The sequence below is a fragment of the Rhinoderma darwinii genome, chromosome 4, assembly GCF_050947455.1.
Source record: "Rhinoderma darwinii isolate aRhiDar2 chromosome 4, aRhiDar2.hap1, whole genome shotgun sequence".
In the NCBI taxonomy this organism is placed as follows: domain Eukaryota; kingdom Metazoa; phylum Chordata; class Amphibia; order Anura; family Rhinodermatidae; genus Rhinoderma; species Rhinoderma darwinii.
The window spans coordinates 74,386,126-74,447,073 of NC_134690.1; the positions used below are offsets into that span (position 1 = coordinate 74,386,126).

Here is a 60,948-nt window from a genome sequence, read left to right on the forward strand (position 1 = left end):
AATTTTTATTGAAAGAAAAAATTAACATACAAATATGTCAGAGAAAAGAAAAAATAAGAAAACAAAAGTAACACATAGAACAAAGTACATGTATACTATAGAACAGTACATAGCAAATGGAGCACGTTACACAAAAAAAAAAAGGAAGTGCATGTTAAGATGATGAGCAAACAATCTTATCAGCCAAAGGAAAAGGTAATTAACCCAGATAATGTATAATACAGAAATAGGCAAAGGCGTAATTTTAATGCTTACTTGCCAACTTTTGAGAAGGGACATCAGGGAGCTATGGAATTTAAATAAAAAAAAATAGTGAATATGACCCTCTTCATCACACCCCAAAATGAATACACACCTCAGATCCCCTAAACAAATTCAGACCCCAGACTAGACTCCTTTTATAAACACAGACCCCAGACCCCCTATTTACAGACCTCAGACCAGAGAGGAGAGTATGCTGTGAGAAAGCGGGACACCTAGGAAATTTACCTGCTCTTTGGGTCTGTGGGATCCCTTTTATCTTGAGTTTTCTGGATACTTCAGGAGAGTTGTCAAATATGCTTTAATGTCCTAGTAAAAAAACAACAAAAAAAAAAACTGCTAGAAACTCCAGTATCACTAATTACCACTGGTAGGCACTTTAAAAATCATCAATATCCTTCTTATTAATAAAAAAGACACATGCATAAATATCAGAAGGGAAACACGCACACACACACACACACACACACACACACACACACACGCACACACACGCACACACACACACACACACACACACACGCACACACACGCACACACACACACACACACACACACACACACACACACTATATATATTATATATAGTAGTCACATGCAGAGTGATAACGTGCCATTTTTGTGCCCCAATCTGCATGGGTGCGACCACAACCTCTGCACCCCCTACAGTTACACCCCTGGTCACATGTATATGCTGCGGCAGGAATTATTGTTTGCAGTATTTCTCCCTGACATGTGACATGTTATTTAAACACAGCAGATGTTTTACTTTGACTTCGCTACACAATCTTTTCACTTTTGTTGTGTTACCACTAGTTTGTGTCACAATATTTGATGAAAATACAATAACATTATTCTAGCCACTATTTCATTTGCTTTACTAAAGATGTCAATGGCGTCCTTCCTATTGACCTAGTTATGTGATGAAACATCTTCTTTCACATCCCTGTGAGGTTGACTTACATGTTAGTCACAATCTGAAGGTTTGAATTGTGCCCTGATATCTGAATTACCCACAGTCTATTACCACCCTGTGAAAACGTCATTGTAAGCAAGTCACTAGACATGGATATGTTATAGAATTTTCTTTCCGGACTGAGAAAGTTCCTGCTGATGTCAAGGGGCTGGAGCATTAAAAATACCGCAATCACTTTGTAGTTGTTTTCAGATTACATTTTCACCAAAATAGAATGAAAAATAGAGATCTGTCATATTATGCAGTCACCATAAGTTAGTAGAGTCTCTAAACTGTAGTCCTCCAGAAGTTGCGGGTCATAATACAAAGTGCAATTGCCTATAAAAGTGACAGAAACGTATTTAGAAATGCTTTGCCAATGTGTAAATGGTCTGGATTTTCTCTATATTTTGACCTATAATATATACCACCAGGACACAGAATAAAACCTAAGTATATGACATAATGACACATCCAACCAGATCATGATGGATTAATGTAAAGCATGCCAATACAATTCTATTTTTTTTTTTTTTTAAAGTATGCTTTTTACATTGCAGGCAACAGGTGGTGTTACATTCATTTAACACAACGCCACATAACATTGCATGCTTGATATCTGAAAAGAGAAGCGCCTCATGGTGTAGAATCCCAAAACAAAGGTGAAAGGGTAAACCAGGTGTAAGAAATATCCTCACCTGAGAAAGTTGTGCAGTATCCAGGCTCAACACTGTTTGAAGGCATCGATGAAGTTGCTGTTGCTTCTTGGCCAATGGGGCCACAAGGCTCCACCACGCAATATTGAATCAGTGAGAAAAATATATATAAATATATGTGAAAATATATATATATATATATATATATATATATATAAAAAAACGGAAGTCAAAAAGCGCTACTTCATCCAGACGGTAGAAAAGAAATTGGTTAGGTATTAATAAAGTATTTATTGAGGTAACGCGTTTCAACGCCAGACTGGCACCTTCATCAGACCTAATCTTTTCTACCGTCTGGATGAAGTAGCGCTTTTTTACTTCCATTATATATATATATATATATATATATATATATATATATATGTATATATATATAATCCAAAAAAATTAAGAGGCAGCACTCCAAGGAAATTGGTGAAAAAAAGTGGTGTGTTTATTCACCCATTCACCACTTTTTTTCACCAATTTCCTTGGAGTGCTGCCTCTTCATTTTTTTGGATTTCATTAACAAGGGTTCCTAGCCTCAACCTAGGAGGCCTGCACCCACTGCTGTTGCTGTGCTGCTTTAATCTTTATCTCATTATATATATATATATATATATATTTTCACATATATTTATATATATTTTTTTCTCACACTGACATAACATTGTATATCCTGGTTGTTACTGGCAATGATTACACGTAGAAGTTAAAACACTCTATGGCCGGTTTCACACTCTGCAGCCATGTGGTAAAATCTATAGTAAAGTGTGAAAATGTCTACATACTCATCGTTTTTGTTTGTGGTGTTTTAGTGACCTGCGGGAGTTATGGATAGGATATACTTTCTATATAACTTTAAAAACGCCTAAAAAACTAAAATACAAAATTTTAAAAAAACTCCACTAGGCTGGATTCACACGGGACAGAAAAGCTGAAAAATTTGCGCTGTTTAATCGCAGCATTTCTGCAGCAAAATATGCATCATTTGCTGCAGATTTAATTCCTTCTACATTGAAAAGGCTAAAACTTCTAGAACAGAATGAACATGCTGCAGATTTGAAAATCCACAACATGCTCTGATTTCCGTATGGAAAATGTTCAGCAGCATGTGGATGAGATTTGTTCAAATGTCATCCACATGGTTGGACTGTAATCCACCATGGATTTTCCGCGTGGAGATTCAGCACTGTAAATCTGCAGCATTTCTGTCCTGTGTGAATCCAGCCAAAAGCATACAAAAAAACACCACAAAAAAACAAACGGTACAAAGGAACCCTGTGTGAACCCAGCCCTAGTGTATTGTAGTCATAGTCATGGTAAAGTAGACATCAGCAAGAAGAGAATATTAATGTAATAAATAATAGAAGAAATGCAGTTTTCTTCTTTTATATAAATATTAAATATAGTTTTGACTATACCAATGGCATAGTCAGTACTATATGTAATATTCATAAAAATGTTACCACCCACACATGAAGTGTTCCATCTTCCTATTATACACTGTGATACGACATGTGATCTTGCACGCTATGTCTGTGATGATGTCTGGATTTTACCATTTCTTTTTGTACACTTATCCAGTCAGGATGAAAACATAATACTGGGAGATTTATCAAACGAACATAAAAATAATTTTTTGCCCCTAGCAACCAATCACAGTGCAGCTTTAATTTCTTAAACTGCTAGAGAAAAATGAGAGCTGCACTGTGATTGGCAGCTATGGGCAACTAAGTGTTTTTAATCTTAGTTTTGATAAATGAGGCCCATATACTATAGATCTCTGTTCATATTCCAAATCCAGAGCAGACACTCGGGTTTTAGTGTATATTAGGACACATTTAGTGACCTAAATGAAGTGGATACACTGTATTATCATCTCAATATTTGTGCAACAGTATAAACATAGAGAAGGAACATTTGTTAATGCTAATGTGGTAAACTGTAGCTGTGGTGATGTTCATGTAATGTTGACACAACACGGTGTAAAACTATTATTAAGATGTGATATACAGTTATTACTGTTGCCACCAGCACCATGTGATACATGTCAGACTCATCTCTTCGCTACATATGTTGCAGATTAGACTTGGTGTAAACTTTCCGGACAGAGACCAAGACATATTATACACTGCCCCCTGTAAAAGTGCCACACACTGCTCATGTAGATAGTGCCATATACTGCTCATGTAGATAGTGCCGCATACTGCTCATGTAGATAGTGCCACATACTGCTCATGTAGATAGTGCCACATACTGCTTATGTAGATAGTGCCACATACTGCTCATGTAGATAGTGCCGCATACTGCTCATGTAGATAGTGCCACATACTGCTCATGTAGATAGTGCCGCATACTGCTCATGTAGATAGTGCCACATACTGCTCATGTAGATAGTGCCACATACTGCTTATGTAGATAGTGCCACATACTGCTCATGTAGATAGTGCCACATACTGCTCATGTAGATAGTGCCAGATACTGCTCATGTATATAGTGACACACACTGCTCATGTAGATAGTGCCACATACTGCTCATGTAGATAGTGCCGCATACTGCTCATGTAGATAGTGCCACATACTGCTCATGTAGATAGTGCCACATACTGCTTATGTAGATAGTGCCACATACTGCTCATGTAGATAGTGCCACATACTGCTCATGTAGATAGTGCCACATACTGCTCATGTATATAGTGACACACACTGCTCATGTAGATAGTGCCACATACTGCTCATGTAGATAGTGCCACATACTGCTCATGTATATAGTGCCACACACTGCTCATGTAGATAGTGCCACATACTGCTCATGTATATAGTGCCACACACTGCTCATGTAGATAGTGCCACACACTGCTCATGTAGATAGTGCCACACACTGCTCATGTAGATAGTGCCACATACTGCTCATGTAGATAGTGCCACATACTGCTCATGTAGATAGTGCCACATACTGCTCATGTAGATAGTGCCACACACTGCTCATGTAGATAGTGCCATATACTGCTCATGTAGATAGTGCCACACACTGCTCATGTAGATTTCAGCCGTAACGGAGGCTGCCGTGTGAACATACCCTTATGCTGCCTCATGCAGTGAATCTAGCTCCACCCCGTTGGCTAACTACAGCAAATTAGCAGCATACAGGGAGCCAAGACAACGATGGGACATATCTCTGGAACAGGAGCGTCAAGAAAAAAAAAAAGCCAGAATTGGTGAGACAGCGCTATTCAGGTCAGTTAAGAAGTTCAATGTATATAACTCAGTGACAGGTCATCTTTAATGACCATCTTCAATTGTCTTCTGTGTATTGGCATTTCCAAGCTTTGTTTGATCCTACCTTGTTCTTTCTATGTCACTGTTTCCATTAGTGTGCAACCTTCCTGCTTCATTCCTCTCTTTTTACCTACGTCTTCTTTGCACTGCTTTTTCTGCAGCACATCTCCTCCCATCAATGTTGGTATAGTTAATAGCTTGCAGGAGTCCCTTTCCTTTATGGATGAACAAGTTGTAGAGCAGTTCTTTCACACTTCCTAAGTTTATGTTCCTGGGCCTTCAGCACACTCCTGTTTTACACTAACAAAGACTAGATGTAAATTATCTATCATCCAAGAGGGAGCTGATCACGGAAGAACAAATACATTGAATACGGTTATAAACCACAGAGCGCACCTGCCAGGTATACTTGGATACAAACAGTAAATATACTCTGGTAGCAACGCTTTACTGTAAAGATCAAGGCAACTTTGACCAGAACACAGGAACAAGGAAACAGTGACTTTTTAAATGACGCCTTAAAGGGGTTTTATGAGATTAGAAAAACACGGCTGCTTCCTTCCAGATACAGCGCCACTCTTGTCGATGAGCCGTGTCTGGTATCGCAGCTCGTCCCCATTTAAGTGAATAGGGCTGAGCTGCAAGATACCACCTATGGACAGGAATGGTTCTGTTTCTGGAAGAAACCAGCAATGATTTTCCCATCTCATACAACACCAGCTAAATATATTTTCACACTTAAGTTTCTCACTCTCCTTGAATGATTTCCTCCATTTGAGATAGGATGAATGTAAATGAACCCCTTTTAGTTGTAGGACTTATGTCTAATGTTAGATATATAATGAGAATAGGCATAACGTTTCCTACTTACCAAAAAACCCATGACCCAGTCCTGAGAACCAGTGGCCATGGTCTTCCCTCAACCTTCAGAGGTGCTGGGGCACATACCAATACTGAACCACAATAACTGTTGATGGGAAACACTGTATTTTATATTTAAGCCGAATAATTTATATACATCTATGAAATAATGGGCTTCTCTGGGAATTCATAAATACAGCTTAATTAAGAAAGCCCAATATGCAGGGGCGGACACAGACAGCTGCGTACCCCTGTGCAAGAACATCATATGGGCCCCGAGTTCTCTCCAATATCTTATCATAGATTATGTCTCTATAAAATCCATTGTTAGTCATAAAATGTATTCCCTCAGGCATTAACATGCAATGTAATAGACAGAAGAAAGTTGCTTTACGGTTACAGTGGGCCCCCTTACCCACTGGGCCCCTATGCAGCTGCACAGCTTGCACCAATGGTATGTCTGCCCCTGCCAACATGTACAATGATGTCCTTTTATAAGATATTATCTCTAGGATCAAGACTGCAAGAGGGATAACTTATTTACATATGTTTCATCCATGAATCCGGAATATTTACATTGCTGCTATGTTATTCCATGGAAGAGGGATGAATACATAGATCCTTGTGTAAATAGCCTTCATATATGGAAGAAATATAATTGAACAAACAATCCCCTCCTGTGGTCCCAGAGATCAGCTCTCAGGCACTGCATTTTATCATATAATATATTAGAACATGTTTTGACTGAATTCTTCTTTGGTTTTTCCGAAGGACCCCTTTATTACATTCACTTTATGGACAAAAGTATTCGGACACCTACCAGAGCTTTTATTAAAGGGGTTGTCCAGGTTGTGGGCTGCTTTTTATACTGAAGACCTATCCACAGGATTGGTCATCAGTAGATGATAGATGGGGTTCCAACGCTGGACCCCACACTGATTAGCTCTTCCGGCTGCCCCTGGGGGCCAGAAGCCGTGCAGGAATCGGTGCTGGAAGCAGGAGGCTCTGACCACTGTTTAGCGGCCATGCTGGGTTACTTCAGTTCTGCTCCTATTCACTTTAATAGGATCAGAGTCGCAGTACTGCAGCATGGCCTGTAAGCAGTGGTCAGAGCCTTATGCTTTCAGAACCGACCCCTGCATTGCTTCCGGTGCCTTGGGGCAGCGGGAATGGTTGATTGGTGCGGGGTTCAGATGTTGCACCCCACCGATCCTATACTGATGACTTCTCCTGTGGATAGGTCTTCAGTATAAAAAGCAGCCCCCAACCTGGACAACCCCTTTAATATGGAGTTGGTCTTCTCTCTGCAGCTAAAACAGCTTCCACTCTTCTGGGAAGGCTTTCTACAAGATTTTGGAGCGTGTCTGTGGGAATTTTTACTCATTCATCCAGAGGAGTGTTTGTGGGGCCAGACACTGATCGAGGAGAGGGCCTGGCTTGCAATCTCCATTCTAGGTCATCCTAAAGGTGTTCTATAGGGTTGAGGTCAGGGCTCTGTGTGGGCCAGTCAAGTTTTTCCACACCAAATTTACCCAACCATGTCTTTATGGACCTTGCTTTGTGCACTGGTGCGCAGTCATACTGGAACTGAAGGGGTTCTTTCCCAAACAATTCCCACAAAGTTGGTAGCATACAATTGTCCAAAATGTCTTGGGATGCCGAAGCTTTAAGATTTGCCTTCACTGGAACTAAGCGCCCTAGGCCAACCCCTAAAAAACTACCCGATAGCATTATTCCCTCCTCCACCGAACTTTACAGTTGGCACAATGCAGTCAGGCAGGTAACGTTCTCCTGGCATTCGCCAAACCCAGACTTGTCCATCAGACTTCCAGATAGATAAGGGCAATTCGTCACTACACAGAACACGTTTCCACTGCTCCAGAATCTAGTGGCGGGATGCTCTACACCACTCCATCCGACGCTTGGCATTGTCCTTGGTGATCTAAGACTTGCATGCAGCAGCTCGGCCATGGAAACACATGCCATGAAGCTCCCGGCACACAGTTTTTGTGCAGCTGTTAATGCCAGAGGAGGTTTGGAGCGCTGCAGTTATTGAGTCAGAAGAGTGTTGGCGACTTTTATGCACTATGCGTCTCAGCACTCGGCGACCCCGTTCTGTAATTTTACGTGGTCTACCACTTCGTAGCTGTTTCATGTGCTTTCTAAACGCTTCCACTTTACAATAACATAACTCACAGTTGATCCTGGAATATCTAAGGCGGAAGAAATTTTACAAACTTACTTGTTACAACGGTGGACTCCTATTACAAGACCACACTGGAATTCAGTGATCTCTTTAGTACGACCCATTCTATCACAAGTATTTGTAAAGGCGACTGCATGACTAGTGCTGGATTTTATATACCTGTGGCAATGGGACTGAATGGAACACCTGAATTCAATGATTAAGAGGTTTGTCCCAATACTTTCTTCCCTGTGGTTTATCTTGTTCAGATTCTGGATTTAAAACAAATACTTTTAAAATCTACTGTTCAAATATTATGATGTCCTTACTCACATATTTCCTATTGCTGTTGCCCTCTGCAAATGATTTGATATTGTTAGTACTGTGTTACATAAATGACTTGAGTTATCATAGACATAGCAAAACAAAAGGAAGGTTTGGTAGGATGGATAGAATGTGAATATACAAAATCAGCATATACACAGGAGGATCGTGCCAAAATATCTCTTGTTTTGTTTGTCGCTATTAAACATCCAAAACTGTACTATGATGAGTGTCCCATAGGTAGCAATTCAAACAGGGTGCAACCTTGTAACACATTCCTTCACAGAAGAGCACCCCCTGGAGGAAAGGTGCAGTATGACACATACAGTATATATGAAAGTTGTGTTTTATTCCAATTGCTGCTTCTTAGGAATCCATTTATAAAAATATAGAATCCCTATAATATTAATTTATTATCCATAGTTAACACACTTTATATTAAATTTTTAACTCATATAACTCATTCAACCTAGTGGAACTCAGGATCTAATTTTTCTATCTCTGGCTACAGGCAATTTCATAGCAAGCAGACTGACCTATCAGTGTATTATTATAATAAAAAGTCTTCTTTCCTGCGTATCTACAAGTTTGTGTTTCTTGTATATTCATTATGTGATCTATGCTTTAGCCAGAGCCATTCCGAGGAAAGCCATCAATGTACTTTAGAGTGTATACAGTATAAAAAACATAGCGTAGGAATCTCATCCGTCATATAGTCAATATTCACAAGTCAAAGTTGTCTTACTCATTCCAGCATTGCTGGGAATTGTGTCAGAATGATAGGACTTTGTATTCTGTTCTCCCTCGACTTTTTTCTCTCTTATTTTCATATTCGCTATCTGTTGGGTTTCACTCTCTTCCAGACTTCTGCATTTCTCTCTTCTCCCAATTGTTTCTAAAGTGGGAGGAGGGAAAGCGAAGGAATCTGTCATAGTGGAAAAGTTATAAATCCTCCCACTTTTACTTAAACCTCTGCAGACACCTGAGCTGAGAGGAAAGGAGAAAGCACTGCTCAGCTGCCTGTGCTGGAGAATGCACAAGAGAGACTCTCGAAAAGCCACCAGAGCCCTCCACACATCTGCAGGTAGAGGACCAATGACCTGTCAAACTCTCTCTCCTTAGACACATCTACTGGAGTTCTTCAGACATCTCATCAGAATCAATCATCCTTACAATGGGGGTGAAACTTGGAGATAACAAGTCCCAAACAAGGTCCATAGGTGGCTGCTGCAAGGGGATCTTCAACAACATCAAGGTAGGATACATTTTTATATTTCATAGTTCTATAACTATTGCATGAAAGCTAGTGCTGTGTTTGTGACTTTTCTCCTGGTGATATCACACAGTCATTTCCTATTTTCTATAGGACTGTAGGTATATATACTGCGATATAATGTGTGAATAACTAGTCATTCCATTTGTACACTAAGATTGAGCTGTCCATAACATACTATGGATACCATCAGGAGGTCCCTTAAAATGGTCTGAAAACTTGTTGACTTGTACTACGCTTCTAGCCTTACTGCAATGACCTGAATTCAGCGTTATTTTGCAGATATTGGTCTGTGGAACACATGGTGACCTGTTTTCAATCTCTCGCTGGAGTTTTCACTACATGGGGAGAATAAGTAGTAACAGTCTGATAATATCATCTGTTTTGTTTCATATTAAGCAGAGCTCAGTATCTCCGTTGATCAGTTTATTTGTATTGATGACAATGTTGGGTTAACAACGAGCTCGATGATAGAAAAGAGAGAGTGGTTATTAATGGTACATCCTCAGAGTGGGTCACAGTTACCAGTGGGGCTCCACAGGGGGTCAGTATTGGGCCCCATTCTTTTTCATTTGTTTATTAATGACCTTGTGGAGGGTTTAGAGTATAATTTCAGTATTTGCAGATGAAACTAAGCACTGTAAAGTATTAAACATAGAGGAAGATAATATGATACTACAGAGGGATTTGTGGAAGCTTGAGGCCAGGGCATAGAAATGGCAAATTAAAATTAATGTCGATAAATGTAAGGTTATGCACTTGGGCCAACAAAAGAAATTCTAGAATTTTGTAATAGATAGTCAAACACTGGGTAAATCTAACACTGAAAAAGATTTGGGGATATTGGGGGACAGTAAATTTAACTTTAGCAACTAGTGTCAGGAAGCTGCTGCCAAGGCAAATAAAATCATGGGTTGCATCAAAGAGGCAAAGATGCTCATGATAAGAACATAGCTTTGCTTCCATACAAACCACTAGTCAGACCACACAAGGAATATTGTGCACAATTTTGGGCACCTGTGTATAAGAAGGACATGGCTGAACTAGAACAGGTGCAAAGAAGGCGACCAAGGTAATTAAGAGAATGGTTGGATTGCAGTACCAAGAAATGTTATCAAACTTGGGCTTATTCAGTTTGTAAAAAAGACGGCTTAGGGGCGATCTAATTGCAATGTACAAATATATAAATGGATAGTCCAGAGATCTGTCTAATGATTTTTCTATACTTAAGCCTGTAACCATAGACGGGGCTTCTTTACTGTAAAAGCAGTGAGACTATGTATCTCGCTGCCACAAGAAGTTGTGATGATTGATTCATTAAATAAGTTCAAGAGGGGCCCGGATGCCTTTTTTGAAAGCTATAACTTATGGATGTTAGATTTCTGTAGTTGGGACGTTGATGGATTTATTCTGATGATAATAACAAAAAGAACACATTAGGAAAATGCGCACATTCAATATCATAACAGTAAGATACATTTTATTAAGTGCATTATTCCACAAACAAATAAAAGGTCTCAAATCCATAAATAATTAGAATAGATCCTCTGCAGTATACACCCTAAAGTGTAAAATGAACAACAGTCAGAAGTCACAAAAATATAATCGACAGAAAAAAAAACACAACAAAAAAATAATATTTATTTTGATTGCCATAATTGGAATTAGGATGACATTTTCCCCCCCTATTATGTGGCATTTGGCATCTGCTTCATTTGGGTTTTTTTCTATTCTCTGGATCAACATTAGAAATAGGTTGAGCTTATTGGACCTGTGTCTTTTCTCAACCTTATCTACTATATAACTATGTACTAGGCATGGGCTTCTCATCAGTAGTGCTATATATCGTAATCAGACACAAGAAATGCGGTTGTATTTTGACCCCAATTACAAAGCATATGCAGAATTTTTACTAACTTCAACCATGGATGGTCATGACAGTGATACGAGTAATATTTCCAAACCCTAAAGAGGCTCTCGGGGGAGGGGGATGCATAAACAGTTCTAAGTTAAAATAGCACAAATTATTTGCAATCATACTTTATGTTACAGCTGCAAACTGAGGGCTGTCTGTTTACTTATGTTCATGGATACGGATTAGGAATGAATGTATATATGACATTTCTAAGAGTTTGCATGTAAACAAACAGTAGCTTGTCCCTCCAGCTGCGGTTCCTGAGATGAGCGCTCAGGGACTGAACTGGAACAGAGAGTGTATGTATGTGTGTGTATATATATATATATATATATATATACACACACATGTGGGCATTACAGCACATCTTTAGATTGAACTATATTAAAGGGATTTGCCCACGAGGGACATTTATGACATATCCACAGGATATTCAGAAAAAGCGTGGTGAACAGCAGCACACGTCTCCCAAGTTTCAATCAATAAGTTCTTTTATTAGTCAAACATCCAGTAAAAGAATTGCAACGTCAGACTGGGTTTGTCTGATTTTACAGCGTGACACCGCTCCTGATAATGGGATTTGTGCTGTTTCAAATACTGTATTTTTTGGATATCCACAGGATGTGTCATAAATGTCAGATAGATGCGGGCCTCACCTGTGGGACCCGGACCTATCTCAAGAACGGGGCCCCTAAACCCCGTTCTACCTCTGTGTGTGTCGGATGATTTCCAACCATGAAGATGAAAACAGCGTAGCTCGCTGAGCTACACTGTTTTCGTAAGCCCCATAGAACTGAATGATAGTTATGGAAACAGCGTAGCTCGCATGCTATGCTGCTTCTGTAACTGTTATTCACTACTATGGGAGTTACAGAAACAGCGTAGCTTTTCGTAACTCCTGACCATAAAGTCAGGAAGTGGCCAGGAAGCAGCGATAGCAGACAAAGCTAGAACGGAGTTTAGGGGGCCCCGTTCTAGAGGTAGGTGCGGGTGCCAGAGGTGGGACCCGCATCTATCTGACATTATGACATATCCTGTGGATATGTCATAAACGTCCCTCGTGGGAAAACCCCTTTAACGTTCTTCTGGGGCCAGAGAATCATTGTGGTTTGATGGCCCAGATCAGTGATTCCTAATGTTATTACTATGGGGGAACTCCTGAACAACTATTCCTTTCTCGGGGACCCCCTATGCCCATTCCTTCCTCAAAGAAGCTTGGTGTATGGTTCAGTAAAGCATTGTATAATTTTTGCCTAGAATTATATTCTGGTTTAGATATGTTGACTGTTTCGGCAAGCATCTTTAAGCAGACAGAAATCAGTTTTCTATCTCTGCTGTAAAAGTGACAGGTCTTGCTGCTCTATTCTGGGGAACCCCAGACCAGGTTATGAGGAATCCTAGTTGGGGAACACTTAAGGGGGTTTTATACTGGGCGATTATCGGGCAGACAAGCGTTCATAGAACGCTTGTTGCCGATAATTGCCCTGTGTAGACATCTGCTGATCGTATCTTTCTAAAAAAGTAAAATATTATCGTTGTCGGCAGCAAATCTCCGTGTAAAGAGGGAGACGCGCTACCGACATGATAATAATGTATGGAGAAGAGCGATCGGAGTAACGACCGCTCGTCCCCATCCATAGCTCCGTGTTACAGGAGCAAACGAGCGCCGATCATGTCTCATTGATCGGCGCTCGCTGCGCTGGCCGATTATCGGCCGGTGTACTAGGGCCTTAACTCATCTAGTTTTGTTTACCAAGCAGAAAATTCACTGCATAGATGGCGCTATAAGGTTTCATAGCATTCTACCTACATTGATAGAAGAGGCTGGACGCAGCTGCAGGCTTAAGGGAAGCCGACATGACCGTCCTGGTAGGGAAAGGGTTAATGTTACGAGGTCAGGGAAAGTTGAAGGAGCTGAAGGAGGGACGGGGAGGAGTTAAGGGGGGCGGGGGGGCCGTTACTGCGCTTCCCGCTGTTTCTCGGCATTGAGCCGGAAGCAGCGGGAGGAGTAACACACAGTAAGCAAAGCTCCCCGTTGCCCGGTTTTTTAGTAATGGCAGAGGCCTTGATTTTAGAGCGGCTGCGCGCCGCTGCTGTGCACCACGGTCCCGGATGGCTGGAGGAGACCGTGGCTGCATTAACGCGGATCCCGGACGCCGTTTCGCCACGTCGGGCACGGCGTTCGGGGTCTGTTGTAAGGGACAGGCTCCCCTCCCCCGGCCCCCCTACGAGCATGGCTATGGCGGCGGGGGGGAGTCGGCAACAACCGCTCCTGCGCTGGGCAGGCAGAGAGCGGTGGCAGGGGTGACGGCGATGCAGGCTGTGTCGACCCGTCCCTCTCGGCGGTCCCGACCTCCAGAGCGCCTTAGTCCGGAGGTAGTCCCGCGGACACGGCGTCGCAGAGGGAGCCCGATCCCGGACGCTGCAGGCCAGGCAGCTGGGAGGACCGCCCCTTCCCAGGCCCTGCGTCCTGGCAGGAATCCCAGGCCGCGACGGGGTCCGGCGGTAAGCAGGGAGTCGCAGGCCGGGCTCCCTGTCACCCCTCCCCCATCAGATGGAAGATGTCGAGAGCAAGGTACGGCCGCCCCGCATGGTGATGTTCCGGCCAGGGGGCAGGCTTCGTCAGGATCGTCTAGACGGACGACTAGATCTGCAGCGACGTCGAGGCAACAGGTCCGGTCGGAAGTCTGGGTCCCGGCGGTCGGGCGGCAGGTTGCCGGCCCATCGGTCAGCGCGTCCTCATCCCCTTTCCGAAGATGTCGTTGGGAGGGACAGTCGTCGGCGAGAGAAGAACTGGAGGAAGGTGAACTGGACGTCTATCGTCGAGGTCAGGATGGTCCGGCTGACGGGAACACAGCGCCTGTGCAGCCCGGTGAGTGTATAACTCCATTATTGTCTTATCCAGCGATTTTTATGTCGGGTGTCGGCGGGGGGGCTGCTAGCATAGCATCGGGGGCCGGTAGTGGCGCGGGCGGACGCGACGGAGCGGGTTTGGCAGATTTAGTGGGTTGCTTACGGGAGCTGGTGGGGCGCCTTGATAGGGCCGCGGCGCCGGTTGTAACGGAAGTGTCCCCTGCGGTAGTTTGGGAAGGCCCCAGGGACGTGGGATCGTTGCAGGCGCGTCCTGTGGTGGCGGTTAGAGAGGCGGTCGCGGTGTCGGTGCAGACTGAGGCACAGAAGGACGGCGATCGAGTGCGCATGGACGATCGTGCTCGGGGGGAGGTGTATGTTTGTTTTGAGGGTCCGTTGGGGGCGCATTTAAAGCAGGAGGTGCGTGATCGGATCTGGAAAGATGAATACGTTGAAATTTTTTCTCTCTTGCCGCTGGCTAAATTCAATTTGGATAAGAGCAAGCGGGATGAGAGTAAAAAGGACGAGGAGGAACGGCGGCGGTATAGGCTTATCCCGCAGACGTTCGTTAATTGGTCGCAGGCGTTCGCCATATTGGCTAGTGTGATAGGGGAAAAGGCGCCGGAAAATTGTTCGGCGTTATTTTGTTATTTTGATGCTATTGGGGAGGCTCATAGGGCGTATGGGGGTCAGGCGTGGCTGCGATATGATGAGCAATTCCGTCAGCGGAAGGCGGTTCGGCCGGCGATTCGGTGGGACCAGAAGGATATTGCTCTCTGGTTACGGGTTACGGCTCCGGTTAGGCAGCCCTTTCCCGGGAGCGGTGGCCAGGGAGGCCAGTCTAGTCAGAGTGGACCAAGCGGCGGGGGAAAGGCGGGGTTTTGCTGGCAATTCAATGAAGGCCAGTGCAAGTTTGGGGCCACGTGCAAGTTCAAGCACGTGTGCTCCGAGTGTAATGGTGCATCACACGGGGCGGCAAAATGTCTGCGAAAAAAGAGGTCCGGGAACCAGCACGGGGCTGGTCAAGGGGGTGTCGCCGGTGAGGGTGGAAAGGATGGCCCCTTATCTAAGTGAGTATCCGGATAGGGCGGCAGCTAAGTTGCTTTATGAAGGGTTTAGTGTTGGTTTTGTTATTCCTCCGCCTCCTTATGAGGTTCCGGTTACGCGGAGAAATTTAAAATCGGCTTACTTGCATGCGGAAGTCGTGTCGGAAAAGTTGTTAAAAGAAGTTTCGTTGGGGCGCATGTCGGGGCCATTTGTGGAGTCGCCGGTGAAAGATTTAGTTGTGTCCCCTTTGGGTATTGTCCCTAAACGCGAGCCCGGAAAGTTTCGTTTGATTCAACATTTATCGTATCCCAAAGGTTCGTCGGTAAATGACGGGATTGATCACGAGTTGTGTTCCGTAGTTTATACCTCATTCGATAAGGCGGTGGGGTTAGTGCGGGCTGCGGGTCCGGGGGCGCTGCTAGCAAAAACCGACATCGAGGCGGCGTTCAGGTTGTTGCCGGTGCATCCAGAAAGCCAACGGCTGTTGGGTTGTTTTTGGAATGGGGCCTTTTACGTGGATCGGTGCCTTCCGATGGGGTGTTCTCTTTCTTGTGCATACTTCGAGGCGTTTAGTAGCTTCGTGGAGTGGGTAACGAGGGGAGTATCCGGGGTCGATTCGTTGATCCATTACTTAGATGATTTTTTGTGCGTTGGCCCGGGGGGTTCGCCGGTTTGCGGTAACTTGCTTCATGCCCTGCAGAAGGTGGCGAGGGATTTTGGGATCCCTTTGGCGCCGGAAAAAACGGAGGGCCCGGTAGCGACGATTTGTTTCTTGGGAATCGAAATTGACTCGGTGGCAATGGAGTGTCGGCTCCCGGCGGATAAGTTGGGTGCTTTGAGGCTGGAGGTGCGACGGGCTTGTAGAAGGAAGAAAATGTCGCTGAGGGAGCTTCAGTCGCTGCTGGGGAAGTTGAATTTCGCCTGCCGGATTATGCCGATGGGGAGGGTGTTTGGTAGAAGGTTGGCGGCGGCAACGGCGGGAGTGCGGGCGCCGCATCATTTTGTGAGGCTCAAGGAGGAGCACCGAGCTGATCTTCAGGTTTGGGATGACTTCTTGGGCCAGTACAATGGTCGCTCGCTATGGATGGCCCCAGCGCAGGATACGAGTGATCTGAATATTTTCACGGATGCGGCTGGGGCGGGTGGCTTTGGAGCTTACGGGGGAGGTCCGTGGTGCGCAGGTCAATGGCCGGCTAGCTGGGTGTCCAGTGGATTGACGCGGAATCTGGCCCTGCTCGAGCTGTTTCCCATCGTGGTGGCGGCTACCATTTGGGGGGACAGGCTCAGGGATAAGAAGGTCCGTTTTTACTGCGACAACATGGGGGTGGTGCTTGCCATTAATAACATCACGGCGTCCTCTCCTCCGGTAGTTCAATTGTTGCGACATTTAGTGTTGGTGTGTTTGTCGTTGAACGCGTGGGTGGTGGCGGTGCATGTCCCGGGTGTACGGAATTGTGTTGCTGATGCTCTTTCTCGCTCGCAGTGGGACCGGTTTCGGCAATTGGCCCCGGGAGCGGAACGTCTCGGTTTGGCGTGTCCGGATCATCTATGGGATCTGGTATCGGTCCCGTAGAGCAGCTGTTACAAAGGTCTTTGGCGCGCACGACGTGGAGTGCTTATGCTGCTTGTTGGAGGCAGTGGGAGGAGTGGGTAAGAGGGTTGGGTGATGTCAATACGGATAGAGACAGGTTGGTGGCACTTTTGTATTGGTTAGGGGATGCCTGGGAGGGGGGGTTTTCAGTAGCGAAGGTGAACCGGTTTATATCCGCGGTGGCGTTTGGGCTTAAGTTGCGGGGCTTGCGGGATGTATCGAAGGAATTTCTGGTATCGCAGGCTTTGAAGGGGTTGCGCAGAGGTAGGGTGGAGGCGGATAGTAGAAGGCCGGTGTCGTTTGCTTTGCTGGGCTTGTTGGGCGGTTCATTGGCATCGGTATGTCGTTCTTCAGATGAAATGGATTTGTTTCGGTTGGCTTTCTCGTTGGCGTTCTTCGGAGCATTTAGAAGAGGTGAGTTGGTGTCGCCAAGTACTAAACAGGCAGGGGGGCTGAGATCTGGGGAGGTGAGCCTTTTTGCAGATCGATTGGAGGTATGGTTGCGTAGATCAAAAACTGACCAATTAGGGAAGGGAAAACTGATAGTTTTGTTCGCTCTCCCGGGGTCGGTCATGTGCCCAGTAGAGTGCATGCGGGGTTTTACAAAAAACAGGGGGTCTCCAGATTTGCCTTTGTTACGTCATGTGGACGGGTCGTTCTTGTCCAGGTTTCAGTTTGGAGCTGTTTTTAAAAAATGTTTGACGGCAGTTGGGGTTGCGGCAGGCTCATATTCATCTCATTCCTTCCGGATTGGCGCAGCAACGGAAGCAGGGCGCTGGGGGTTGGATGACGAGGGGGTGAGGCGTATTGGTCGTTGGGAGTCTAAAAGGTTTAAGTCCTATGTCCGCCCCCATATGTTGTAATTTTGTTGTTTATGCTTGCAAATGTTATATGGTGGTGCCTAACTGTGTTTTCCGTTTCAGATTCGCCTCCTTGTCTGGTGTGGTTGATGGGTCATTCGTACGTGCATTGGGGGGCTTTGAGGGCGGACGTCCGCCCGGATGGTCGCCAGTTGCGCATTCCGCGACAGGATGCGGTTGTGCATTGGCTGGGGTTTAGAGGTATGTCGTGGAACAGGGTGTTGGCGGAATTCCAGACATATGTGCGGCTTGATAGGGTTCCGGAGGTTTTAGTGTTGCACGTGGGTGGGAATGACTTAGGAGTCCGCCCTTTTCGTGAGTTGGTGCGGGATATCAAACATGATTTGTTGTGTTTGTGGGTATCTTATCCCAAGTTGGTGGTAGTGTGGTCGGACATAGTCCCAAGGAAGCATTGGCGGTTAGCTAGATCGGTGGAGAGAGTCAATAAGGCCCGGATAAAAGTTAACCGGGCGGTGTCCCGTTTTGTGGCGAAGAATGGGGGCATTTGCGTGAGGCATAGGGATTTGGAGTCAGGATTGGGGAATTTCTGGAGGAGTGATGGGGTTCATCTGACCGAGGTTGGCATTGATATTTGGAGCTTGGCTATAGCAGAAGGCATAGAAAGGGCGGTGGTGGTGTGGAGGAACTCACAGGCTTAAGGTGGTCAAGGCCTGTTTCGCGGTGGCGGGGGGAGTCCTTGAGGCCAGTCAGTACAAAATGGTGGGGGGGTCGCATCGGGGGTATGCGTCCCCCAAAAAAGGTACATGGTTGAAGACTTCATCGGGTGTTATCCCTTTGAAGTGGTCTTCTGGTAGAAGGTATGTCACTTGAAGGCTTCATCGGGTGTTATCCCTTTGAAGTGGACTTCTAGTGGTCGGTATATCACTTGAGGGCTTCATCGGGTGTTATCCCCTTGAAGTGGACTTCTAGTGGTTGGAGCCATCTGCAGAGGTGAACGGTGCTTCCGAGCTGGTTTACGGCTGGAGGTAATTAGTGGTTTGCAGATGGCTAATTCGGTGTGTTCTTGAAAGGAACATCTGAAGGGGCTTCAAGGACTTCCTCTGCTCGGGTTAATGTTAACGTTTAATTGTTATTTATGATTCTGACCCATGTTGGGTCATGTGAATTATTAGGAGGAATTCTCTGGTGGATTCCTAACTAGTTATCCGAATGTTTCGGATTTAAATTGTTTTTATAAAACTGTGAAATTAATAAACGGCTGCTGTGGCCATTTCACATCCAACCTCGGTGTCATGTGTCGTTACTAAATGGGGATGGGGGATAGTATGGTTTAAGGTTAACCCACGACTCTACCTAGGCAGGTCAAGAAGAGGCTGGACGCAGCTGCAGGCTTAAGGGAAGCCGACATGACCGTCCTGGTAGGGAAAGGGTTAATGTTACGAGGTCAGGGAAAGTTGAAGGAGCTGAAGGAGGGACGGGGAGGAGTTAAGGGGGGCGGGGGGGCCGTTACTGCGCTTCCCGCTGTTTCTCGGCATTGAGCCGGAAGCAGCGGGAGGAGTAACACACAGTAAGCAAAGCTCCCACCCTCCCACCCTTGTTTTGTTACTCCTTAGGTCTTATGTACGTCTGGCTATGAGCGTTGTGTTTTATTTTGTGTGCTTATTTAACATGTTTTTCTTTTTTCCGGAGTAGGTTCTGTTGTCATGGCAGCTGGCGGGGGGAGTCCTTGAGGCCAGTCAGTACAAAATGGTGGGGGGGTCGCATCGGGGGTATGCGTCCCCCAAAAAAGGTACATGGTTGAAGACTTCATCGGGTGTTATCCCTTTGAAGTGGTCTTCTGGTAGAAGGTATGTCACTTGAAGGCTTCATCGGGTGTTATCCCTTTGAAGTGGACTTCTAGTGGTCGGTATATCACTTGAGGGCTTCATCGGGTGTTATCCCCTTGAAGTGGACTTCTAGTGGTTGGAGCCATCTGCAGAGGTGAACGGTGCTTCCGAGCTGGTTTACGGCTGGAGGTAATTAGTGGTTTGCAGATGGCTAATTCGGTGTGTTCTTGAAAGGAACATCTGAAGGGGCTTCAAGGACTTCCTCTGCTCGGGTTAATGTTAACGTTTAATTGTTATTTATGATTCTGACCCATGTTGGGTCATGTGAATTATTAGGAGGAATTCTCTGGTGGATTCCTAACTAGTTATCCGAATGTTTCGGATTTAAATTGTTTTTATAAAACTGTGAAATTAATAAACGGCTGCTGTGGCCATTTCACATCCAACCTCGGTGTCATGTGTCGTTACTAAATGGGGATGGGGGATAGTATGGTTTAAGGTTAACCCACGACTCTACCTAGGCAGGTCAAGGACTATACCAATGCAAACACGTTCTCCCTATACTCCAACATGATATCGGTGAAAAGTTATCAGTGTGTCTGCTTACTGAAACATAGCTGATGACACATTGTGCATTAGTGACAGTCACTAGCACTCTGATAAGGGGCTGCTGGAACCTCCCTGCTATGTGATTCTTGCCCTTGGTTCACTTACACTAGTCTTGCTTCACCCCTTAGTATTTATAAGTGAGTGATCCTGTGACATCATATCCAGTCAGTGTAATGACACATTGGCACGCCAAGTATTCTAAATTTAACTTTCTTATCCATTATACTCAAGGTGAGGAAATAATTGAAGGTATGGAATGAGTTAAACTTGCCTTGATCAATAGGAAAATGTAATGCTGGGCGTTTATGTCAAGATCCTACCACTTGGCGTGTATGATGGGCAGGTAATGCAAACTTATTTGCCCATAATATGCTGTTGTCAGAAGTAAGAAATGTTTGAATTAGAAAATGACAGCTCATGATTACATTTCCAACACATCTCTAACAGTTTTACCTTCCATTACAAATGTTTAAAAAACAATTCCTTAAACAGGACCTGTCTCCTCTCCTGACATGTCTGTTTTGGAAAATTTTATTCCCCATCCAATTTTGGAACATCTTTACTTAGAATTCTGCGTTGTGCCGTTCCTGTTATTTCTCCTAAAAATTTATGAATAAATTGACAGCTCGGTGTTACCAGTTGGGGGTGTGTCCTTACACAAACTGACACTGTCCAATCAGAGCTGACAGAGTGAGACTGTAGGGACACGCCCCTATGACAAGGGGAATGGAGCGTTATAAGAAAGGATGCAAAAAATTGTCATTTTATGGGGAATGCAAGTAATTACTAAAATCTACATGTCAGCAGAGGTGACAGGTCCTCTTTAAAGAGGTTGTCTGAAATGAGAAAAATGACTGCTTTTTTCCCCCAGAAACAGCTCCACTCTTGTCCATGGGCTGTGTCTGGCATTGCAGCTCATTCCTATTCACTTGAATGGGGCTGAGCTGCAATACCAGACGCTGAATCTGTCAGCAGTATACAGGCTTCCTTTACATCAGTCTTTGGCCCCATGCACACGATCGTGCAGTATTTATGGTCGGTAAATACTGCACGGATGGTACGCGGAGTGTCATCCGCATTTGCGGACCGTGCTCACAATAATAAGTATAGGAGCACAGTCTGTAAATGCCAAAAATAGGACATGTACTATTTTTTGCAGCTCATTTCTATGGCCCGGACACAAACCCATAAATATACGGGAAGGTGTCCGTGGCCGATAGAAATGAATGTGTCAGTATTTTATCCGTAATTGCAGATAAAAACTACGGTCGTGTGCATGGGGTCTTAGCTTTGCATTGAATGCACTTGGAACCTCCAGCTTCTCGGCACGGGTGATCATGGATGCAAAGTTGAAGCTGGATTAATCCAAATAACAGGCGAGTTGATCTTGGGCAGTAGAAATGTTCTGAATATGAAATGTATGAGCCTGGTATTATTCACTGGTACTGCCACGTACTGTTTTTTTTTTTTCATTTCCTCTCATTAGTAATAGAATACAATCTGATCTGATGCCTGGAGCACTGAACAACCTATAAAATTTGGAAACAATAAAATATTCAGCTCAGTTTGCAGATGCCATCTTTACCAGTCAGACATTGAGTGACTGGTCTTATCAGCACACAGCTAGCCTAAGGTGGTCCATTGAGACACTTGCTTTCCTCTGGCTCCTGTACTAAATTTATTTTGCGTGAAGTAATCTTTTAATAACATTTCTTTCAGTAAGACAGGTTTCCTACCACACAAAATCTGCACCTATCCCTTATATACAATGTATTCTGCTGCCCCTTACAGATATTGGGGGTAATTAATCAACCCTTCTACACCTATTTCCTGGTGTAAAAAGTGACAAAAGGCCCAACAGTTGCAATTTGTGTTGAAAATTGCTACTTTTTAGTCTATTTTAGTCTATTACGCCTTGTATGAGCCGCAACATGCTGAGTGGACCCAGAGGGAAGAAGCAAAGAGGAACGGTGAGGTGTGTCCGATGGGAGAGTGAATAACAAATGTGGCGCACAGCCAGCGGAGAGATGCGCCAGATTTCTACGGAGCAGATAGCTAAGACTAAGACCAGTCATAGTAAATCTGTCCTATTGTCTTCACTCATGTCAGTCTTTTTCCTCATTGGGGCTCACAATCTAAATTCCCACTAGGCCCAAGCTAATTTCATCAGTAAACCCACACAAGCTATCTATCTATCCATCCATCCATGCTTCCATCCATCCATCTATCATCTTTAGCTGTAAAAAAAACCAAAAACCTCTAAACTGACAGATTGAGGTCCATCTTTCAGGATTCAAAGGTCTTTTAGAGGCTTTCCAAGCTTAATTACGCCCTATTTCTATCTCTTTTTATATTTGTTCATGGTGGCAAGACAAATGGCTACAAAGAGAACACTGGCTGGGAAGAGGGTGGAATTTGTTGAAATATGTAACTAAGAAGTAGGTGCAATGATACTATATAAATATTTTATGGCAATGATCATGAGCAGTAACTACAACAGACGAGAAAAGACTAGGAATCTGTCTTACCTCCTAGGAAGTGTCATAGGCATTGTTACAATTCTTCACTACAGTGACTTTGTATTAACGCCTTTACATAGGAACTGTTCCAATATTCTACATGCTCAATTTGTAAATGTTTCATAGTTTGTGTTTCACAACACTGGTAAACAGATAAACTGGAGACCAGTGTGTGGATCCTTTACCATTCCTAACTCCCCTATTACACAGCTGCTTTCCTATAAAGTGGCAATGAAACGGTTAATGACTCTTTATATAGATATATTATCAATAGCTCTTGCCTTAGGTCACCTAACCTCAACTTCCTAGTCCTCCTGTAGCTTTGTGTGTCTTTTCTATTCCATGAATACCTTATCAGCGCAGGGTAAAATCTCTAGATTCTGTTTACTGAAGGAAAAGTCCTCATAGTGGGAGTATATATTGGGTTGCGAGCTAGATAGGATAATCTGCATTTTTAACTCTTTTTAGCTTATGTTCCAAAAAATAGCTAGAATACTACATACAGTATTATTAAGGGTAAAAGCAAAACCACCCCTCCTCACATGGACTATAAAAACTTTATTAACTGTGTGAGTGCTGGGTTGATAAATATATTTGTTTATTATGGTCTAAAGAACGAGTTAATAGTAAGAACATTGTTCTTTCCAAGTATGATTATTATTGAGGTCTATGAAGCTCTGTTAAATATGCACAGGTCCTATTATATAGTAAAAACAAAGTGTTCGGCACATTGGTGGTACTCACAGATGAGATTGGGGGTCGCAAATACCCTGATCCACCCCACACAGTGAGGAGGAGCTTAAATGGAGCAGCAGTCGAGCATGCACCCGCCGCTCTATTCACTGCCTTTAAGAATAATGGAAACAGTCGAGCACGGTACTCGGTTGTTTGCGTCATTCCCATAGACATTGAATGCAGCATCAGCATGCATGCTATACCGCCGCTCCATTCAATGTTCTCCTCTCTGTGGTCGAGCAGTGAGGAGGATCTGGGGGTTCAGCAACCCCGTTCTCCCAGCGGTGGGGCCGTCAGCAATCAGAAGATTGTCACCTATCCTGTGGATTATGGAAATTCCCCTTTAACAGACACATAACATCACACCTGTCAGATTAGTGAGAGTTTCATAATACAACACAATTTGTGCATCTTCCACTATAAATCTGTGGGTGGAACAAAGTAATCGTGAACGTCATAATGATTCATGTGAAACGTGGAAAACATTTCTAGAGACATTTCCATATAATACTTGTTTAAGAAAAACATTGCCGTTAATAGCTGAGTTGTTTTTAGATGTGTTCGTTGGTCAGCTGTGTGCTCACCCCTACCTCCAAATGTGGAAGGGTGCCCTACATACTAATCGTCCGACTAATGTATATGGGGAGGTCCTGAAAGAAGAAACGGGCATGTAGGAATTCAATATGCGTCCTTTTTTAAAATACTCGAGAATAATCATTTAAAAAAAATCTTATCATCATAATAGTAGTTAAGAAAAAACCTAGTGTGCTTAGTACCTGTATTTACCAAAATATCTGGATACGTTCCTATGATTATTTGCATTGCACCTCTCCTTGGCGGATCGTTTTATGCTCATATCTTATGCTGGACACATTTCAGTTTGGAAAAATACTTTGGCAAAGGACAAATGAGTAGAAAAAACTTAATGGACACCATCTCTAAAATTCACTTCCAAGTCCAACCTCCTCTAGAATCACCGTATATATTAAATAAATTCTTCCTGTTTCTTTTGTGGTAAACACTACAGAATGGCTCAAAACATTTTTACTGCCTTTTCCTTTACTTTACTTTACTTAAGTAATGTCATGAAATATTGTTTTTCACACGGCACAGGTGTCTTCTCGAGAACATCTACTTTGATCATCTAGTCCATAGTGATCAACTGTCCCTCATCTCCAAGGACATTACCAAGTTTACAGTATCTGTCCCTCTAAATGCCCTTTTTTCTGTACTTACCATTGGTTCATGGTTCACAGTTATGGCACTCTAGCAATCTTTTTCTTTGTTGAGATCCAGGATACCTCAGACCAATACTGCATGGTAGGCTTCACAGAATAAGGAGAGTGCCCACTTGAGTGTAGTTATGCATTTATATATTACCCAAAAATAGCATAATCCAATTGCAAATAAACACCTAAACCTCACTTAAAGCTCACCACTTATCATCTTAAGGCCCTCAAACAAGTTTCAAGGGTTACCAGCCATTAACCCACTGTTTCTGGACTTCTTTCTTTCACAATTGGATCTTACATTTCCAGACCATTTTATCCAGTGCAAGCAAACACTTCTCCCCATTGTAATAGTTTTAGCTGAATCAGACAGAATCTTATTTGTTGAGATAGCTGTTGACTTGACTTTGTCATATATCATTCAAGTTAAGAATGCTTGTTGACTTCCAGATATAAATTGCTGCGCAAACGTGTGAATCACTTGCACCTTTTCCCATAAAGGTATCGTCTTGTATTGTCCTTTGACCTTTCAGACTGGTTGGCCCAGAAATATCAGCAAATGCAACCCAAGGGCTCCAACAAAAACCACAGGTATCTGTGTCTAATAATTACCCAGACTCTGAAAGCATTCCGCTGTCAAACATGTCAACTCAATTTTATGCCTTAAAATTCCAAATAATTTACGAAGTCAACTAATGCCTCCCATCCATTTCATTAACACACACTTATTCTTCTGATGACCTAATGTTACAATTGAAAGCTACAACATCGACAATAAAAACTGTTGCCTAATTCAGTTGCCCTTGGGGTTTATCTAATTTATGGTGATGACATGACATAACAAAACTGCCTGTGAATTACACATATTGTTAATGAGAAGAAATGATGATAGAAAATTCCACATTAATGAATTGGTTGAAAGAAGTGGACCTTCTTCAGTATTTTGTCTTTTCCATCACATTAATCTAAGGTAGTGAGTCATATGGGCGGGATTGATTTAGTGTACATGAAAGACAAGGGTCAAATGAGTGCAAAGTGTAATGCATTGCAAAATAAAAATGTAGTAAATGATATGGCAAGATACATAGACGAAATGGATATCAAATGTTACAATTTGCTTAGTCACCGTCTGAGCTCTCTGTAGTTTAAAGCATACTTTACGTTTCCCACCATCGTAAGTGATCGAATATTGCTAGCATTCACCATCACTTTTTGATCGGACCCCCGCTGATCGTAATATTATGTTGTATCCTAGGGTTATGCCATAACATTATCAGATGGAAATACCCCTTCAAAGTAAACCTCTTCCCAAATAACATCTGCTCAGCTTTAACCCTATTACATCAGACGTTTGTGCCCCAGAGTTGGCATTTCTACTGTCATTAAGGAATTAAGTTAAACCATAGTCAACCATCATAGCAAGATATGTAGACCTGTTTTTAGTCACCCAGTCACCCACCTTTATACATATATACAGACATCTCTTTGCTCATTTCTCTTTCTTTCCATCCATCTCCTCTAAATGTCTGCTAATCTTGTCTGGTAATTCCATAATTTGGATCAGTTTACCATGAGAAATGATCTCTACAATGAGGTAGGCGTTAGTAATGTAAGCTCCTCATCTGAGGGTTTCCACTCATTTCAATGGAGGTAACAGTATACGAGAAAACGGATATAAAATATGTAAAATGTGGAATGTACAATTTGTAAATGGAACATAGTGTTCTAATAGCTCCCTGAGGCACATTTTTAGGAAGAAATATCTGTCAAGACGCATTAATGAAAGGCCAACAAGAAATGGGAAGATGTGAACATACAAGCTTGCTATGCCCCAAAAATTGAATTTTCTATTGTAGAAATGCCTGCAAAATGGCAACGAACAAATTCAAAATGGCAAATTCACAGAAATCATAGTAGAGACATTGACTTGTCTTTGACCTCTACTAACAGTAGATAGACAGCTATCTAAAGTGTAGGGTGAACTTGAAGAAGAACTGAAGATCAGATATTTGCTAAGGAGTTAGGCTACATCCACTCGAGCGTGACAGATTTAGGGCTCATTCACACGAACGGGAATCTCATCCGTGTGGCGGCCATGGTTTCATTTCAATGGGGCCGTTCACATGAGCATTGTTTCAAGCATTGTTCAGCGTGTGAACGTTTTGTTAAAATATAGGACAAGTCCTATTTTTCTGCGTGTCACGCATCCCTCCATAGACTGTAGTCTGTGGGGCAACCGTGATAATGCGTCCCGCACGGGTCTACCTCGAATGTGGAAAACTGCAGTTTTTCACGTCTGAGGTTGGCTACGTTCGTGTGAATGTAGCCTTACGCACGTAAAAAAACGTTCTTAAATCTGGTCCATTTGCGTTGCGTTATTGCATCTGTGCTTTGCAAGTGGCATGTGTGTTTAATGCACCCGCAAAGCACATTTTTTATGGAATTGATGCGCAAATCACACGGACGTGCATCCATGTAATGTGTGTGATTTTCACGCACCCATTGACTTCAATGGGCGCGTAGGTGCGTGAAAACGCACCAATATAGGACATGCAGTGAGTTTCAAACAACGGACTTCCGCTGTGTAAAAACTCCTGCATGTGTGAATGGCCCCATTGAAATCAATGGGTCCGTGTGCTGCGCGTTATTTCCATGCACAGCACATGGACGAGATTCACGTTCATGTGAATTGGCCCTTACAGTATCTGGTGTGGAACTTACTAATAGATTCACATGTGACGTCTGCATTGGGGTGTCACTATAGGGCGTGTCAAAGTAATACCCAGATCCTGGAGCCTGGGATGCCCAAAAGGAGACCAGAACTATAAATGAAGTGTGATAGTTGGGGAGCCCTAATATAGATTTCTACTGTGTCCCAGTATCTTCAAGTTGTCCTTCATCTCATTTGAATACGGAATGGTCCGGGTTTTTTTGAGAGGCAGACAGGTCAGGCAAAAGCAAAAAATAATGTGTTGCCTACAACCAAAAACATTCCCTAAAAATAAATTTTTGTGTAAATTCAGTAGAAGATTTTAAGTCAGAGCTGATATAATGTGACGAAGGTTCAGACAGCACCAGACCAAACGATCCATAGAATGCACATACGCCGAAGTGGGATAGAACTTAATCCCAACAATGGAATCAAAAAGAAAATAGCAGCAACAGCATCCTTACCCCAAAAAGTTTTGGTCAGCAATGTTTCGGTCAAAATGGTAGCAGGATCTTTGTCAAAGGATGCTGTCGCTACAATTCTCTTTTAAAGTTGATATAATAATCCCTGAGGCAATAATTGTTCTTTGAGGGTCCGGGTATTCTCTAAGCGGGAGTCTTATATCCTGTCCCTGTGACGGATTCCCTTTATTTTTTTAAACTGCATTTCTAACTACACATTTAATGCTTTGCAAAAAGTCCACCGCTTCTTCCGACACCTAAAACATTTTCATTTCTTTGAGAAAATAAGAGCGTAACTTTTAAGTTTAAGTTTTGCGTTTTTGAAAATATCGGTATAATGTTGTGGCGGATGGCCAAAATAGGTTATTTTTTATGGTCCGTGTAAGCTACCCCAGGAGCTTTCTTTTTCTACCTTTTTAGGTGCCTGTCAATAAGAATGTCCATAGACTTCAATAGAGAACCGTCCACCTCTTGCAAACTTCTAGGTGCATTTATTCATCCCAGATTTATTCTAATTCTGAATATGGCTGCTCACGTCTATACTTTAGCTAGACTATTTATTTTTAAACTTTAATTGGTAATCTTAAAGGTGTTGTCCGGTTTCAGCAAATCAATGTCATTTTTTGTTTAATTAAAAGTTTTTACATTTTCCAATATACTTTCTGTATTAAATCCTCACGGTTCTCAAGATCTCTGCTTGCTGCTAGTCAGTAGGAACATTCATCGTTTATTTCCAGTGGATAAAATTCTGACCATGGTCATGTGATGGACACACAGGTGCACGGCTCGTTACAGTTACAGTATGTGTATCAGAGCTTTGTCTTGTAATGATCCCAGCACCTGTGTGTCCATCACATGACCATGGACCATGTTCTTTGCAGCAGTTCTCTGTAATAATGTCACTTAACTATGGAGGAAACCCTTTATATTACTTAAAAACATCTTAATGAGAACCAATATGATCACTTAAAGAATTAATATTCTAGGTAATGTTGCTGATGGCATCGCTTTAAAGTTTATATACCAAATGGCGCTGCCATCTACTGTACAACCCAGGTATTGAACTTGTCCTATAATCTGCTAATTATATCGAGGAGGTATTGAATGTTTGCAGAATGTGCAGGCTACTGCACCAATGGTTATCATGATATACTGCAGTGGTTTACAACCCTTGGCTCTCCAGCTGTTATAATACTACAACTCCCAGCTCTCTAGCTGGCAAAGTATGCTGAGAGTTGTAGTTTTGCAACAGCTGGAGAGACACAACTGGGACTCTAGTGATATAACGGATAGGATGGAAAAAAATGGGCTTTAGGCTAGGCTGACGCCTTTTCATGTCAGCCTAGTCTAAGTCCTGCACGGGTCTCCCGTGCAGGCAGGAACCGGGGCTCTGCTGTCTGATGACAGCTGAGCTCCTGCTCCAACGCCCGCGATCGAAGTTTACTTCGATCGCGGCCGTTTAACCCGTTAAATGCCGCCGTCAATAGCGACCGCGGCATTTAACTTTGTTTACAGAGGGAGTGCGCTCCCTCTGTCACCCATCGGCGGCCCGCGAATGCAATGAGGGTTTTCAAATTCCTTTTAATTCCTACCACTGACCGGTTTCACTATGCTATCTATTTAGTTGACTATTGTCAAGCAATCTAACCTACTACACTTGTCAATGCGTACCTTATCGGTAGCTACTCTATGCCTGCACCACAGGCAAAATATTGTCATCCGGTCTTCTGGTAGTGAGAATTTTAAATTTGTGTGTGTGGTCGTCTTGCTATAAGTAGCTAATAAAGATTTACTTTTAATTTATATTGTTGGGTAGTTGGGAAATTAGGCTTGTCGCCTGAGGGCGACACTTTCTTCTCCTGCAATTCATTAGTGTGCCTGCCAACTACCTGGGGTCTCTTTCATTTCTCTGTGTTTCATGGCAGCCGGGGGCCTGATAAAAGCCTCCAGGTCTGCCCTGGACATATGCCTGTTAGGACGCGCCGGAGGCACGTCCTAACAGATTGCCTGTCAGATTTACACTGACAGGCAATAATGCTCTGGTATACGAAGTATACCAGAGCATTATAGCAGCGATCGGAAGATCGCACAGTAAAGTCCCCTAGTGGGACTAATAAAATAAGTCATCAAAGTGAAATAAAGATTATTAATAAAAAGTACAGTAAAAAAATAAATAAAACCATTTTTTTCCATAAAAACTGGTTTTATTTAGTAAAAGTGTAAAAAAAAAAAAAAAAGTACACATATGTGGTATCGCCGCGACCGTAATGACTCCATTAATAAAGTTATTATGTAATTTAAACCGCAAAGTGAACACCGTAAAAAAAAAACGCAAAAAACCATGGCGAAATTGAATTTTTTTCCATTGCCCCCCAAAAAAGTCATAATAAAAATGAATCAATAAGTCCCATGCACCCCAAAACAGTACCTATGTAGCTACTTACCTGCAAACGCTGATGCTGCTGCAGAATCAACTGTAGCCTCTGGTGCCGATGTGTCCTCGCTCGTCCGACACGATGCAGGACCTGGGTCAGGAAGTGAGTGACGTCACAGCGTGATCTCACGAGAACACGCTGTGTCTGTGCACTGCCAGAAGCTGGGCGTTGTGAAGAGAAGTGGATGATGCTGATTCGTCAGAACGCCCAGCTAGTAAAAGAAGTAAAAACGGCCAGATGTACGCACATAATACACGCCCAGTTGTACTTTAGAAAGCCTCATTTGCATAAATATAAAAAATATATATATATAAAAATAGGAGATAGGGGTTGCAAAATCTGGTGACAGAGCCTCTTTAAGCTCTGCCCACTGGATCAGGGAAAACTAAGAATTAGAGATAGAGTCTGCAGAGGAAAAAACTGCTAAAAAAAAAAGCAGAATACAAGTCATATAATGACCAGATATAGTGTTATTCCACATGTACTCACATTTGACAGCTTATTCTGAAAAGTCACCTGAATAGTTAGATAGGCTTTAAGGGTTAACTTTATGCGTATTCAGTGGATTTGAAGCTCTGTTTCAGAACAATGGAGCTCAGAACACTATAAAGATATATTAAGATGGTAATCAGAACATAATGCTGGACCTATTTAGTATAAAATAAAATAAAATAGTGCTCAAAAGTGGACATTCACTTCACAAGCCGTTATATATATATTTTTTATATATATAACTGTTAAACATCTAAGTATGTAACACTTTAAGGATGAGTCACTTGGCACATATGACATCACCACTCTCCAAATACAAGTATATTTGTAACATGGCATGACACATTACAAAAAATGTTTCTTTTCAGAGTTAAACGTCATGAGGAGGGTGTGGGGGGCACAAACATTAGCATTCAAACTGAACATTTTGTTCAGGGATATTATTTGCCTTGTATCTATTTGTTTTATAGCCTTAGACCTTGCCAAGCTGTATACTAGACCGGTCTCTGTCTTGTTTTGGGTGGAAGTTTTTAGTTTTTTTTCTGCAATTGCTGAGGAAATAGTCAGTGAACAAATAGCCACATGTGACCTGAGTCTTCTCCTGCCAGAGAGGCCCTATGTTTAGTTCTGAGCGCAGGAATAACATTTTATTTTGATGATTTTCACTGTATTTGTAATAGCTGCATGGATTTTAGTTGCTCTTTAAAGGGAATCTGTCACCAGATTTATGCCATCCTATCTGAGGGCAGCATAATAAAGTGCGAGAGACCCTGATTCTAGCGCTATATCACTTACTTGGCAATAATCTGTAGTTTTCATGAAATCACTGTTTTTCTCCTGCAGCCTGTATTAATAAGCTGCGGCTACCCCGCCCTAGCGCCTGTTACGACTAGCAGGTTTGTGGACCCACTGGGCTACTCCTCCGGTTTGGCTTAGGGCCACCTTTAAGGGTGTTATCTAAGTAGCCTCCCTTCTTTACCCTTTAACCGCTATACAGGGATATGGTCTTTGCTGCGGGGAGGCTACCAGGTCGCTACCTCTTGAGGAGGTCCTGACGGAGTAGCTGCTGGACAAACAGACAAGAAACTGGACACTGGTAGCTGGACACAGGCAGGTGGCAGGTAGCTGGATGCAGGCTGATAATGGATAACCGGATACAGGCTGACCACAGATAGCAATAGCGGACTGGATACAGGCTGTTATTGGATAACCGGAAACAGGCTGAACACAGATAGCAATAGCAAACTGGATACAGGCTGGTATTGGGTCCGGATACAGGCTGCCATCAGATAGCAAAAGAAAGCCAGATACAGGCTGGTAATGAAAAACCGGACACAGGCTGACCACAGACAGCAAAAGCGGATCAGAATCAGATGCATACAGGAGCCTTCGCTGGATAACACTAGGTTGTTCCAATATTGCTCAGGCATCAGGTAGATAGTGGAGGTGCCCTAAGTAGTCCTGGGGGCAACATGGATTAGATAGGTGAATTTGAATTTCTGTGCATAGGAAGAAAGCTGCAAATCAGTAGTCCTCAATATTGATGAGCTGCCAAGTATTGGTATTATTAGTGGATTAATTCTATTCAGTTTTTATTTCAACTAGGTTTGAGACTTGAACTTGATGGACATAGGACTTTACAGAACTTATGAAACTAACGTCACACTTAGGCCACATTCACACGAACGTGTTTTTGCGGCCGCAATTACCCCGAAAATCCACGGGAGAAGGGTGGACATTTACTTAAATGGTGCTGAATAATGATTATATTACAGGTAGAGGCCATAACCAGTATATATTTGTGAAGTGAGGAGCACCTACTTTAATGCTGAAATATCGTCTACAATTGAACTGTACTCCCCCATAATAATCCGTAGCAGTTCTTCTTGGATACATACAGTATGGTCCTAGTCTGCATCTATCTTTCTTACAGTTTGCTCAATGCTTCTTGACTGCTGCCTTGTTTTAGTTTTCTTGTCATTTCACTCATGCTCCCTGAGATTCATAGAAATAAAACATCCGTGTCTGGCAGTAGATCAGTGACATCAAACATCTCTGATGTGACAGGCAAGCAGGCGTTACCTACATGACTCACTTCTTCCTACACTTACAAGTCCTAGGACTTCATAGAGCATCCCGCATACTGCTGAAGAGTTTCTATAATCATCCTTCAGTACATCTAGATATGCATTCAATTTGAAAATAGTTTTTAAAAACTATTAGTTACATAATGTGACTTTTTTCCCATCCACTGGGAAGAAGAATCCATTTGGATTATATAAAATAAGTACAAGGGCATACTTTGTGTACCATGGAGGCATCACAGGGTCCCTGGAGAGAGGATGCCCACCCCGGTTAGGTCTATCCCCTTTATTATTAAGTAGCGAGACTAAGGGGGTGGGAAATTGGCCAAAGGTCATGGTAAGAAGCATTAGGGGGAAACAAACATCAGGCCATTTGGCAAAACTGGAGCCTATAATGGGGGTCCATTTTGATATGTGCTTCAACGTACACCACTGTATACGTAAAAACAAAAATGAATCATTCTGTGTGGGCACCAGTGTACAAGAACAACATAGTAGAGTTTGATTGTGTTCAAAGGTGGGCAACCAAAGCAATATATGGAATAAATCGACTGCACTACCTAGAAATATTATCAAAATTGGGGTTATTTATGTGCTATGTGTAAATATATCAAAAGTCAGCACAGAAATCTGTCTAATGATCTATTTATACCTATGACTGTAGCTATAACAAGGCGGCATCCACTATTTCTAGAGTAAAAAAGTTTTTTTTTGCACCAGCATAGAAGGTGATTCTTTACTGTAAGAGCAGTGAGACTATGGCATTCTCTGCCATAGGAAGTTGCCATGGTAAATTCATTGAAAGAGTTTAAAAAGGACCTGGATGTCTTTCTTGAAAGTAATAATATTACAAGTTATGGTTGCTAGATTACTGGAGATGGGTCATTGATTCAGGGACTTGTGATGACTATATTTCGGGGTTGGGAAGGAAAAGTCTGGTTCAAAATGGCAAGAGAATAGGTCGAACTACAGGACTTAGGTCTTTATCCAATCTTAATGACAATGTTACTATGCTTCAGATAAAAAAAGTAAAATCAATCGATTGAATTATTTCTTTATCTTTAGGTTTTTGTACTTTGCCATGCTCTGCTGCAGCTCTCTCAGCTCCTGTACAGTGCCTACTTCAAGAGCAGTCTGACCACAATAGAAAAACGCTTTGGCCTCTCCAGCTCTTCTTCTGGTCTTCTGTCAAGTATCCACGAGGTAGGTAGAGTTCACACAAAGGTTTATGCCAAGCAGAAAAAATCTGCCTCAAAATTCCTTCAGTGAGGAAAAAACCGCGTCAAAAAACAAACGGTGCTTTTTTTTTTCTGCCTCGTATTGATTTTAATTGAGAATTAGAAGTGGAAGCTGCTCCGAGATAGGGCATGAAGCTTTTTTTCCTGCGATCAGCAACAAAAAATGTCATATGAACAGGGTCAAATAGAAAAATGATTTTGTTGTATAAAGTGGTTATTACGTGAACAGGGATGGGTTTCGATACCAGTCACAGCCCATGCACAAGACTGGAAAAAAAGCAGACCCATTTTTCTAATCTCAGACAGCTCCTTTAAGTCACTTTCATTTACTCTTTTGGCATAACTTTATCAACTCCTACTGCTCTATTAAGACAGAATTTGTACTTAGAGTTTGATAAACTGGAGAACTCTGTGATGGTTTGGGAAAGGATATTGCTTTTTTTTTTTTACAGATATTTTACTTTCTTTTTTTTTAGATTAGTAATGCGGTGCTGATAATCTTCATAAGCTATTTTGGATGTCGGGTGCATCGGCCTCGTGTTATTGGTTTTGGCGGTTTACTAGTAGCCCTTGGGACATTCCTGCTGACCGTACCACACTTCATCTCGGAGAAGTATCAGTACACATCACTAGAAAATGGTATGTTCACCTTCACACCTTCAGTAGAATGATGAGCTTGTCAACTAAAACTGCGTAATGTTTCAACCCCATTTATATTAATATACAGTGCATTCGAAAAGTCTTCAGACCCTTTCACTTTTTCACATTTTTGTTATGTTGAGGCCTTGTACTAAAATAAAAAACAAATGCAAGATTTTCCCCATCATTCTGCACTCAATACCCCATAGTGACAAAGTAAAAACAGAATTTTTGCAAATTTATTCAAAATGAAAACCTCAAATTTTGCATGGACATAAGTATTCAGACCCTTTCCTATGACACTTGACATTTAGGTCTGGGGGCCTCCCATTTCTCTAGATCATCTTTGAAATGTTTCTAAACCTTGTTTGGAGTCCACCAGTGGTAAATTCATTTTATTAGACATGATTTGGAAAGACACACCCCTGTCTATATAAGGTCTCATTGCTGACAATCCATATCAGAGCAAAAACCAATTTCTGAGGAGGAAAGAACTGCCTGTAGAGCTCAGAGACAGCATTGTGTGGAAGCACAGATCTGGAGAAGGGTACAAAAAAAATTCTGGTGCACTGAAAGTTCCCCAAAACACAGTGGCCTCCATAATTCTTAAAGAGGCATTGTCACCAGATTATAAGTGCCCTATCTCCTATATAATCTGATCGGCGCTGTAATGTAGATAACAGTGGTTTTTATTTTGAAAAACTATAATTTTTGAGCAAGTTATGAGCAATTTTAGATTTATGCTAATTAGCGAGATCATGCTGTGCCGTCACATACACCCACATTAACTTTACTGAAGTGTCTTGAGAGTGAATAGACTGTCGTTGAGAGTGAATAGACTGTGAATAGTGCTGTCGTTCACAGCGTGATCTCGCGAGATCACGCTGTTCTGTGATTAAGTCCCACACAATCTTTACCGAAGTGTGAATAGACATCGCATTCTGGCTGGAGATTATGTCTATTCACTTTCGAGACATTTCAGTAAAGTTAATGTGTGAGTAAGTGACAGCACAGCGTGATCTCTCGTGATCATGCTGTGCTGAGTACAAATGGACATGAATGGAAAGAAGTGTATGACGCTGATTGGTCAGCGTCATACACTTCTCTTTACAACGCCCACTTGGTCAAAAGGTAAAAAACGCCCAGTTGTCTATTAAAAAAACTAATTAGCATAAGTCTAAAATTCCACATAACGTGCTCAAAAATGATAATTTTTTCAAATAAACACCACTATTATCTACATTACAGCACCGATCAGATTATGTAGGAGATAGGGCACTTATAATCTGGTGACAGAGCCTCTTTAAATGGAAGAAGTCTGGAACAACCAAGACTCTTCCTAAAGCTGACTGCCCCACCAAACTAATTAATCGGGGGAGAAGGGCTTTGGTAAGAGAAGTGACCAAGGATCCAAAAGTCACTCTGGCTGAGCTCCAAAGATCCTGTGTGCAGAAGGGAGAAACTTCCAGAAGGTCAACCATCACTGCAGCACTCAACCAATTTGAACGTTATGACAGAGTGGCCAGAAAGAAGCCTATCTTCAATAAAAGACACATGAAAGCCCACCTGGAGTTTGCAAAAAAGCACCTAAAGGACTCAGACCGTGAGAAACAAGATTCTGTGGTCTGATTAAACCAAGATTTAACTTTTCGGCCTCAATTCTAAGCGTTGTGGAAGCCTGGCAACCTGCCCAATACCGAGGCCGATGCACCCTACAGTGAAGCATGGTGGTGGCAGCATCATACTGTGGGGGTGCTTTTCAGCGGTTGGGACAGGGAGACTGGTCAGAGTTGAGGGAAAGATGAATGGAGCAAAGTACAGAGATATTCTTAATGAGTGCTCTGGACCTCAGACTGGGCTGAATGTTCACCTTCCAACAAGGCAATGACCCTAAGCACACAGCCAAGACACCACAGGAGTGGCTTATGGACAACTCTGTGAATGTCCTTGAGTGGCTCAGCCAGAGCCCAGACTTGAACCCAATCAAACATCTCTGGAGAGAGCTGAAAATGGCTGTCCACCGACGGTTCCCATCCAACCGGACAGAGCTTGAGAGAATCTGCAGAGAAGAAGGGCAGAAAATCCCTAAATCCCTGTGTGCAAACCTTTTGGAATCATAACCAAGAAGACTGGAGGCGGTTGTCCCTGCCAAAGGTGCTTCAACTAAGTCCTGAGTAAAGGGTCTGAATACTTATGCCTTTCCAGTATTTTAGTTTTCCCTTTCCAATAATTTAGCAAAGATTACTAACATTCTGTTTTCACTTTGTCATTATGGTGTATTCTGTGCAGAATGATGGGGAAAAACGTTTTTATTTTATTTTAGCACAAGGCCTCAACTTAGCAATATGTGAAAAAATGTAAAGGGTCTGAAGACTTTTCGAATGCTAGGTAGATTTACTTTAATGCGTACTATAATTATTATGACTAATATAGGCTTTTAGTAAGGTTGAAAAAAACATACAAGTCCTTCTAGTTAAACTTCTTATCAGGCAGTGTTGATGAAGAAGAAGGCAGAAACAAAATGTAGTAGAGAAGGGAGGAAACCTCCAGCTCACCGGTTTGCGTCTCCAGACACTTCGCTCGGATCCCCGCGACGGCCAGCGGTGAATGATGCAGAAAAAGGAAAGGATGATCCAGCGCCGTGTCAAGTTTAAAAAGGAAGTACCATTCCCACTTTTATTTAGAAATTCGATTAAAAGATGAAAAGGAGACGCAGTCTCAAAATGAAGAGTAGTAACGGGCTGTTTGCCCGAGCCTACGCGTTTCGAGCATGACTAAGAGCACTGCACGTGCTCGAAACGCGTAGGCTCGGGCAAACAGCCCGTTACTACTCTTCATCTTGAGACTGCGTCTCCTTTTCATCTTTTAATCGAATTTCTAAATAAAAGTGGGAATGGTACTTCCTTTTTAAACTTGACACGGCGCTGGATCATCCTTTCCTTTTTCTGCAGAAACAAAATCCTTATTAGGTAGTTTCCTTATGTAAGCGTAAAAATATAAAAATATTTCCTAACTAATTACGTAAAATAAAGCAATCAGCCAAAAAACTTAGATCAATTATAAATGTCAAGCAATCTTAAACAGACAACAATTTATATGTTTTTCAGAAAAAGGCATTCTTTGAAAGGGTTGCCCTCTTTGGGCAATTTATATTTGTTAGAAAGCTCCCCTAATAAAACATAATCTGATCACAGATTATCTCCTGCTGGGACCACCATAGATCAGAGGGAGAAGCCAGCAGCAATGTTTAGTTCACCTGCAGCACCACCACAGGGGAAATGAAGCATTACATGGTGCCCATTGAAATCAATGCAATGTCTGTGTAATGCTCAGACTTGATGGGTCCACCAAAGCAAGAGGTTATCTTTCTAGCCGCTCTCTGCTCTGGCTAATGGATCACAGTTCCCTCTATTAACTCAGAATTCCATAATAAATTGGTTTTCTAAACCAGGCTACCCCTTTAATAAATCAACCATCCCAACATCCTTTGTCAGGAAGTTCCATTGTCTTATTACATTTACTAGCACAATAGAATTAAAAAAAATACCTAAAACCACTATAGATAGCATGGAGGTCTGTGTGTAACCTTCCTTACCTACACATTGCTAGCAATTACTTCAGTAACTGCACATTCAATTTATGCTTTTGTTATTGGCCACTTTTGCATTGTGCATTTTTTTTGCCTATGGGGTTTGAGTGATTATAATGAAGATGACAGTGTTATACTCTGCTTCATCCTTGTTGGTATTTTATTAAATATTCCAGCCCTTTGCTTGAAAATTTACATCAACATAATCATGGTTACTGCGCTGCAAGGGTGGATATGATCCCTCTCTGACCAGTATGCCCAGCACACTAAAGTACACTGACTCCCACTCCTATTTATGATAGAGGTGGATATAAGACAAGGAACAGTTTCTTTCACTGTTTTCTATATTCTAAGTGGGAGGAAAAAAAACCTATCCCTATGTCATACTCCTTACACTATTTTTTTTAATGTGACCCTCCTTTTCGCTATCTCTGGTGGCTTTCCACCCACATTATACAGTTATAGGGTTACATTGGCATACTTCCTGTCCTTCCTGTCTATATCATAAATGGTCCATTGTGTTGGTGACCACAGTTATTGTACTTCACATGTATAGACAATGTGGTCCCTGATGCAGAGACTCGTAGGCAGCTGAGGAGATAGAAGCCATGTGAATATACAGAAGGTAAGTTTTAAGTGGTAAACAAAGTAGCATATAGCAAGATATTTTATTGATATTAGATTAGAGAGCCAACAAGTTTCATAGTTTAGTCATTGACAGCATATCCAATAACATTTTACTTAATTTGACATACGGTTTTATCGTACAGGAAATAAGACTCAACATGACTTATGTACAGGAGAAAATAGGACTTATACAAGGACACAAAGCCAACCGACATCTCAAACAAAAAGCACTCAATCCAGCAACATGTGGGCGATAATGGTTGTGGGTCAACTACTGGCTGGCATTGGCACTGTTCCTATACAACCTTTTGGTATTTCTTATATTGATGATTTTGCAGAACCAAACAATTCACCTTTGTATATTGGTAAGTGGTTAAAAATAAGTAGAAGGAAACTTATTTTCTTAGTATGTACATTGTCTAACCTTTGCATGTTTGTCCACAGCCATACTGTTTGCAATATCAGTGTTTGGTCCAGCGTTTGGGTATCTTCTGGGTTCCATGGTCTTAAGAATGTTTGTTGACATTGGAAGAATTGACCTTGGTGAGTAGAAACGAAGAACATTCACTATATACCAATAAGTCTAGTATGTTTGTTAATTAGATTAACAGATTCCATAAGAAAAATGGGAGAATTTTGACCATACGTACATCTGACTGTTGATGGTAAATGTTTTTTTCTATGTTTTCAGGGGAAGTGAGCATTAACCCACGTGACCCTCGTTGGATAGGGGCTTGGTGGCTAGGTCTACTAATAGCATCGGGATGCCTTGCGATTACGTCTATTCCTTATTTTTTTTTTCCAAAGCATATGACAACAAATAAGGTAAAACATGCAAATTTTCTACAGTTATATATGTAAGTCGATTTCTTAAATGTACATTTTATAAATGACAAAAAAAGTTTACTAATCCAAACTTTAAAAGTGTAATAAACTATATTTAGAAAAATATTAGAATCCCTTTAAATGTGGCAATCAGTGCCAGGCAGCTGCTGCCCAGGCTCGTCATGGCATGAATCAAAAGAGGTCTAGATGCACATAATGAGAATAAAATTTTTCCGTTATACATATCACTAAACCACAATTGGAATATTGTGCACATTTTGTACACTTATGTATAAGAAAAACAGTTGTACTGGAACTGGTTCAGAAGCAGTCAAGCAAAATGAAAAGTGGAGAAATATTATAAAAAGTGGGATTATTTGGTTTGGAAAAAAAGATGGCATATCGGAGACCTTATTACTAAGCACAAACACAACAGAGGCCAATAGATCTATATAATGATCTTTTTATATGTAAGGCTTTAACCATGGCAAGGGAACATCCAATAGCTAAAAATAGGAAGGTTTCTTCATCGGTATAGAAGAGGTTATTTTTCTGTAAGAGCAGTGAGACTACGGAACACGGTCACAGGATTTTGTAATTAGTTGATTTGTCTAATAATTTTAAAAGTTGCAGCGGTTACTTTCTTGAGTTATAATATTGGGGTTGTTTTGCCTTTCTCTTGGTCAACACAACAGAAAAATAGGCTGAGCTTAATGTTGTTTTGTCTTTTTTAAATCTTACTATGTTACTTGGTGCTCCTAATTCCCTTTATTGTCCAAATGAGGGTTGATTTTTAGTTCTCAAATGTTGATCATTGTTAGTCCTTCCATTTCTTTTGAATAAGTTTACTAATGCCAAACATGCATTTTTTTTTTTATTTTTTTTTTTTATGCCTGCTCTTATTTAGTATTAAGGTGGTGTAGGAATAGAGCAACCAATGTCCAATAACTAGAATAACTTTCCTCTGTACTATATGATTAATCGTTTCACTGTGTCACGGTGGGTGTGTGGACTCACTGGGCCGTACCGCCGTAGCGGGAAAGCAGCTGGCCAAACAGGATACCAAGGCAAAGTCAATAGTTCGAATAAGGGTACCTGTGGGAATACAGACAGCAGTGATGGCAGGCTCGGATGGGACCTTGGCAGCAGGCAGACACCAGGCACGGTGAAATACAGCAGGCGTAGTATACGACTCCAACACGAATCCAACTCTCTACGGCACAGAAACAAGGTAGCACGGGATACAGGATATACAGGAACACTGGGAACTGGAAAACACCAAGGGACAATTTGCAAAGACTAACACGGGTAAACACAGCAAAGCTCAGGCAATGAAGGAAGGGGCAGGGCCCTTCTTAAAGTCCAGGGTGATCATGGGAGCAATTAGTCAATCTAAAACATGTGTGTGCTCTGGCCCATTAAGGCCGGGAATGAGCTCGAGCACGCACCCTAGTGGTCACTGCAGGACAGGACGGCTGCATGTACTGGCATCTCTGGGGAGGAAGATGTCTGCATGATAATAGGAGTCTGCAGTCTGCGACCACGGACGTTACACACTGACTATGGGTATACAGAATGTGCCCATTCAGAGACAGGAGACTAAGTGGCATGAGGTATTGATGTTGGATCACTAGGCCTAGCTTGCACCCTTTACCCCAAAAGTGTTTCATAAGGTGAAGTCAGGGCTCTGTGCAGGTCAATGAAGTTCATCCACATGAAACTCGGCAAAAGATTTTGTAGGGATTTCAAAAGGCATTGTCATTCTGCAACAGGAACAGGCTTTCCCCAAACTGCTGCCAAAAAGTTGGAAGCACAAGAATGTCATTTTATGATATAGCATTAAGATTTTATTGGAAGTTAGGGCCCCAATCCAAATTATTAAAAATAACACAAAAAGATTATTCCATCAAACTTTACATTTGGCACTACAAATTTATGTAGAAAATGTTGTCATGCCCTCTACCAAAATCGACAAAGAAGCCAGGTGGCTTAAGCTTAATTCATAATGTATTTCTGCTGCTGTGGTGTATTTTACATTACGCTCGATGATGGCTTGTGTACTCAGCCATGGAGTCCATCATGGCTCACAACAGATTTTGTGTAGTTTGGGCCTTGGTAATAACTGTGCAACCATAGACTGGTGACTTGTATGTGCTACATGTCATGACCATATGAAGCTTACAGCTTCAGAGCTGAGCTTTTGTTACACTGATATTACAGATTTTTCCACTTCCCAATATCACCACTTACAGTAGAAAGGACAGATCTATAAGAGCAGAAATTTGATAAACGGACTCTTTGGAGAAGCAGCACCCCGTCCCCTACTGCAGCATGACCTCTTCTACTGCTGATGTTTGTAACCTACGGCACTCACATACGTTTTTCCATGTAGTATATCACACATGTACAAAAACACTATTTTAAATATGTCTCTTTTTCATTTTCGGTGTCAGAAATCAAATACAGAGGAGAACGTTCTGAGAAAGATCCCGGATGCAACCAGCGAAGAAAGTTCTCTTTCTGGATTTATTAAAAGTAAGGAGACGGCACCGCAGGGACACCATGGACAGCCATATCACAGGAAGGGCTGAGCACATTTCATTCCTCAAGTGCATAAAAATAACCCTGTCGATTGCTTACACTGTGAATTTTATCCTTGAAGTACAATTCAGTGACTGACTGACAATAACATGAATCACATGACTATGAAGATAAATGCTGCCCAACGTGACGGACTATTTTTGGCCAAGATTGGATGTGGTGTTGTGAATGTTGGGAACAATGGCCCATATTTAACTAAAAGATGTAGTTGGAGGGATTTGCACCAAATTTATTAAAAGGTGCAAGCTTCTTAATACATTTTGGTGCCTTTTAAGCTCTTGTACAGGCCGAAAATCAAACCTACGCCTGCAATGCTATGAGTATTACTTCTGAAGTCAGATCATTGCCAGGATTAAGGAAATAAGATATGTTTGGATTTTAGTTGCTTAACAGGTACGGTTTATAGTTTGGCAGCAGTTATGACAGGATTTACTCGGAGCGTGGAAACGATTAGCACAGAACCAGAAAGTGTAAAGTTCTTCCACAAACTATGAGGGTATCGACACACACAAAGCTTTCAGTTGTTTGCTGCAAGGAACGTAACTTTTTCCAAGGAATATTTGGCACACTCGCACCGCTAATAGTCAATCACACAGCCGTTCAGGAACATTAAGAAGAATTTTGGCAAGAACGTTCTTGAATATCCAACTTGGCAGTGATGGTCATTATGTGCTGACTGGTGTCCAGGAGCCTTTAGTTACAGGACAGAAGACATGTAATTATTATTTGTAAGATAAAATGTAAGCAAATAAGCCAAAAACTGAAATAAAACTACACCTCTCAGCATCCAGTCAGCTAGTGGTTGTGCTCAGATGTCAGACTTTATAGATGACTTTATAAACATTGCAGTATTATTTGACAGCTCTTTCCACTTGGCTCACAATACTATGAATTGATTTATTATCCATTTAATAGGGTTCTCCATGACAAGCACTGATCTTGGGGAACCTACAGAGCCCTGTCCTCCTGATATGTGTTGAGCTTATTGCTCTATCTCGGGCAGGAAGCCGGTTCCACTTCAGAGGAAGGAAGTGGCTGCCAAGGGTCAGGCACTCAGTTATCGGTATTTGACTAAGCAGCTCATCTAGTGACAGGACGTTGGGTGGGAGTCAAGCACCTAGTACAGATAAGCCTTTTCTTGGACAGTGGATTGATTTCCGGCAGCTCTTCATAGTAGAACAGGATTCAATATACTTTTAGCCTTTTCTGAAGGTTATTTGTGCCCACTTTCCCAACTGGAGATGTGAAAGTACAGGGTTGAACTGTATATCTGCCAAAATGTTGTCTCCCGCAATCAGAGAATGACAGCACTGAGGCATTGTGTTTTTTCCAAGATCACTGCTTGCCATCAGTGAATACAAACATTCCTTATTTACGTTCAGTGGCTGAAAACTGTGTTGGCAATGAATGTTCACATTCACTACTCTGGATTAATGTTTCAATAAACGCACATTTAGCTATTAGTCTTTTTCATTGTTTTATTTAGCTAGATTACTAGGTTTATGTATGTGTTTTACCTGTCTATAGGTAAAGTATAGCTTTGTATGTATACCTGCATGTTTTCATCATGATTGTTTGTTTTCTGTATTTGCAGAGTTCCCGAGATATTTTGCGCGTCTGCTCATGAATCCACTATTCTTGATCCTGGTCCTGTCCCAGTGCAGTTTCTCATCGGTCATTGCTGCTTTATCTACCTTCCTTAACAAATATCTAGAGAAGCAATATGGATCCAGCACTTCATATGCCAATTTTCTCATTGGTAAGTGATTCCTCTGATTTTATTCTTATCCTTTCATTACATTTCTATGGAGTACATGGACGCATTATAATATTCCTGCATTTAAGACTTTCTGTTAGTATTCATCATGATCTTCCCTCTTTCCTGACTTGTGTCCAGCTGGCAGTATGTTCTTATTGTAAAACAGGGATCTTAGGAAACCTGGCATTCTACACCGCTCACATTGTTTTATAAATCTAAAATATGCAGCGTGAAGACGCAGCTCCATTTCAAGAAAGTTTAGTCAAGGGAAACATCCATCATTGTCTTCTGAACCAGTATTTATCCTTCTTGACTAGAACAGAACAGGAAAGTAACTTTTACTTATCTAATCATTTCCACATTTTCTGGAGGCAGATATAGCATGCTGGGCTCAGATGTTCCGGTTGTGGTGTGCTAGGGAACACAGCAAAAGCGGGATACATTATTTTGTTAAAAGTGAATGTCCACCCTTAAACAAGATTTAGTTTTTATCTCAGTAGGTCCAACATTGTGTGCTGATTAATTTCTAGTTAGATCTTTTTAGCCCTCAGAGCTCTCAGTTTATCTAAAACAGAGCTTGAAATTCAATGCATTAACAAGTGATAAAATTCTGTCTGCCTGCAGCCACTACTAGATGGAGCTATGGAGCTTACTGCTTCCTGTTTATACAGTGAAGTCAATAATAAATCAGTATGCATTAAGCTCCTAAGCTCCCCCTAGTGGAGGCTGCAGGCAGCATGATTCAAACACAAGCTACTGCAGCAACACTGCATGCAGACTGAAATACTTGATAGGTTACTGTTGGGATTAATGTACACAGTGCTGTGATGAAACTGCAGAATGGATACTCTTCACTTTATGTCTACTTTTTGGAGTTTTTATTGATACATCTATAATTAATTTATGGTTCTATAACCATGTACTTTGTATTTCCAGGTGCTTTAAATTTGCCAGCTGCTGCTCTGGGAATGCTGATTGGAGGAATTATAATGAAGAGATATTGTTTTTCTGCCAAGATCATTCCTCGCTTTGCTCTGACTGTTCTGTTTACCTCAGTTCTGCTCTGCATACCTCTATTCTTCATGGGCTGCTCAACACAGAAGCTGGGCAGCTTTAGTGGCAGGTACAAAAGTTTACTACAATCCGGTGTGCCATGTAGTGTCCATGTCACTTAAAGGGAACTTGTCAGGTCAAGCATGCTGTCCTGCATCTGCAGGAGGAGCTGAGCAGATTGATCTATAGTTTTGCTGGAAAAGGTTCAGGATTACCTGCAATTTAATTATTTCATTTTCTGCTAACTGTGGGCTAAAGAGTCCAGTGGGCGGTCTCAGCATTGATTGACAGCCTTTCCTGCATTAGTTTGCATACAGAAATAACTGGCAATCACTGAGTAGGACCGACCACTGGACTCTTTAGCCCACAGTCAGCAGGAATTTAAATCAATAAATTACAGGTTATCCTGAGACATTTCCCACAAAACTATATATCAATCTGCTCAGCTCCTCCTGCTCTATAACATGATGCCCGCAGATTGGACTACATGTTTGACATGACAGGTGCCCTTTAGGACATATTGTCTATGTGTCAAACTTTATTGTTGCACAAGATTATAGGAACAATCACACAATTGCTCTGTGACTCTTGTTGTTTTTAATGCCATACTAAGGTCTAATCTACATAAATCAAACTTGAAGGATAAACTAGTGTATTCCTTGGTGTATCTGACTAGAATGGCGGTTTCATATCTGGGCATATTTATGGACTTGTGTGAATAAACACAATGTGCCTCTTTTATCAAAACTGGCTAACAGTAAAAATATTAATATTTCCCAAATTATCCAATCACAGTGCAGCTTTCATTTTTCAAGAGCAGTTCAAGAAATGTAAGCTAAGCTCTGATTGGTTGCTATAGGTAATAAAAAGGGTTTTAATGTTAGACAGTTTTGATAAATGAGACACAATGGCTCAATGATTAATATTGCTGTCTTTCAATATTGAGGTCCTGAGTTCTGACCAGGGCAACATCTTGTAACGATTCCCATCAAATAAGTGAATGCTTGAGCCACAAACGGTTTGGCGCTGACTAAACTTAGGTACGGAGTCTAAGGAATCTCCGCATTCTTTACATTTACTCCCCACAATGAAGTATGGACTTTTCCGGTCTAATTCCCATGTCACGGTCCCCAGGGTAGTCACCAATTGGTGACAGGAACACTGCTAGGAATTTCCGGAGCAGAAGCAGAGATGAAGTTAGGGGCAGAATCAGGGGTCGACACCTGGAGAGCGGTCAGGACATGACAAATTAGAGTAGGAAACAAATAGGTAATCAGAAGACAGTCCAGGGCACAGAACCAGAAGGTCAAACTACAAATACCAGGCACCAAATCTGAAAAAGCAACATGAAGGCCAAATCAAGGCTAAGGCCTTAGTCCGTGCAGAAGCAATAGAAGGTAACTTAAAATGCAGGCAAGTATTAGGGCGGATTCCTCTATAAATAGGCCCATAGTGCCAATATCGTCTGTGCGTGACGGATACTACGGTAACCCGATGTCACTGGCAGCTATGAGGAGCCAGCAGGAGAGATCGTCTCCGGCATGAAGAGAGCTGTTAAATAAATTGTGGAGCATAAACGTCCTCCTTTGGTATTCATGTTCTCTCCTTAGGACCATACCCCTTTCAGTTGAGTAAGTAATAAAGTTTTCCATGTACACGCTGACAGCCAAGAATCTGTTTGACTTCAAAGTTAGCAGAACATTCGACAGTGGAGGTAGGAGTAGTCTTGGCTTTCATAGAGAACTTGTTGATGACCATCAATCGGAGAAGAGAAATGTGGAAACAGTTCAGAATCCAGATAGAAGGAGACAACCAGACGATAGGGGAATTGATTGATTTGCTTAAAAAGGCTCTGTCACCAGATCATAAATGCCCTATCTCCTATATAATGTGATCGGCGCTGTAATGTAGATAACAACAGTGGTTTTTATTTTGAAAAACAATCATTTTTGAGCAATTTATGAGCAATTTTAGATTTATGCTAATTACTTTCTTAATGACCAACGGGGCGTGTTTTTACTTTTGACCAACTGGGCGTTGTACAGAGAAGTGTATGACGCTGACCAATCAGTGACCAATCAGCCTCATACACTTCTCATTGTTCCAGCCCAGCTTCTTTCACTGCACAATCACACTGGAACAATGGGCTGGAACAATGAGAAGTGTATGACGCTGATTGGTCACTGATTGGTCAGCCTCATACACTTCTCTTTACAACGGCCAGTTAGTCAAAAGTAAAAACACGCCCAGTTGTCCATTGAGAAACTCATTAGCATAAATCTAAAATTACTCATAACTTGTTCAAAAATGATCGTTTTTCAAAATAAAAACCACTGCTGTTATCTACATTACAGCACCGATCAGATTATGTAGAAGATAGGGCACTTATAATCTGGTGACAGAGCCTCTTTAAGTACTCAGAATGGTCCAATGAAGCAAGGAGAAAGTTTATAGGATGGAACTCAGCAGCAGCCAGCTGACTTTTTCATCTTGGTAGCAAAAAGACGCAGGTTCCTCTGCCCAGATATCCTGATAATTCATACACACTTTAATGACTGTTGCTACTTGAGGCTGCACCACAAGAGCAAGAGGAATTATAGGACATGGACCATTGACAGTTTCAAAGGGAGATACATGAGAGGATTCGGAGACGTGATTGTTGTGAGCAAATTTGACCAAGGTAGCAGATCTGACGAATTATCCTGATGGGGATTCACATAAGTATAAAGAAATTGCTTAAGGACCTGATTGATCAACTCAGTTTTTCCATTACTCTGGGGCTGACAGCTGGCAGAGAAATCCAAGGACATGTTTAGGGCTTTAATAGACTCTCCCCAGAATCTTGGAATAAACTGTGCCTTACGATCTGGGACAATATGTCGAGGTAGATCATCATGACTATAGAACATCTCCTTGAAGAATATCTGAGCTAGTCGCAGGGTACAGAGTAATCAGGTCAATGGCACGAAGTAAGCCATTTTAGAAAACCAATCCACAACCACCCAGATGGTGGTAAATCCTTGAGGGCAAATCAGTGAGGAGGTCCATGGAAATCTCTATTCAGGGTTCAGTGGGAATAGGCATAGGCTGAAGGAGACTGAAGGTTTGGAGAGTTTAAAATGGGCACATGTAGTACATGAAGACAAAAACTCTTTGATATCTTGTCTCTAATCTGGCCACCAATAGTAGTGTAAAGGAGATTTCAGGTGCGCTTGACTCCAGGTTAACTAGTGAGTAGGGAAGAAAAGGCCCAAGTCACTACTTTATGGTGTAAATCTGTAGATACAACGGACCGCCCTTTTAAAGGATTTTCCGAGAAAATATCAGTTGCAGCAAGAATGCAGATGGAATAAATAATGTGTGCTGGATCTATGGGAAGAGAATTGGAGGGAGCAATTGACCTGGAGAGTGTGTCTGCTCTGCTATTTGTATCAGTTGGCCGATAAGTAAGAAAAAAACCATATCATAGTAAGAAAAGTACCCAACAGGTCTGACGGGATTAAACCTCTGAGTCAACAGAAGGTATTCCAAGTCCTAGTGGTCAGTAAAAATACTGACTGGGAATGTAGCACTTTTCAAGAGATGTTCTATACTGCCAAGGGGAGTTTCACCGCCAGTAGCTCACGATCACCGATAGCATAATTTTAATTGGCAAAAGACAACTTCTTAGAGAAGAAGCTCGGTTACTAATAAAATGTATCAATTAAATTGGCATGGCGCCCAGACAGCTAGAAATTCCATAGATTTCCACAGGCAGGGGAGTAGACATTGCAGCGCTTTTGGAATACATGGATGGCTTATACTGTTTGGATTCTCACCAGAGAAGTTAATACTTGAATTAAACTGAGATGCAAAATATAAGGAATCTCCTTTTTCTTCACCCTTAACCCTTGCAAGGAGATATGGACTTTCCTCCTCGAATACCTAGGTTTCAGTCCCCAGAGTAGTCACCAATTGACTGCGGGCTTGCTGCTAGGAATGTCTGGAGGAGCAACAGAGGTAAAGTCAGGAATGGCACCAGGGTAAGGCACCAAGACAAGGGTCAAGATGTGTCTAACCAGCGTAATGAACTGAAGACGTAATTAAATGGTAGGCTGGTGGTCGGAACCAAGAAGTCCAACTACAAGTACCAGGTGACATATCCAAAGGCGCTAGATGAAGGCAGAATCCACAAGCAAGGCTAAGGTCAAGAATATAGTCAGAGTCAGTTTCAGAGTCAATACACAAGCAAAAGGTGGTACCTGCGTAGGCAAGCATGTCATGACCGATTCTATTTTAAATAGGTTGCCGAGGCTGATGTCATCTGTGCGCGACGATTTTCCACAGCAATTCGACGCAGCTGAGCACTGGGAAGTGGGGTGGGGGGGTGGGGTAATACATCTTAACAAAACTGCATGTTCTACCAGTGTTCATGTAAATTCCCGCTCGGTATACCGGTTTTCATCCAAAACTTCAAAATATTATTAGGATAATTGGTGTCCTATAAAACTGGCTCTAAAGCGCATGCAAGCAAGATTGAGTTACAGAATTTTAGGGGCAGGAACTAATGCATGTTCATTTTCAATACAGGACTGCACAACTGGTAATAAAAACAGTGTAAAATAATGAACCTGTGGCCATAAGAGAACAAGCGTAAATTATGCTGTGCAATGTGAAAAAAAGCAACATTTTACACCTTTGGATTATTCTTGTCTCCTTATATAAATACTGTAAATGATAATTATGACATAGTTGAATTCTTCTTCAACTTATTAATATTTGTGCAAATACCAAACATGCCTCAGTATATTTGGCAGAGATACAATCTAACATACTTAACATTAAATATAATGAAATTGCATTGCTTTCCATGTAACTTTCCACATAATTTTCTTAAAGAATTTACATGTGTCAGCAATTTATGTAGTAACTCCACTATTATAAATCAGTCATGACTGTTGCTTTTGAAACTTGGTCTAAGTGAAGATTTGTGATGTTTTGCAGTACAAATATGACTTGCATTCAGCAATGTGCTTGCTCAGAACACACTTTCCACCCAGTGTGTGGGTCTGATGAGGTGGAATACCTGTCTCCTTGCATTGCCGGATGTAGCACATTCAATACTTCTTCATCGGTGAGTAACCCACGTGACATTGATATATTCCTAAAAGTTTTAAAGTATTAAACTGGCAAAGGTACCAAGAGAATTTGTCTAATATAAAGGGCTGAACTATATTAAGGGCAAAAGGAGTAAATGCCCAGGGACCTCCACCACCTAGTGGTCTGTAATACTCAGTTCCATTAAAGCTCTTTTCAAACACTCCCAGCAGCCAGACATAGGAGTCGGAACCCATTTCTATGTGTTTCGAGCTCCTATGCACCATCAGCCTGCACTGCTAGCTATAAGAAATCCAGTGGAGATGGGGGAAAATTGGCTTACATATATCTCATAAATAAGATAAAAGATGTCCGACAGAGATGAGCGAATCGATTCTACACAACGAGTGGAGGGGATCCCTCTGCTCCTCAGGGCTGTGATAAAAGTGGCTCTGCGCAGACAGGCAAGATGACATCACTGCATCGCGCCTGTCTGCACCGAGCCGCTCACGGCCAGCATTACATAGTGAATGGTGGAGCTGGGAGCTGACTGCTTCCTGCTCCACCATTGGATTCAACTGTATCTACATCTTGAGGAATCCAAGACTGTCCCGCTGGATCCGGGATGGTTGGGAGTCATGCCTGTGTCTGTCATCTCTACCCCTGCAGATTCTGCTGCCTGCTTGCCTCCCTATCTTCACTGTAATAGAGTTGTGACAATATTTACTGCTGCTGCTCCATCTTCTACTAGCCTACTCCTACTTCTGCTGCTCCAAAATACACAGGAATCCATCCTACCTTGCTGCTACTATAAGAAAATACAGCATGAAGTAAGATAGCAGCGGAGATGTTCCCTCTACACATGCTGCACACTCAGTCTCCCCCCACTCAGCGGTTGCTTTGTCCCCAGACCAGTAAACCACTGTAGCAGTTGGTATTTACACTGGGTGTCCAGTAAAAGTAAAAATGTTTCAGCAGCAATAGCAAATGCTGGTATTTTTGCATAATAAGGCCCAATGCACACGACCGTAAAAAATCTCTATAATTGCGGACCCATTCAGTTCTATTGGACAACTTTCCGTATGGTTACGGATAGGTGTCCGTGCCGTAGAACTGTACCGCAAAAGATAGAATATCTCCTATATTTTGTATCTTACGGGCCGTTCTCCCATGTATGGGAGAACGGGCCGAAAATACGCGCTGCGGCCCGCGGCTGTGCCCGCAACCGTGGGCCGTGATTACAGGCATGGCCGTGTGCCTAAGGCCTAAGACAATGCATGCGCAGTCAGGTTACTTCTTTTGCGTATTGGATACTCCAGCCAGTCCTAGGAACACTAGCAGCATCAGAACTACTTCAATTGTGAGCAGCAGCGAGCCAGGGACACATTCAGCAGCTGCACATGTGCACACTGCCTGCCTGCAAAGCCCCAAGGGTAAGGAGCGGAGGAGGAGATTGACTGTATTACCCCCAAAACCACACCCATGCTTTACCCATGTTAGGGGGAAAATCACATAATCCCCCCCCCCCCACCCACCAAAACCAGCATGTCTAAATACTTCCTAAATACTTGTGTCACTCAGGTGGCAACCCTACATATTGGGCTCTCCCAGATCAGAAGCAGGAAATGTCACAGAGCAGTGAAAATCTTGTGAGAATTTGACTGCCTTCTTAAAGGGCCAAAACGTTTATCACTAAATAAGAGAAGATTTTTTTTTCCTATTTATATATATATTTTAGAAAAGTTTTATATTTTGGTCTCTTATTGCTTCATGAGGTTTCCCAGAAAGTGATAGGTGTTCTTTAAACTGTTGGTGAGGGGACCTACACATTTTTTTTACTAAGGGACCTCCACCAAGCTTGATCCGGCCCTGCTCATGTGACAGTATTCATGCCAATAATCTGTAAGTCTAGTTCTAGAAATCTGTTTTTAATTTGCAAATTTATGAATATTATAAAAATATTTTCTCTGTTGATGGTTATCATGTATAGCAATCGACCGAGAATTTCCCATGTGGGGTGATTCATAGTGTTCTATCATTCTGCATGCAGGTTCTGATAACAAATAACTGGACTGCCCATCTAACTGGGGGTTTATCATTTAATCCATGCCAAACTTTGGCATCTTAAAGGGGTTTTCCGGAAGCAATTAACTGATTTCTATTTCACTGCACATATAAAAATAACGTAATTTGTAATATACTTACGTTTTGATTTAATCTTCTAACACCTGATTCCAGCGGTGGTCACGTGATACGTCTCCAGTAGCAAAATCCTTACTTCCGGCGCTAGCCGGTCCATGATCTGAGTTCCGTTTTCCGGCTGGCTCAATGTACGGGTCATCCCTGACGTTACTGTACACTGAGGGAAGTGGTGGACCTTATGCTCCCTCTCTTCTGATAGTTTCCAGTCTGCTGCTAGGGGAGAGAAACACTGCTAGTGTCTGAGCATGCGTGGTAAACACTGCTAGTCTTTGAGCATGCGTGGTTTCTACACTAGCAGTGTTTACCACGCATGCCCACTCCTGCGCTATCACAGCGCCGGTGCCTCATTTTCTCCCCCAAGCAGCGGACTGGAAACAATCAGAAGAAATCAGATGTCAGAAGCCAGTTGCTAGTAGCACTCACAGAAGGACTCCGGAGCTGGGGTTAGGGGATTCCACAGAGTCCCGGAGCAGTGCCTTATACTAGCGCTCTCCCTAGGACTCCAGCTCTGGGAAGCCCCTGACAACACTGTACATATATGGACAGTGATGTCGGGGGATTCCACAGAGTACCGGAGTAGAGTCTATACTAGCGCTCTGCCCGGGACTCTGCTCTGGGGAAGACCCTGACAACACTGTGCATATATGGATAGTCATGTCTGGTGATTCCACACACTGTCCATATATGGACAGTGATGTCAGGGGATTCCACAGAGTCCTGGATCAGAGCCTATACTAGCGCTCTACCCAGGACTCCGCTCTGGGGAAGACCCTGACAACACTGTCCATATATGGACAGTGATGTCAGGGGATTCCACAGAGTCCCGGAGCAGAGCCTATACTAGCGCACTACTCGGGACTCCGGCTTTGGGGAAAACCCTGACAACACTGTCCATATATGGACAGTGATGTCAGGGGATTCCACAGAGTCCCGGAGTAGAGCCTATACTAGCGCTCTGCCCAGGACTCCGGCTCTGGGGAAGACCCTGACAACACTGTCCATATATGGGCAGTGATGTCAGGGGATTCCACAGAGTCCTGGACCAGAGCCTATACTAGCGTTCTGCCCGGGACTCCGCTCTGGGAAAGCCCCTGACAACACTGTTCATATGTGGACAGTAATGTCAGGGGATTCCAAAGAGTCTTCGGAGCAGAGCCCATACTAGCACTCTGCTCTGCTCTGCTCTGGGACTCCGGCTCTGTGGTCAAAATAATTTTTTTACCATTATGTAAGAGAGTGTTGTTTGGTACAGCACTGATATGTTGCAGGTTTATCGTTAACTCTCACAACAGCAAGACAACGAACACACAGAGGTAAACAAACCTCTCAATGTAAACAAAAGAGAATAATGGTAAATTAACAAATAAAAATGTAGATAACGATATTCAGGGGGCATTAATAGATAAATTGAGAAGCGATGATTAAAAAAATAAAAAAAGTTTCGGAATACCCCTTTAAGAATTGAGATCTGTTTTAGTTGCCAACCCACTGATTGCCACAAGGCTGCTACTTTATTAAATTATTTTGAAATGTTTTCTTATTATATCCAGGTATATACAAACTGCTCATGCATCAGTGATAGTTCCCTTGGGGCAACAGCACAGTCCGGATCCTGTCCTGTTAGCTGTGACCACCTCCTGCTTCCTGTAATATTCCTCATCTCATTTGCTGGACTTGTTGCCTGCCTGTCTCATAATCCTCTGTATATGATGGTGTTAAGGTATGTAGGATTGATTGATGACATTGTTGATAGAGATAAAAGGATACAACCCTCATCACTTTGTCTTATCACTTTTTAGGGTAGTGACTCAGGAAGAGAAATCATTTGCAATCGGAGTTCAGTTTCTTCTTATGAGACTTTTGGGTAAGTTATTAACTAAAATAAAACAAACCAAAGTTCAGTCTTCCAACTTCATTGAACCTCTTCAACTAGGCCAGCTCTCCTAGGTGTTACCATGACATACCCATACAGATAACATACATACCCAAGATGCCCATATATTGGGTTTATAGCATTGAAATTTTCACAATTAAAGATGTTGTATCATCTTGATAACCCCTTTCCATATTCCCTAATTACATATAGACGTCATGGCGGATTGTCCCCAGTTCAGGACTCCCTTCTATGATCCAGAGAGGAGAGTCGCTAACACGCAGTAATTCTTGCTCAGTATCTCCATGTATTACACATTTTGACTTCTTCATCTTCAAGAGCTCTGATTTATTCCACTTTCTCTACAAGAGATCAGATCTAGTTTCATGTCTAATCTTATCTTTTTGTATATGTGTCTCAGCATGGCTGCCAGCCCCAGCGCTCTTCGGACTCGTCATTGATTCTACCTGCATACAGTGGTCTACATCCCAGAAAACAGGAGCATGTCGATATTATGATAATGATCTTCTGAGGAACAGGTACTTTAATATCTCAGTACAAAACACTCAGCTTAGCCTTTAATTTCATTACTTACAATAATTACAAGCAACATAGTGGTTCAGTGGTTAGGACTGGTGGACATGAATACAACCGTGGCTTTACTCTCCTTTACTCAAAACACATCCACATTTTAAGACTGCACTATTTGAGGTATTATAATCACTTTCATCAGGAAATATAAAAAGCAGGGAATCCCTCAGTGCAGTGACGGCACACGCCAGGAACAGGCGTCTTTTTGTTTACCTCCAACTTGGAAGGATTAAACTTCTTGCCACTGCAAGAATGTTTTAAACAGGATACCCCTTGCCACTGCAAGCAGGCTCAGACCTATGAGCCTTCGTCTCTTACTAATTGACAGCAATACTGATCTCTAGGCAGCTAAACCTCAAATTTGGATACAGCTGCTGCTTTGACCCATCTCCCCTGAGGAACTGCCTGGTCAGCAGGGAAACGCGTTGGGAGAAATATTTACCATCTATCACTTCAGGAGAAGCCATATAACCATCCTCGGACACATTGACCAAAAGGACTACCAACTGAAAATAAGGGGTAGGAGGGCAACTGCCCCAGGTCTTTTACTTTAATCTATATATGTGGTCCTTGCAAGAGGAAAATATATTGGATAAAACCTCCTGATGAAAGTGATTATAATACATCATAATACTAGGAAACCTTATTTAAGGCGGACTGATATTTTCTTGCTGTCTTCAGAAATTTTGTTTGATTTTGATATAAATCATTGAATACGAATTGGCATGCAGTATTGGCATTTGATATCCTTACTCATTGACACATGTTTGTTATCTATTTTAAAACAAGTTCAGTAAAAGTTATATTTTATTACTCCGGATCTATTTTCATTTCTTTCAATATTACGGAGAACGAATTTATCTCTATCCAGGTGGGGGATATACAATACCACGAATATATCATTGCACTATTTGAGGGGCAGAATTCTGACATAAATCATGTTGCAAATTTTGAGCACATTCAATATTATGTCTATAAAACTTTACAGCTACTCTAAGTCTATTTTGAAGCTTAAAACGAGGGATGTAACACCACAAACTAACACCACATTCTGTCAAAGGGAAAGCATTACATCTCATCTTACTACAAACGTATAAAGCGTTGTCCCCTGAAAACAACATGTTATTAAATAGAAAACAAGTTCTCCTGCTGGCCAAACATGTTAACTGCAGCAACTGGTAGCATTACATGCCGGCTATACAAATATGACCGACCATGTGATACATAGACGCACTGGCTCCGCCAGACCTCCATTCTGGTTCATAGGGTGGTGGATCCTGAATTGGGACCCCCATGACATTATATAAATAGTCCAAAAATAAGATGCAATGTACCTGAGGCACAATGATACACTATATCAAATCAATGCTCCTTGGATCCTTTGGCAGAATAATCTATAGGAAAGAAAGGGAAACGATGATCCAGCGCATTAAAGTTTAAAATGAAACGTGAGTTTAAATTTTATTCCAAATCTAAAAACAGGGAATAGCTTCCAGGTATAAGGAAATATATCAAGAATGTTGCCTACGCGTTTCAGATGTATACTACATCCTTCCTCATGGCTTGAGGAGCTTGACAAGCATTGAGGAAGGACGTAGTATACGTATGAAACGCGTAGGCAACATTCTTGATATATTTCCTTGTACCTGGAAGCTATTCCCTGTTTTTAGATTTGGAATAAAATTGAAACTCACGTTTCATTTTAAACTTTAATGCGCTGGATCATCGTTTCCCTTTCTTTCCTGCATCATCGCCATGTGCCGTCGCGGCGATCCTGGCGCTGTCTGCGGTTGAAACCTGCTAAATGGTGAGCTGGAGGATTCCTCCATAAATTTCTTAGAATAATCTATACTGCCAGTGATAAAGCAGCAGTTCTGCCCATATGTCTTCTGGCAACAGACATTACCAATCATTTTGTTACTAAGGGCCTAGTGCACATGACAGTGTATTTTGTCCGTGTGCTATATTTTGCGGATAACACACAGACCAATTCAATTATATGGTCCCATGAATACAACCATGATGTTCACGGATCCGTATGGGTGCCGAAAAAAATCAGGACATGTCATTTTACTGTCCATATTTGCGGATTATGTGACCTTCTTAGTGGGTTGGGACAAACTGATGACATCAATTCCAGCCTTTTTTTTTTTTTTGCGGATCTGTGAATACTGATGACACACAGATGCACTACGGAAGGTTTTCTGCGGACAAATGGACCGCAAATACAGACAATGGATCTATGGTTTTACAGACCGCAAAATCACCACAGCCATGTGCATTAGGCCTTGGGGCACATGCAAACGACTGTTGTTTTCTTAAGTGTCCTATCCATTTGTTTTATTTGCGGATAGCATACTGAACCATTCATTTCTATGAAGCCATGCACACATCTGTTTTTTGTTTTTTTGCGGATCCGTGAGTCCGTTCCGCAAATTATAGAACCGATCCTATTCTTGTCCATATTTGCGATCTGTCTCACCCATTCTAGTGTATGAGTCCACAAACAATAACAAACAGCACATGAAAGCCACTAGGATCCATGTTTTGTGATCCGCGAAACGGAAATGGTTGCGTGTGTGTTGCCTTACTTATATTAGCAATAATCAATTGCTGCTCCATGCCTCTTAGTGCACCAGGGAATCCTAATAAATAGTCCAAGAACAAGTATAATGCTTCTATTTATATAAGACAAATAAATAACATAACTCTCCTCTCTCCATAGGTACCTTGGTCTCCAGATGGGATACAAGTGCTTGGGAATACTGCTCCTTGGTTTTATTGCCTGGAAGGTGAAGAAGAGCAGAGAATACAATTTACAAGAGAAGAGTTCTGGCATGGCATAGCTTCTCTCCTCCACAGTTCAAGCTGCTGGACTAAAGCCTTTTGACTTTCCTTGAAACTGTATTCCTCAGGGGCCAGGCACTCCAAGTTGTGCCAGGGCCCCTCCTTACAATGCAAATTACAAAGCTGAGGTTATGATCAGCAGGGCAGGACTTACAAACTATTTTCAAAGTTGTCCAACTACAAAGACAGGAAAATCCAAGTTCACCTGGAGGACAAGACGCACGAGCCCGTTACACTACTCAGTATACAGGATATGTTGAGAAGAATGCATATATATATATATATATATATATATATATCGCTCAACCGTCATAATCTTGCTGCTGTAGATAGGAGCCATGGTGCTGGAGCCTGGAAGTGGAGTGATGGATTCATATCAGTTGGGAGTATTGATGCTCTGTATAGCAACACACTTCTTCAATTCAATTTCATTTGCCATTGGCGCAAAAAATTTTCCTCTTATTTCCCTGCAAGTTTTGAGTATTTGTGGTTGAAGTATTGCTGTCAGTCTGATGCTATTATATAATATCAGGGCTTCATCCAGTTTCCAGTGGTAAACTAGAATATCTCAGCCACAAAGCTGAACCTCTAAGCTGTAACCAGAGTAGAGCATGCAAAAGGAAGAACTCGAGTCAGGGAATTATGAAAGACAGATGTGGGACTTGTATTCAGTTCTTCAGCGACCAGCAGAACGATCATCGCAATCTTAGAAACTGCAGGAAGGAGTCTTATTATGCTGCTTTAGGAAATGCTTTCGAAAATGTGAATTGAGTTAAGCAGGCCATACATTTCATCAATGTCGGCCAAACACAGCGAATTTGGTTGAATTAGGGAACAATCTAAAGTGCATGGGGGAAGCTGGACTGTCCCAACAGGTATTTCAACATGCCTGATCAAAGGCGTAACATGAGGCTCCTGGGCCCCAATGCAAAGCCTGTAATAGCGCCCCATTTACCATGTGCCACACACTCAAGCTACTCCCCATCCTTTATCACAGTTGGCAACGGCATGTATATATATATATATATATATATATATATATATATATATATTGCATCACCATAAATGTGTTTTATGTGTCCATTTAATTTTGCAAGGAGTAGTTTCAAATCAGGAAAAAGCATCTTTTAAACCAATTTCTTATCTCTTTAATAACCCAAAAATTATAATTTTATATATAACTTTATATATTTATATAAAGCAAAAAACAGAGGCGGCACTCTGCAAACATTTTTCTATTCACAATCTGGAGTGCTGCCTCTCTTTTTTGCTTATTGTACCTATGGACCCGTAGCCTGAGTCTGGGATGATTTACTTGCACCCACCAACTGGAGCAGTGCTGCTTTCTTTTTGTTATATATATATATACACACAGATCTAGCCAAGTTGAACTTGGCTCTGATAACTTGCTGCAGCGTGATATCACACAACAAAAGCCATTGAAAAGTAATTGAAAAAGTCAAGTTAGAGTTTCTTGTCACTGTGTATTTAATGCATTAAAAGTTAAGATAGAGACGGCTACATCTGTGTATATATATATATATATATATATATATATATATATATATATATATATATATATATATATATATAAAACAAAGTGTGGATGGAGCAGCACAGTAGCGAAGGAAGCCAACCTGATAGATACCAGCAGTAAGCAACAAAGAGGCAGCACCCCACATAAAAACTGGATTTATTTCACCAAAGGTTCACAGCAACGTTTCACCCTCTCAATGAAAGCTTGATAATGCCTTAAATGAGAGGGTGAAACGTTGCTGTGAACTTTGGGTGAAACAAATCCAGTTTTTATGTGGAGTGCTGCTTCTTCGTTGCTTACTGCTGGTGTATGTATATAAAATCATAGAGGGTGATATAAGTATTGAAAGAGGAAAATGTAAAACAAATTTACATAAAATGTTATTTTTTATTATATATCTTATTTATCATTTAAATTGCGAAGGCCAAAGTGCCAACTTACAAAGTCTGAAAATATCAGCAGACTTATGATTACAAAGCGGGACACGGCAGTCCGTCCTGCTCTACTCCACAGAAATATAAGACATTTGTAATGCCAACTATTATCAAGAAATTACCAAGAAAACCTTATGTGACAATGTGTAATATATGTATTATATAAAAATATCATGTTCCATAGACCTCCAAAGGATTGCACAATGTACAATTGGATGGACCTGGCGCAGCCTTAACCCAGCATCTTACTGAACTTGCAGGTTGCTGCCACGCTGGATGACATGACCGCTGTTACATTCACTGAAATTTTATGTTGCCTTTTAGCATTTTTATGTGTCCTACGACTCCCATATTCCTTACAAAAATATAATCCTTATAATTCTACATGCAGACATAAGACTATTATTGTCATATACTGCTTTATAAGCTTAGGACAACTCAATAGTCTGGGTTTATAATACACAGGAAAGGAAAAATAAAAAGTCAGGTTGTTAGTAGCTTCTCCATGTTTGCATATACTCCTACTGTAACAACCCCCTCTACCTCTCTCGGAAGCACCTTCTACTAATTTCTTCCATAGCTCAGTGCTTCTACTGTAGGCAACTCAATGTCATACACCAATGTAAGATCCATGCATTCTTACCCGAAAAAATGTTACTTCATTTAGTTATTTTTTCAGGAATGCGTAACTCCACCAAAATAAGATGTTTCGGGTCAACGTCTTCTCTTAGAATAATCTTATTTTAAGGGTCTGTTGTCAAGGTTTAGAGCTTAGGGTAAAGATGTTGCCTCATGAATGCCACTCGTGTCCATATGATCTATTAGGTCCATTGGACGTCAAAGAGGGGGACCACACATTGACCCAGAATGGGGACCAGCTCTATAAGTGCAACTCCC

The 60,948-nt window shown here is 41.9% G+C and overlaps 1 protein-coding gene across 1 annotated transcript; it reads left to right on the plus strand.

The window, feature by feature from the left end:
* The first annotated feature begins 9,545 nt into the window (after window positions 1-9,545).
* On the plus strand, window positions 9,546-59,126 carry SLCO2A1 (solute carrier organic anion transporter family member 2A1). The gene is made up of 14 exons (XM_075861201.1): window positions 9,546-9,818; window positions 34,226-34,363; window positions 34,875-35,037; window positions 39,397-39,618; window positions 39,698-39,796; window positions 39,945-40,078; window positions 42,532-42,613; window positions 44,274-44,438; window positions 45,375-45,561; window positions 50,475-50,604; window positions 54,320-54,489; window positions 54,569-54,633; window positions 55,064-55,181; window positions 57,959-59,126. Exons 1-14 carry the CDS (start codon window positions 9,738-9,740, stop codon window positions 58,077-58,079), a joined length of 1,875 nt encoding a protein of 624 aa, XP_075717316.1. The 5' UTR covers window positions 9,546-9,737; the 3' UTR covers window positions 58,080-59,126.
* The last annotated feature ends 1,822 nt before the right edge of the window (window positions 59,127-60,948 follow it).

What these genes read in the sequence shown, in the direction of transcription:
- SLCO2A1 (XM_075861201.1), top strand. Translation starts at nt 9,738, where the DNA reads ATGGGGGTGAAACTTGGAGATAACAAGTCCCAAACAAGGTCCATAGGT. An exon ending in GGATCTTCAACAACATCAAG is followed by an intron (nt 9,819 to 34,225) that starts GTAGGATACATT and finishes CTTTATCTTTAG; the next exon opens with GTTTTTGTACTTTGCCATGC. An exon ending in TCTTTCTGGATTTATTAAAA is followed by an intron (nt 42,614 to 44,273) that starts GTAAGGAGACGG and finishes CTGTATTTGCAG; the next exon opens with AGTTCCCGAGATATTTTGCG.